This window comes from Cupressus sempervirens, chromosome 8, assembly GCF_028749045.1.
Source record: "Cupressus sempervirens isolate cs-2001-9-10 chromosome 8, ASM2874904v1, whole genome shotgun sequence".
Lineage (NCBI taxonomy): Eukaryota > Viridiplantae > Streptophyta > Pinopsida > Cupressales > Cupressaceae > Cupressus > Cupressus sempervirens.
Genome location: NC_143125.1, coordinates 398704666 through 398776754, shown reverse-complemented (window position 1 = coordinate 398776754; position 72089 = coordinate 398704666). Strand labels below are relative to the sequence as shown.

Here is a 72089-nt window from a genome sequence, read left to right as displayed (position 1 = left end):
ATGACTAAATATCTCATCTGTAAGTATCACCTAGATGCAATGAGTGATAAATGTAGCATTTGTTCTTATGATAAATGGGTTCTTGGTAATTTGATGTGGCAAAGAATGAATACCCACCCATACACTTTAAGTTAGATGTGAAGGGCTTGTTTGGAGATGACATTGATCTTTTATATGCGATTATCATAGGTTATGATGTTAATCAAGACTGATGGGGCTTTTCTATTTTAATTCCTTTAAAATAAGGCTATTTATATTGCATCCTTGAATAGGAGGGAAATCTATTAGTTTGTCCCTCTAATTCTAGCTATATAGACAACTCATATGTGAATGATGGGCATTTTTCCCATTTGAATATTGGATGTAAAACATAAGTTGTGGATTCAAGAATGATAATTTTGGATATTGAATGAAAAATAGAAGTTGAGGATTTGAGAATGAAAATGAATTTTGCCACATTGGATTCACACTTTTTGAAAGGTGTCGACAAGCGACAGTGTAGTATAGTTTGCATGTGGCTACAATTTTGTCATTATTTATGACATAAAGAGGAGACATTGATCAAATCATCACTAGATGATACTTTCATTTCATGGGAGCCTAAACTTACATCATTGTATCTTTTAAGCCTACCTTTTGTCATTTTGAAACCCTTTCATGAAGGTTGAACTTGTGTGTAACACAAATAATCTAATTTGAAAATTAAATTGGGAACAATTTATAACATTTAATTTAACTTAGCATAATGTCACTACTATTGAAGTGTATCATAAGATGGTTTATTATCTACCTCTTTACTAATCGCATCTCTTCTTTACATTAAGTATAGTGGATATGAAATAGCCAAATTTACAATGATCATTGACAATATGTTCATATCAAAATCACAATATCGTTGTTTTATATAAATTTTACTATTAGCTTTACCATTGCACCCTCAAATATACAAGTACTAGTAATAGCTATTTTACATCATACTAATCTTGATAATATTTGATGCCTTATTTCTCAATTTGATTATGTAATCACCTCTTTACATCAATCATATTGACTACTAAGCCTTGTCTTTTAATAATCATTGTGTCATAATTTTGATTGTTTGGCAACATCATATAATGACTTCCTTAATCATTGACAACAATTAGTTGCTACCAAGCATTAATATTGATTGACAATTGCAACTTTTCTGACTAAGGGATTATTTGCAATCCATTTATTAGTATCAACACTCCAACAATATTAACCATTTCAAACAAATAGGATCAAAAGTTGATAGTTCAAATGAATATTACCCTTTTATATTTGACTTTTTTTTTACTGTCATAACTTTACTATGAGGTGAAGCTCTTTAATTAATCTAACAGGCTTATTCTAGAGGAGACAATCGTCAAATTGTTCTGATAATCCCATATTGTCTTACAATGTGGAGTGTTCTTTATCCTAAGAAGAAAAGCTTATCTTGGAATAAAGAGTAAACTTTACAATTAAAATAATAAAGAGTCGCCTATTTCAATGAAGGTGCCACAACAAAGAGTAAGTAGATAGATTGACACGTCTACGGGTGGAGGCGTTGGTACGAGAGACTACCGTTGTATATTATTTCTTAGTTGATTGTATGCTTTTTATAGGTCACGAAATGGATTACATATGTTTAAAATGAGTGTGTTGGACATTGTTGGATGGGTATAGATGGAGGTCATCCTTAAACATCACATACTAAAGGAAAATTTAAGTTTGAAAAAAAATCAACATCAACTATTTAATATTTTTACTCTTGGAATTAAGCCTTAATGTGTGATGTTTAAGTTGTTTGATGAATTAGTTCTTGAATCAAATCAAGATCATAATAATTTTCAAAATTCATTAGCTCCTTTGAATTGAGTATCGAAGATATATGGAAAATGATCTCATATATAATATGTCATCCATTCCTTCCTAGAATCTGGTGTTATCAAAATAGTGACATCTAGTGATCCAAATTTTGTAGTGAAATGTAATACTTAGATTAGTATTATATAAATGTTCTTTATAGTGGATAAAATTCTCATTCTTTAATAAAAAATTATAATTATAATTTACAAAGCCACAAGCTTACAACCAGCAAATCGAATAGCAAGAAGTTAATGTACAATATAGAATTAAATTTCTACTCTAAAATACCCACTAGAAGAAGACTTCAAATTTGAGCAAAAAAAATGTTTAGACATAAATAAATAAATAAATAAATAATTTTTGAATTAAAAGATAAAATATTAATTAAAAAATCATACTAAATGAAATCTTCCTCAAAATCTTCAAATATTGATTATGTTATATTAAATTACAAGTTTACAATCAGTAGATCTAACAACACAAAAATAAGGTAAAATAGCGCTTAAAATTTTTGTTAAAAATCCACGCCAAATATCTAAAGAAGAGAAGTAAAGATTTGAGTTAAATAAAATTATTATTATTAATGTCACTAGTATGGTGCAATGTCATGGAGAGGTCAAGATTGAACAAGAATCAAAGCAGATCTAAGCATCACATATTAAGGCTTGAGTCCTAGGCTATAAGAGTGTAGTCAAAGTTACTTGTTTTTCTCAAGTTTAATTTTTTCCATGATTTGTGATGTTTAAGGATGACCAAAACAAACATACTAAATCGTAGCATTTAGATATTTCTCCAACTTCTTAGAATGTTGCCATAAAAAAATGTTTATATGTCTTTCAACAAGCATTGTGCTTAATTATATGTATTTTATACAATGGGAGCACAAATAAAAGTGTTAGCACAAGAATATGCCAAAATAGATTATGTGTCAATAAAAAAGAAAATCCATGAGTTACAAGACTATATTTTATAGTAAAATTCAATGACAAGGGCAAAAAAATAGCTCGCAAAATAATATGGCCCAAAAATAGGAACTTACATGAATGAAGAACATGTTGAAGAAATTTTAAAATATTTTAAAATATTTTTAGAAACTTTAAAAATGAAAACAATATAAAAAGATTTGAGGTAAATTATAAATTATTTTCAAAAAGCATAATTAAAATAACTAATACCAAATGGCATTAAAAAAATAAGAAATCTAAATTAAGATTTTAAAAAAATGACAATTACATGTCTTAGATTACTTTCTTAGAGTTGTTTTTTCGTGTCTTTTTATATATTTTATTTTTCTAATTTAATTTTTTCAATGGCTTAGTTTAAAAAATTAAAAATTAAAATTAATGAATGTGAGTATTTTATTGTATATTGATTGTTGGAGGCTTTTTTAAGTAATATTAAATTTTGATGTTTTTTTTTTAAGTTTATATAATTAACATATAATTCATGCTCTTTTTTTAATTTTATTTTTAAGTTTTTTTGAAATTAGTTGATTAAAAATGAAGTAAATATAAAAAGATTAAAATAGTTTAAGTAAAATGTTAGTTTCAATCTACTAGCTCACATTAAAAAAAAATCCACTTTATCGAGTAAGAATGTGAGTGATTATAAGATTAAAATTAACGATAATCAATTTGGAGGATGACAATGGAAAATCCTAGATGAAACTATTAAGTCAAACTAGGGTATGAAAAGATAATAAATTCCCACAATGGGATAAGATTGACATCCCTCTTAATCTATGTTGGGATCTGGCATGTCTTCCGAAAGCAGGTATTTTTCTTCGGATCGCTCTTCAAAAGAGAATTCTAACAATAGACAGGTTTACCAAGATGGGTTTTGAGGGACCATCAAGATGTCTACTATGCAAAAAAGAATCTGAATCATCTGAACACTTGCGTTATAATTGTCTCTTTGCTAAGAATTGTTGGTATTTGTTATCTAAGAAACTAAATTGGCAAAACAACATTCCCTGGCAATCTATTAAATATCTTAAGTAGTTGGTCTAAAATGATTTTTCTAAGGTTTATAGTAATTTATGGAAAATATCCCCTTCCATACTCCTATGGGAATTATGGAAAGAAAAGAATAGAAGAATTTTTTGTAATGAAAGGAAAAATATAACATCCTTTCTTAATAAATTGGAAGCGTGTATTATTGAGGTAGCTAACAATAATCACATAAACTTATATAAAGAGGAAGGATCTTTCAAATTGGGATGCAAAAATGAGTAAAAAATGGTTTTACCTTTAATCAACAATTGACCTACACAAAATCCAACAAGATTGCTAGGAAAGAATGTAAATGGAAACCTCTTCTTGGTCAAAATTAAATTTTGATGGGGCCTCTAGGGGCAATCTAAGAGCAACAGGCTTAGGATGTATTATTTGTTCAGATAATGGATCGTGCTTAATGAAATGTGCCAAGCCCTTAGGAGTGATGTCTAATAACTTAGTAGAATTAGAGGCCCTGATTGAAGGCTTAACTCTAAGTAGAGAGATAAGCATTAATAAATTAGTTATCAAAGGTGAATCAAAAATTATCCTAAATGCGTTAAGAAAAAGAGAGACCCCAAACTAGATTCTTAATTGTAAACTTGAATATACTCTAACCATGGTTGAAGAGACAATCATAAAACATATGTATAGGGAAGGTAATAGAGAAGCAAATAATCTTGCTAATAAAGGATCAAATTAGGGAAAAAATCTAATAAGACAAACCAATATGATAAGTTAGATACTTTCTCTAGGCTACTACTAACTTTGAATAGTTAGATTATTCTAAATACCTTTAGGAGAGTAGTACTCCTAATGAGGAAACTAAATTCCAAACTTGAATAAGTTTTTAGGTAATTGATAAATTTGAAAGAAATTAGCATTAAGTATATATATCGAGAAGGAAACATATCAATAGATACATTAGCAAATAAAGGAACATATGGTGATGCTTATTTGTTAAAGAATTATTAGATCAACTAATCCTTAATCCAATTCTTAGATTTAAAGTAAACAATTACAAATCTTCACTAAAATTATTCAGACATGGGAAGAAAACCTATTAACTAAATTATCTGTACCTAGAGTTGGAGATTGTCTAGCTAAGTATTGTTTTCATACAATAGAAATTATTTCAAACAATAAGAGATTGATATATTAATTTCCTTTGTTATGTAATTTTTCTCTTTTAAGGAATATTAATAAATAAGATAACACGGGTTTATTATTCTCTTCCTCTCTATATTATTTTTTAAAATAGAGTAAATTCTAACAACGAGCTTGGTCAAGAGCAAGTGTATTCAGACTTTTTCAATATTCACAGACAAGGAATGGAAGCTACCAAATAAAGGAGGATGACACATAAAGAGGAAAGATGGAGAAGAATCATAAAGGAAGGAAAAGCTATTTGGATCATAATATAAAAGTATCTCAAAGGTGTTGGGTTCAAGTCTACTCAAACTTAATAAATAAAATAATCTAATTTCAACACGTAATAATTAATCATGGCTTTGGCCTCTTACCGATCAAAAAGAAAACAATTTAGGTAAAATAAATTGAGCAAATCAACACAGAAATGAAGGAATGAGAATAAAATAATTTAAATGGTAAATAAGATAGAGCAAGAGGTTGGAGAGAGAGAGAGAGAGAGAGAGAGAGAGAGAGAGAGAGAGAGAGATGGCTATATGTTTATATGGAAGGAAACATAGTAAGAAATAGGGGAATTCAGAGAGGGGCCACATGGAGAGAGAGGGGGGGGGGGATGGGGATTGAGGCTAGAGAGAGCTCAAGAGAGGGGCTGGGGGTGGGATGGGCGAGACATAGAAGGATAAAGAGAGATGTGTGTGTGTGTGGGGGGGGGGGAGATAGAGAGATTTGATGGAGTCCTAGTAATATTTGATGTCACTACATGTCTTAGGGAACTCTAAAACTCTTGTAATTATAACATATGTTAATGTAATCACTATTATAAACTAAGATCTTTAATTTAAGATTTTATGTCACTGTTATGTACTAGCATATATGTTAGCCAATGCTCTTATCTTTTTCGTGAACATGGTAAACACAATTATCATGAGGAAGACATACTTTTCATCAAGATGACTATCAAACCACACTCATGGCCGATATCCTTATTGATGCCCATTAAGCTCCCTTAAAATAGCATGGCAGATATATATACCTTGTTAATAATCAATTAGTTGATATAACATGTTTCTTCATTTGTTTCTATATTTTAATATTACTATCGTTTAATTACTATTAAATTCTATTTTAGAAAAGGGGTGTTAGACATCTCAAAGCACTTTCCCAGCTAATGCTTGGTATCATGAAAAATGCAAAATTGCTAAGAGATTCTTAAAGAAGGGGAGTCGAGCAAAGAAAATATCAGCACATTTAAAAGTTGATAAATTTTATTTTAAAAAATAACAATTATGTGATTACACAAAAGAAGTTAATCGCTTTGAAGAAATATAATCCTAATCTCTTTCGGGAAATATAATCCTAAGAGTTTTTGGAGGGAGCCACAACACACGAAAACAAATAGAAAATAATATCACAGATAACCAATGGTTGGAGTATGCAAAACTTTTACCTTAATGACTAAGTGGAGAACATAACCCCACATAATTAACACTTTAGTTCAACCGTTTTTTTATTGAAATTACTAAACAATGCATAAGGAAGATGACAAATGGAAAAGCCCAAGACATTGATAATTTGCAATAGAATTTTTAAAATGGGGAGTAGAGCTCCTAGCTCCACACATAAAGAACATTTTTAACAGGGTCACACAAGGCAACTTTCTAATTGAGTGGACAACTATTGTTATACCTCTACGCAAAAGTGGAGACATTATTAATCCTTCCAATTATCATGCCATTATGATGAACCCCCCTCTTGGAAAGCTCTCCATATGTATGTTTGACCATAAAATTGATGATTGGATGGAAAAAGAAGAAAAAAGAGCAAAGGGTCAAGTTCACTTTCATTGCACCACTCTAAAATGACCAAAACATTCTACCATTAATCATTTCATCACTCTATGACATTTCTTTGAAAAAGTTTGGCAAAACCGAGAAGTTTTTTGTTGTTCCATTGACATTGAGAAAGCTTTTCACACCATTTCTAGAGGCAAGTTGTGTCACAAAATGGAAGAGTTAGAGGTCCTAAAAGAGTATGGGGTGGTTGTTTATAAGTTGTATGAGCAAGTTAGGTCCAAAGCCAAAACTAAGGAATGTCTAAACACTTTGCTAGAGCCATTAGAGTTAAACAAGGATGTCCTTTATCACCTACTTTATTTAGCCTATGTGTCAATATACTTCAAGAGTGGTTAAACAAGGCCAATGGAGAAGGCATATTATAGTAGGCAAGATATATGGTGAGACTACTTTCGTATCTTTGTAAACTTATTCTTACTGTTAAATCTACCTAAGATTTGTTTCGGAGCTCTTTTGCCAATAAGTGAGGATGCAAGTAAATGCTATCAAGGTCAAAGTCATGATCTCTTATTTTAAAAAGAAAAATAGCATATTACATTTATTTTTGAAAGTGACACTTTAGAGATTATGGATGAGTTCAAATATTTAGGAAATAATTTCCTATTTGAACTCAATTCAAAGACATTTAAATTAAAAGGAATCTAGAGGGGACAAAGAGCCTAATCCCTTATCTTGAATATTGTGCAATTAGATGATTAAGAAGACTATCTTTGATATGTTAGTGGTACCTGTAATCACCTAAAAATGGTCATCTAGGCTATTAGCCCCCTTCTCAGCATTTTGGCTAAATTAATTTAATCATTTATCTAGACCAAATTGCTAATAATCAATTTATTTGATTATAACCTATAGTTTGACTATGCTATCCTAAGTTCATTATTTGATTAAAAGAACATGTCCCCTTTTAATTAAATAAAAGACCCCATTCTTATAACCCACTTAAAGTGCACACATAAAGTCTTTTTTCTATTTTGCAATTAAAAGAAAAGGCTTTGTGACTTTTGTCTTATATGACAAGTCAACTTATATTCTATTGGTTGATTTGTGTGTGCACATGGATCACTCCTATTTTCGAATTCCACCGTTGATCATCCACCATCTTCATCTTGATCTCCACCGTCCATACATCTTTAAAAGGGAGAGAGCTTTCCCCCTCAATCGATCCATCTTTTGAATATTGTTATGCTGCAGGTTTTCTAACAGGTTTCTTTGGAGCTTTGTGGAGAACTTCTATTTCTTGTCTACATTCTCTCATACCATAGCATTTTAGCTTAGATTCATGTTGCATGTTAGTTTAGCTTCTATTTTGCAATAATCTCTCACATAGCTTAATATTTGGATTGTAACACTCTCATTTATATTCTAGCATAGCTGCATTTGACATTCTCATTCTAGCTTAATCTTCATTTGCATTGCATCCTTGAGGAACTCCTTGGGACATTTGCATTCTTGCTCTTATCTCAAAGAACCTCCCATTGCATGGTTTACTAGCAAGAAGAGTATCTCTAAGGCTCATCTGAGAGCTTTCTTATTCTTGAAATATACTCTCTTGCACTCCATGGATAGGGAGCTCTAAGCCGGCATCCAAACATTTCGAACTCATGGAATCGTTTGGATAGAAGGGTTTAGAGAGTGACACTTTCGAGTGTACATTTTTGGCGCCCACCGTGGGGCTTGAATCAAATTTTCAGCTCCATTTGCTTTCATTTCTTATCTCTAGTTTTCTAAAGCAGCATATTGGGTCTAATCAAATGCTTTTGTAGAATTTTCACTTTGGTTTTAAGGCCAAGCCATAAGTAAATTGGTTTGAAGGCCAAAAACTTAGTTGGTTTAAAGATTTGATCATATCTTTTAAACCGCTTAGAATTTGGTTCTGAAATTTTGTTTGTAGGTTGGGTATATGCTCAAAATGTCTCAGTCCAATTTTCAGAGCATTTTGACGTGATTTTCGGAAGTTATGATTTTTTCTTTATTTTTCATAAAAAGCCATTTTTGATCGCAAATCAGCGCATTTTTTGGAAAAACTTACATTTTCAGAAAGCTTTTTGAATTCTAATGGGGGTGTTTTCTTTGTGTTTTGAATTTTGAGATCGTATTAAGGATAAAAAATTCAATTTGATAAATTTGGCCTGTTTTGACAAAATCAATCTCTAGGGAGAAAATGAAGAGATTTTTTAAAATTTCTTGCATTTTTGGAAAGCTCTCTGATTTTTAATAGGGGTCTCTTTTTTTCATTTTCATTTTTGGATACGAAATCATAGCAAAAAAGTCCAATCTTGTTGACTAGGTCAAAACCAAAGAGTAAAAATGAAAGCATTTGTGATTAACTTGCACTTTCTTTGCATGTACTTGGTTGGAGAATAAATTAGATTTTTGAAGCAACTCACCACTTTTTATTGCAGATTTTTATGTTATTTCACACTAACTTTTGTTGCTAACAAGTTGTGATTTCAGGTTGCCATCCTTGTGAAAAAAATTGAAACATTGCATAAAAAGAACGCATGTCAAAGCTTCAAATGCACAAGGGCTACTAACGATTGTTTGCAGGGCTGCCCAAAGCATAAAAACCCAAATTTCTTGCTTTTTTGTTTTCATGTGTGGCATTGAATAATTGTTCATTTTTCATAGGCACATAAAACTTGTGATTGGAGTCTTTTGGTAATAGGAGAGTATGCTCTTCACCCTTGTGGTGAATCAGAAATCTTGACTTGCCATTTGGTTTCAAAAGCAAGGGGTAAATGAATCTTCTTGGCGTGTTTGGGAGAAAATGATTGGAATAGGAGAGTATGCTCTTCACCCTTGTGGTGAACCAGAAATCTTGACTTCCAAAATTTGATCCACTTTGTGTAGTTAGAATCCTTTAGAGGGCCTGCTCTCGGACAACCTGAGAGGAACGACCCAAGTGGGAACAAGCCGATTACCTGGCTCTTCCAACCCACTATAAACTCAAGGCTATCAAGGACACAAAACCTTGGTAGACGTAGTGTTTATCTTCGTCTAGTGTGATCGCTTATGGGATTTCGACCATAGGGAGATCACTAGGCAAGAATGCTTAAGGTACTCTTGTGATCGCGAGATCGGTTACTCATCGCAAGGTGAGGTGTCCCGTAATTGGGAGCAAGAGGAACACTATGAACGGAAACCCTATCTAAACACCCTAAGTTAGTAACTACCTTTTTTAGCCGCTCAACTTCTTGGTGCAAGGATTGATCCTAGTGGACTACCCGGATCACCTCAAGATTTACACTCACCATATGTGTTCCCTTGGTTATGCTTATGGCATTTCCATGACAAAGCCAATATCTCTTGTGGGAAACCACTTGGTGTGAGGTGAAGGAGCATCAAGCGTGGGCCAAGTTGTTGAGTAATGAACCATGACTTCTAGGTAGATATTGCTTGATGTGTTCTCAAATGTGGTATACTTGTGAAAATCTTTTGAACATACACATGATGATAGTTATACGGCTTTCTTTTAAGACCTCACATATGCTTGTATCATGCAAGGTTGCTTTGTCCCTTGCTTGATTGTTTGAAGACTACTCCATGTGTCACTATCTTGCTTGGAAAGAAATTTCTTTTGAACATCAAATTTACTATGCTATCAATTATTGCCAAACTTTGTCAACCAAGTCAAAATGTCAAGTGCAAAAATTTTCTTGTGTTGCTTGCTAAGGGGAGTCGCATCATTTGATTTTGATTTTCTATGTCTCGAGTTCTTGAACATGCTTAAAGTGTCTCTTTGGTCTTAGCGCTCTTGCTCTTTCTATCTTCATGGTCTATGTCCACTTGCTAGTTATCCTTTTGCTAAAATGGTTACCTTGATTTCTTGACTACACTCTTGGGTTGGAGAGTTGTTCACTTGTCACCCCGCTTGCTCTATCTATTTGGCTATTTGGGCATCTTGCCTAGCTATTGACTTGAGTCATTCATGTCGTAAGTTTCTTGGACATATTGTTTGACAAGTCGCTTTAATCTCTCTCTACTATCTTGGCAAGTGAACACTCTACCTCCTATAGTTTCAACATCAAGTTATCTTCTAGGCTCTTTTATGCTTGGCTTTGCATCTACCACTATGGAATTCAAATCTTGTGCTACCAAAATTCAACTGAATCTAGATGATCATGATATCCTCCATGTTACTAAAGAGTTTCAAGATCTATATGCGCAATACAAAGAACTAGAAGAGACAAATGATCTTTCTTACCTTCTTCTATCTAAACGCATGACAGAAATGAAGTCTAAACTTGAGAAAAGGTTAGATGAGAAGATTGCATCATTACATGAATCTTCCTTAAGGTCTTTACATGCATGTGAGTCACCTTCTTTGAGGTCATCCTCTTCTTCTAGGTCTACATGCTCTACTTCAAGACATCAAATGTCTTCATCTTCTAGATCTAAAGACCTCCTTAGAGAGAAAAAAAATTGATACGTCCTTTGAGCCTATGCTAAAATTTCATGATGGACCTATCTTTGACCAAGCTAATGATGAAGATATGCATGCATACCATTCACTTGAGAAACAACAAAATGACTCTAGACATAATTTTGATAGAACTTTTGCTCCCTTGGAAGATTCTTATGATGACACTTTGCAAAAACTTCTTGGCAATAAGATCATCATGTTACCTAAGTCTAACTCATATGGAAACCCATTCTTGGATATCTATTGTGCTTATCATCAATCTAATGACCATGCTACTTCAGATTGCATTGAGCTAAAACATAAAATCCAAGATCTTATTGATAATGGAATTATTAGAACCTCTAGTGACTCATATGTTGAGGATACTTCTCTTGAGCAAGATTATGTTGATGAACCTATGTCTAGTAGTGGCTCCATTACATCTTCCACTTCTTCCAACACTCGTGCATCTCCCAAAACTTCAAAGCTTTCCAACATGCCTCTATCAAATAAAGAACCTAATGCTTTCCACATTGACTACGTGTATCCTCAAGGGCTACCTCTAAAAGAAACTCAAGCTAACCTTCACTTGGCTGCAAACCTTTTCTATGCTACTAATCCTAAACATCCTCAACCTTCATGCACTACTATGCCTAATCCAAGCACTACTCCATTCACTCTTCATTCTCCCTTGTCCTTAGAAGTGGCTCCATGTCAAGAGGACTCTCAAAAAGAAAAAGCTATAAATGTCAAGAAAGATCAAGATCAAGCACCCGTTCATCTCTTTCAAGATTTTTCCATTCCATATCCTATATCTTGTCCACCCCCCCAGTATGATGAAGATACCACTTCTATTATCTCCCTTGAGCTTACTGAAAATTATGAGAAAAGTTCTCTTCATATGCTATCCAAAGCTACTTGTCAAGATCAAAGCATCCCCTCATGTTCTACTTCTCCACATCCACTTCAAAATTGTGCTCAAGCTTCAAGTGCTTCTATTAAAACTGTTGTTCCTATCAAAGGTACTCATGAGTCTATTGATGGCTTTGACCATGTTTCTCACTCTAAAGATGTTGATATCCCTTCCCACTATCCCTTTGCATCTTCTAAATCTATCCTTGGTCCTTATCCATCTAAACTAAAGCATTCAAACCTTCCATCCATATTGGGGCCTTATGTTCCTCCATCTCCTACACTTTCCACTCCTAGCTCTCCTATAATACCTCAAGATCAACAAAGACACTCATCCTTGATGACTTTTCACCCATCTATACATCCAAACCAGTCATATCATACTTATTCATCCACAAATCCCAAGTCCTTTGGAAGTGAGAATAAGCATAAGAATCCATTGAAAAATGAAGATCACTATGTCCCATCTAATCGACATGTGAATGCTAAGAAGGAAAATGCACAAAAGAGACCACAAAGGTCCACTATTAAAAAAGCTAAATCAAAGAAAATATGGGTACCTAAACCCATTATTGAAGAAATGTGTTTTGAAGTATCCAAAGAAAAATCTAAAGCTATATGGATTCCCAAGTCTCTTTTAAAAGATTTGAATATTGAAAATACTTCAAAGTTGACATTCAAACTTCCAAAGGCTTCCATTCCATCTTCTTTCAAAAATCTTTCTAAAAATATTCCAAAGCCTTCCACTCCACTTTTTTCCAAATCTCTTCTACCACCTCATACATCTAAACCTCAAAGCTACTTCATCCATGATTCCTCCATCATTCCAATACCCTTCAAGGTGTGTGTCAACGTTGATCTTGTCCAATATTTCAACTACCCTCATGAAATCCTCTAAAGCTTACACTAACTTTCTATACATGAACTCTTATCCTCCATATACTCTTCCTACTACCATTTCTCTTTCATCACCCTATCAAAATCTTTGAGCATACCTTTCTATGGTCTTGGCTTATCATGACTTATCTTTTCTATAAGAGCACGGTCTACATTCAAAAAGCTTGAGCTCTTTCTAAAAATTCAAAAAAAAAAAAAAAAAAAAAAGAAAAAAGAAAAAGAAAAAATGAAAATGTACCTTCGTGAAAACCACTTCTTGTGGCACCTTGGTAGCAAAAGTAAAGAGAAATAAATTTATCCTATGGTGAAAACTACTTCTTGTGGCACCTTGGATAAGTACCATGATGAAAACCTGGCAAACAGGCGTCATGCATAATTCTTCCACCATCCATCTATTCCCTCTTCTCTCTTTGATCTTGACAATGTTGAGCTATCTTTTCATATTGGCTATCTTATCCACCAGATTTTCTATTGTGCTCTCCCATTCACTCATAGCCTCTATCTTGAGCTTTATTTTTATTGCTCTATCCCATTGCTATACTATCTAGTTGACCCCTTGGTCTTGATCATAATAAATGAAACATGGTTCTCATAGGTCTCTTGACATGGCTACTCTTTTGGACTACACACTTCATGCTATCTCACTTGTTGGCTTCACTGCTTATCCTACATGCTATCTTTCTCATTACTTCCATTGCCTATCCAAAATATGCGTCATATGACTATTTGACCTCTTTCCCTAGCTTGGGTACTCTTGAGGAGTCAGTCCTTGAGGATCACTTTCACTTGCTTCACATTCCTTTCTTATGCATTATTGCTTATCCACTAGCTTGTTTCTCCATCGTGTCCTATACCTTGCTAGACATTGGGAGAAAATGATGTGATCTTGCTTGAGAACTAGTGATCTCTAAAACCTTTTAAAAATCCAAAAATCATATATGATGCTGAAAAAAATCCTAAAAATCAGAAAATGTCCTGAAAAAAAGATCTTCTTAGTGAAAACCTAGCAATAGGCACTTTGATGTATCACCAAAAAAAAAAAAAAAAAAAAAAAAAAAAAAAAATCTATCAATTTGGTGAAAACTTGGAAATAGGCGCTACTTGAAACCCTTGCACCTATGTCTATCAATCTCAATCATCCACTTCGCTACACATTTCCTAGCTTGGAATTGTTTCTTGTCCTCATCTTGGGGGCATAGCTACTTAGCCTTTTTGAGGTATTCTTGTGGATTAGGGTTTCTTTGACAACTCACAAAATAGTGTTTCTCAACACTTCCCCCACTTTGACATCAAGTGTTTTTTTAACACTTTACAGATAGTTTACCTACAGTCTTCGATGTCGCAATATTTCTCACTATCAGAATCAAGTCTGGAAGAAATGGCCAAGTGACTTACGCACACGCACTTTAACACCTAAACAACTGAGCTATGCTGATCTTTATCTACTTTGTGTGCTGTCTATGATGATTTCTTTGCCAGGTGTTCCCTCCCTAATAGTCTTTCAAGGATGTCATTGACTAGAAGACTGGGGGCATGGGACATATTTTCTTGATTTCTACTTGTGGGTATACTTTTGTTTGTCTATAGTGTTGTAAGCATTCATGCTTGTCCTATTCAACACTTTGACTTATAAATGTATCATCCTTGATTGTCTTGCAAGACCGCACTCAGGGTTTATCCTGGCGCTTATGCCTTGATACAGGTGTAATCTTGCTAAATTAAACTTAGGGAATTTAATCGTGTAGTTATCTTGACTTACATGTCTCTGATGCTTAGATTGGATTTCCACATACCTATCTAATATCGATCATATTCATATCCTCATAGTTATACTAGTGATGGTTGTATGATCTCATGATGTCCCTAATAAATGCTCAATGATGAAATTAAGAGTCTAAATGTTATGCGCTTCTTGCTGGTAAACCACTTTGCATATTAGCTTGCATTTTAGGTTCATTTTCTAGCTTAGTCTTGCATTCTTGCATATGGGGAGAGCTCTCTTTCTTCATCTTTTTGTGGACATATCAGCTAACTCCTTTCATATATTTCTTTACTTTCTTCTTGTTCATGTCTTTTCACCTTCTTAATCTTTCGCTTCATCTTTTTCTATCTTGTCATCACATTATATAAAGTTTTGACCTCTTAAATAATTTTGACATCCTAGATTCATTTTCGGGATCGAAATCCAAATTCGAGTTCATCTTGATGGTCAAAATTGTTTTTTAAAATTCTACTTTCTTCTGAGCAGTTAGCTGACCTTTTGAGGTCTAATCTCTGAATCATCACTGGGGCATCTTCATTTCTTCATGTCTTCATCATTTCCATACTTCATATCTACTTAAATTCACTATTTCATGTCTAAAATCACCTTTCTACTCATTTCGACCTTATTCTTATGCTATATACTTCAAGGTCAACTCTAGTCAAACTGGGGCATTTTATCAATTTTTTTTATATAGTCATTCTTGGGTTCTAATCATCTATCTGTCATCTTGGACATTGCTATATTCTAATTTTCTCATTTCTAGCCAGTTTTTGCATCCCCTTACCTCATTTCAATTTCGATCCCGAGGGGGCAAAAATACTCTATCACTGCTTAGGAGCATTTGTTTGATCTTCTCACTTGCTCTCACTCTGTCTGCTTTTCTAAGTGTTAGTATTCTTCTTGAATTCTGACATCATCTCTTCCTAGTGTTAAGTACTACCGCTATCAGGTTGTGCATTCAGGACTTGCTATCTATTTCTTCATTTCACTCTTCAGAATTAGACATCTATATCTATCATCGCCTACTTGGCTTCAATTTTCTTTGACGTAATGTGTTCCCAGATCGATCACACATTAGTCAAAGAGGGGCAAATGTAATCACCTAAAAATGGTCATCTAGGCTATTAGCCCCCTTCTCAGCATTTTGGCTAAATTAATTTAATCATTTATCTAGACCAAATTGCTAATAATCAATTTATTTGATTATAACCTATAGTTTGACTATGCTATCCTAAGTTCATTATTTGATTAAAAGAACATGTCCCCTTTTAATTAAATAAAAGACCCCATTCTTATAACCCACTTAAAGTGCACACATAAAGTCTTTTTTCTATTTTGCAATTAAAAGAAAAGGCTTTGTGACTTTTGTCTTATATGACAAGTCAACTTATATTCTATTGGTTGATTTGTGTGTGCACATGGATCACTCCTATTTTCGAATTCCACCGTTGATCATCCACCATCTTCATCTTGATCTCCACCGTCCATACATCTTTAAAAGGGAGAGAGCTTTCCCCCTCAATCGATCCATCTTTTGAATATTGTTATGCTGCAGGTTTTCTAACAGGTTTCTTTGGAGCTTTGTGGAGAACTTCTATTTCTTGTCTACATTCTCTCATACCATAGCATTTTAGCTTAGATTCATGTTGCATGTTAGTTTAGCTTCTATTTTGCAATAATCTCTCACATAGCTTAATATTTGGATTGTAACACTCTCATTTATATTCTAGCATAGCTGCATTTGACATTCTCATTCTAGCTTAATCTTCATTTGCATTGCATCCTTGAGGAACTCCTTGGGACATTTGCATTCTTGCTCTTATCTCAAAGAACCTCCCATTGCATGGTTTACTAGCAAGAAGAGTATCTCTAAGGCTCATCTGAGAGCTTTCTTATTCTTGAAATATACTCTCTTGCACTCCATGGATAGGGAGCTCTAAGCCGGCATCCAAACATTTCGAACTCATGGAATCGTTTGGATAGAAGGGTTTAGAGAGTGACACTTTCGAGTGTACAGTACCATTTATTCTTTATAGGTGTGAAGTTTAGGAGAGTAACATATCTAATCATAAATGACAACAAATAGAAAGAATTGAAAAACATCTGATCACTAGCACCTTTAAGGTGAAGCCAACAATCCCTTACAAGATCCTCTTAGCAAAAGATGGTGTATCTAATCAAGGCTTCAACGGTCATTTGTTTTCAAAGTTATTTAAAATAGGTTGGAAATATGAATAATAACCATTGGCCAAATAAAAATGTTGAGCTAAAATGTAGAAAAAAAATATGGAAAAACCAGAATACCAAGTGGAATGACAAATAGGGCATAAATCTTCACGAGTGGTCAAAGACTAATGAAATTTTTTTTTAAAGGTGAGGTTAAAAACAATCAAGAATGTCATTTGTACATAAAATAGCTAGTTAGGGAAGTACATATTATGTCAAATAATTTAACCTCATGTAGTAAGGAACATGATGAGAAAGACTATTTAAGATCCACAATCAAAGGAAAGACCAAGATTCTAATTGCATAATTGAGGACTGACTCCCATCTTTTGAGTTGCAAGAATGCTAGATGAACAACACCCAATTAAGTGTGTGAAGAAACAACCCATTATTTTTGCAACAAAAGGATGATGAAAATTAAAAGACATTTTATCCAAGAATGTGCTACAAGGATATTTGTTGTCAATACGAAAACTATTTAAAAATGAACAATCTAAATGAACTTTTCAAAGAGGCAAGATTGTACAAAATGACAAGTTTCTTACTTTAGATCCACAATAGTAGAGTTAATATGGGAAAAAATCAACATATAGATTAATTTGTTATAACATGGTCCCTTAAAACACTAGTCTTATGAGGTCATTAAAATTCCTTCATCCATTTAATGACTGACTAGAGCTCTTACCTACAAGGATATCTGGAATGTGCTACAAGGATATCTGTTGTCAATACAAAGACTATTTAAAGATGAACAATCTAAATGAACTTTTCAAAGAGGCAAGATTGTACAAAATGACAAGTTTCTTACTTCAGATCCACAATAGTAGAGTCAATATGGGAAAAAATCAAGATATAGATTAATTTGTTATAACATGGTCCCTTAAAACACTAGTCTTATGAGGTCATTAAAATTCCTTCATCCATTTAATGACTGACTAGAGCTCTTACCTACAACTTCCATTTCACTATTGAGATGCTTAACATCACGTTGGCAAATCTTTGTCACCAGATTTGTCACTTGGCCCTTATTGTGTTTCAAGTGAGCATTGACAAGCTAAACTTAGTAAGTAAAAGCCAACACCCACTTCCAAGGATTAAGAAGCTACGCTAGCAGTCAAAAATCCAGCATAAACAGCTTCCAATGACAGTGGCAAGACGGTAAAAGGTCATCCCTCTTAATAATGTAACGGAAGCTAATAACTATTCAAGGGTAAGAGTTGTGTGTCACAAGGATACATTGGATGGAAAGCAGTTAGCATTTGAAAATCTAGTGAACAAGATAGAAGATGGATAAATGCAATTCACATGATTTGTAAAATTTCTTCAACATAACAAAAATTAAAGATACCATCTACAGATGAAAACAACAATTACAACTGCTATCTCTCATTTTGTTGATTACAAACATTTTCTTAAACCCTACCCTTGCCGCAATATACAAAAATGACCTTTGCAATTTGTTAATAGGTAAACCTCCAACTAGGTACGCAATCATGGCATCATTAGACTTCTTTGCTCACATCACCAGGATAAGCCACCTCTGATGACAGCTGTGTATCCCTCTCCTTGATGTCTAGAACTAAACGCTCAAACTCCTCATAACCGTGGACTATCATTTGAGGTGCAGACATCACCAACTATAACTAAAAGCTTCTGATTCGAAAGAATAAAGTGGGGGTTGAAGTAGGCCTCCATTGAATGGTTTAATAGTAATCATATTCATTAGTTAGGGTGGAATACTGCTACCGTTTTATTTCTTGTCTTTGCCACTTTCAGTTAGTATTACTTTGAGTTTTGACCAGCTACTGCCTAAGGTTATTTAACAGTCGACTCTCTCTACCTTAAATATATTGTCACAATTTAGAACAAGACAATAATAAATTTTGAAAACAAAGAAGTTACACAACATTCTGTTCTAGACATCTTCTGTAAATAGCTGTTAAAAAAGCAAACAGGAAGAAACCATGTTTAGTTCAGTACCAAACAATATCCATTAAAGATCATATACATCAGTTTTCCTAATGAGAAAATTCAACATCCGGCTACTGAAAAATGCTCAAGATGCTGGTTAGATACTGCCTTGGTTTCCAAAAAGTCGCAAATAAATGACTAGAAGAAAATCATTATAATTCGTAATTACATGCTGATTCAGAGCCATGAATAACTGAAATTGGCAGAAACAAATATCATGACTCGGTATCCCTGCATACATTTAACTTGCTCTATAGAGATCTGACCGAACTCCAGTATCATTTAACAAGTTTCTCCACGTACATGACTTAATTCTTCAAATCCATTCTTCTTGCCAGCTTGCAATTTTAGAAAATACACCTTCCTGTACCATAATTGTCATGCTTGTCCCCAAAATACATACTGTTATAATAAGTTAATAAAAAAATAAGCGTACAAAGTTGCAATGAGAGTTGGTACTTTCAAGATTCCTGCACATAGAGTCAATTTTTTGATATTAGTTTTAGGAGCAAACCATAGTGGTCACTTGGCAAAACAGGCAGTGACAGAATTTGAGACTGGTTTCTGGTCTTCTTCTCCTTCTTGTGAAAAAGCCCAGGAATTGGTTCAGTCCCAACCATATCAATGCTCTCAACCTCAAAATCTTGCAAATGACAGAAGATTCTATCTAAGCGTTTTCGCAAGAGACGATTTCCAGTTAACATTTGGTTGGATTTAGTATCATATGTCCAGCCATCCTACAAAAACCATACTAATAATCAATATTACATCAGAATAAAATATTCAAAACAGGGTTTGTTAATATCTGTTTCAATTAACATTAAAATGAAGCCAGAAATCCTAAAAAGAGCACCTCAAAATAGAGCAGATGCTTGAACTATCCTACCTTGCCAGGTCTGAGCTTCACCCAAACATCATACCACCCCTCAGGAAGAGGAGGCTCTCCATCCAGCCTATCATCCCAATTCATATCTCCTGCAAAAATGGCATTTGGTAGATTCTTCAAAACATTAAAAGCTTCCTTTGCCTGAAAGATACGTTCTGCACTATACATCTGATCCCATTTTGGAGGAGCAGGACAGGGACTTTCCAAGTGAGTTGTAGCAATGACTAGCTGTTTGCCCCCACATGTATCCACATCTGCACGACACAGTTCTCTTCCCATGATTGAATTTCTAAACGGACTTCGCTGGAAATTTATGACAGGTAATCTGCTCAGCTGTTATCAACAAATATAAAACATGCATTGTTAAAACAAACTTTAAATTTAGCGCTAATACATCAAAAATAGAACTGAAATATGTTTTCTCCTGCTTAGATTTACCACAATTCTTGTAACTATGGTTTGTACTTCATATATCATCAGCATTAAAATCAGTCCACCGTGAGTAACCCCTAAACTGCATGCAACCCTACACAACCACTCGTTATTTCAGTTCATTATTCCTTGAAATGGAAACTTGCATTGGATAATGGTAAATTTAAGGTGCATTTGAGAGATTCAAAATAAAGCCAACACTTTCAATCCATTTGTTACAAATTTACGTGTGCCGACTGCAAATTTGGTTTCACGGGTTAACTGCAATATCTCTGAGCAGGCAAAACTGTTAATTCTCAGTAATCTCTTCCTGAATCTATACAATATGACAAACCTTCTCCTTACTTGCAAGCACTTCAACATATGTCCTTTTACACATTTCAAGTTTCAACCAACACGTGATATAGTCTATATCCCCAAAATTGAGATTGCAAATGCACATTGGTCCTGCACTTAGTTACCAGAAACAGGATGGGGAAGCCTTGTTTCGAGTTTCTATGGCGGAAACAGGTTTCCCATCATGAAACGGTCATTTCTGGGCTGTTTAATTTTGTTGAAAAAACAGTTTGTAGATAAACAATTGTCAATTTATTTTTTAACGGTACAAATTATAGGCTGCAGTGAAGTATTAGTTTCGTTTATTAATTATAAACATCTGGAATAACTAATTAAATATCTGATAACGCTAAGATTTTTTATTTTTTAACCAGAGGAACTTGCACTGTCAGTAGAAGAATTACTTTTTAATGTATGACATAAAAAGAAGCAAAATTAATGTAATAATGTATCTGAAGTTAAAATATTAGTTATTAACTTGTTTATGAATGTCATTTAATATTGAGTAATATATTTAAGATAACAGAATAATTTTTAATTTTTTATGTCAAACAATTGTTATTTGAACTTCTGCGCTCGTCCGCTGTCCTAGCCGTGGCCACAGGCTCCATGCTCACGCCTGAGCCCCTGCTCCTGCTCCTGCTCGATCCTGGTTGCTGTGTGCAAGGGTCGGAGGTGCTTGTGTTTGCCGAGTGCCCTTGCCGTCCGCTGTCATGGTGCCCTAGTCGCTGATTTTGCCTTTTCTCATTATTGAGCCCAATTTCTGGAAAACTTTTGGAATCCGGCTGTTCGCGTGTATAGCTGCTGGTTGCCATGTGCTCTTTCACGTTTTGCTGTGTGCTGGGGTCGTTGGTTGCTGGCTTTATGCTTTCTGCGGCCGTTTCAGCTGGATTTGGGTCAGCTTCTCCTATGCCTTCAAGGGGTAGGGCTCCCTCTTATGCCGATGTGGCTGCATTCGAAGCGGGTCTTCATGGTGCTGTTCAAGCTGCTCATGCTGGGCCTTCTCGTCCCCGTGAAGTTTCCCCTGTAAATGTATCAAACCCTATAAGGGTACCTTTAGATCCAGATACAGTTGATGATATTTATGGTACGGCAGAAGAGCTCTCTACCTTCACTGCTATTTTTCGCTTTGGGGTTTTTGGCTCTCTCTTCCTAATCTTCATGCATGGATCACCAAGCATTGGGAACCAATCTTAGACCGTGATGTCCACATTTTTTTGATGGCTAAAGAATTTTTCATAATAAAGTTTAAAACCGTTAAAGACAGGAAGACTATTTTGTGCAATAACTGTTTTTCATGGCAGGACAGATATCCACTTATGGCCAAACCGTGGCATATGGATTTCAATCCGCTTACAGAATCTTTTAACAGGATCCCTATCTGGGTCCGGATTCTAAATCTACTGATGCATCTCTGGTTAGATTCTGTTTACGAAGCTATTGGGGATGCTATCAGTGATTTTTTATATGTGGACTCAGACACTTCGGATATTCTCCATTTGACGTGTGCACGAATTTTTGTAGAGATGGATTTTTCAAAAGGCCTTCCAGAGATGGTTTGTTTGGAATCCTCAAGGGGCTCTTGGACCCAAATATTGGATTACGAAGGTATCCGTTTTCGATGTAGAAAATGTCATAAGACAGGTCACATTGCTGCTCGTTGTGCTGCTGTGAAGACTAAATCAAGGCGACCACCTTCCTGGTGGTCAGGGGCATCTTCTGAGCACTACACGATGGTTAAGTCCATGGATGCACCTCTAGATCCTATGGATGACCCTGTGGATGATTCCCCTACAGATGATCATTCAATGCCAGTGATAGCAGAGGAAGCCCGAACTCCTGGTCAGGACCCTGTTCCTTCTCCTGTTCCTGCCCCTATATCGGATGCTCCTCCTGGTCCTGTCGGGGGCCAAGACCTTGTTCCCTCTCCTGCCCCTGCCCCTGCCCCTATATCGGATGTTCCTCCTGGTCCTGTTGGGGGCCAGCTGGCTACAGGCTCTCCTAGGGAGCTTGTTGTTACTTTTGATTCCACTGGGCTACATTGTTCAGTTTCTTCTAGGGATTGGATTGCTGAGGCAGCTAAGGTGGAGGATGGTTGGACTGTGGTAAAAGGAAAGAAAACTAAGCCATCTGCTCCTCCTTTAGAAATGAACCTCCGATCGTGCAAGGGAGGATCTAAAACAAAGGGCAAATCGTGAGATCCATTGTAGTATCTAGTTCTCAGTTCGATCTCTTGCCCTCTAGTTGGGTCTTTGTTTTTGGCTGGTGATAGGGCTTTTCGGTCACCTTGGTTACCCTTTGTTTGAGGGGTGACCAGTTTCTCGTTTGTCTGTTGTACTTTTGCTTCTGTACTTATTGAAAATCTTTAAACTTGTACAAGGTTTCAAGCACCCTTCAAAACCTGTTTTACTTGATCAAAAACAGAATAATTTTTTAGGAAAAAATTATTTATAACTTGGATTTTAATATTATATATATGTGTATATATATATATATATATATATATATATATATATATATATATATATATATATATATATATATATATATATATATATATATATATATATATATATATATATATATATATATTTATTTATTTAATTATTAATAAACTAATATTTTAAATTTATTTTAGCGTATTTTTTAATTATTGCATTTAATATTAAATGAGATTATTTTTTAATAGTTTTAAAAAAAAATCTTTTTAATATTAGTCTGTAAAAAAATTAAGAATTAAATTTTTATTAATAAATATATACTTTTAAAATAGTTTATATATGTATATATCCGTTTTTTAAGGCGACCTTTAAAAATTATGTTTCTCATCACATTTCCATCGCAATAACATTTCTCGTTTCTCGTTTCTGGTAATATAGTAATCTTGCATATACCCTCTGTTAAAGTTTCATTCTTTTATGATTTCCCAAAACACACCACAAAAGATTGCTAGTCTTGAGAGATTTCCAAGGAAGAAACTCAAATAAATCTTGGCAGAAGGCTAACGGTGAACAAACATGTTCAAGAAAGTTTCAAGAGAATTCGATGATAAGTTTCAGGTGTGAGAAAATGAATCTATTGTTCACATGAACCATGATTACGAGCACACTTACGAATGGCAGGTTCCTATTGATCTCACTTGGCATAGCTGTTAGCAAGTTGGCTAATGTAGATCAATGGATGTTGTCATTTATGATTTATGGTAACACTATTATCAGTTAAGGTCACATGAAGTAAAGGTAAAGTTTTGGTTTGGTTTGATGAAGAAATTGTCTATCACAAGGAATGGCTGTCAGCGAGCTTCACTGGAAACAGAGATATGGCCACAATTTTGATATATGATATAATAGAGAGTATATATGATATACATATGTTTGTTTATGTTAGTGTGTCAGTTGGAGGAAGTTTTGGATGAAAAGCATTAAGACGGTTTAATATCGCAGAGTCAAAATATGAGGCAAAGAACAGATTATTGGGCTATGAAATTGAATTGTCAATTCAAGAACTTAGTATCGTGGGATGACGTCCTAGATGTTTACCCTCAGCAGATTGTGATAAAAGGATTTGATAAGTGTAACATGTTATGTCATTCAGGCCAAATGGACAGGGTAAAATGAAAAGGGTATATAAGAAGACTTTTTGGATATGCACACACACACACACGATTATACTATGCTATGATTATGTTATGCAAACTTTTATGTATGTTTTTTTGGAAAAATTCAACCAAAGGTTATATGGGCATGATCAGATGTGAGGACCACAGAAGCACTAATCAGATATTGAAGATATCAGTATAGTTAGTTTTTGTACAGTATCTATATCTCTTATATAGATTGTAATTCATTGTATGAACAGTGAGCTCTTTTTATAATACAACTCCTAACATGGTGGACACCTCGAACAAGGTCTAGTCCTCTAACAAGAGTAGATGTACTAAATGTATGTAATAGACTCCTAACAGGGTATTTTTTATTAGTGCGCAATTTTGCGGGTACCATCCCCACCGGGGTTTTCCCTTGGCTGGAGTTTCCCTAGTTAACAAAATATGGTGTTGTGAGTTTCTTTGTGTTATGCACTTTATTTTTTAGTTTGTTTTTTTTATGCAAGTGTATGGTTAATCGCTGAAATCTAAAGTTGGGCAAAAGGTGTTGGAATACTGATAGATCCATTATCAAATGAACTTCTGATAGACCCATTATTTTGTTACTCCACATTATCTTTGGAAATTTTATCAAGCTTAAGTCCTTTTCAAAAACCTGTGAGGAGATCATCAACTAATTGTGTTCAATGGCTAGAAAATGAAAGGTGTCGATCCAGGTCTAATCAAGTGAAGGTGCAAGTGAAGTATTTTGTAGGTTTCATTGAAGGTGGTTGCGAACCAATCTCAGTGAGAATTACAATATTGTTTTGATGTCAGCAATTACAATACTATTTTGATGTCAGAATTTCTGTTTAAGACACAAGTTGTGTTGGGAAATTTTATCGAGCTGAAGTTCTTTTCAGAAGGCTGTGGGGAGATCATCAACTGATTGTGTTCAATGGCTCGGAAATGAAAGGTACCAATCCAGGGCGGAATCAGTGAAGGTGTGAGTGAGTTATTGATATTCTGCAGGTTGCACATAAGGTTGGTTGGGATCCAATCTTGGTGAAAACCACAATATTGTTTTCATGTCAAATTTCTGTCAAAGACTTAAAAGTGCTCTTAGAAATAAAAGAACCAAATATTGATTTGTGAAATGTCTCACGAGTTATAGAAGCAAAGAGTGTGATAACTGGAATAGAAACACACTGTCAAAAGGTGAGGAGGAATCTTAGAACAAAGTTGGTATGCAAAAATGGGGACAAAAATACTTTGAATATGGGAAGAGTGTGCTGCAAAAATCTGATTTTAACTGGTGATCAACTATGTTAAAAGCTGGAACAAAACAGAACCAAGTAAAGGAGACTCGGAAAAGACTTGGAAAGGCTAGCAAAACAGGGAAATGGATCGGAATTGTTTGTAGAAGAGGAAGGAAACTGATTGGAATTCTACACCTGAGCATTGAGTATGTTTGCAATCAAATAAAGCTGAAAATTTGGAACAAATGCAGCCATGGTCAAAACTATCTCCGGCAGATTGATTGAACAAGCTAGATTGGAAGCTAAGAGGGTGAAGCTCAAGGAAAAAGGGAAGGAGGTTTTCATATGGCTGTCATTAAGAAAAGGGTTGAATAACTAGATCATCATCATCAGTTCAATCATTGGATGGACAGAACATCTTACAGGTTCCCTTTTTCAGATTGGTCAATGGCATAGCTTTCAGAGGAATCATTGGCACAATAAGTACTGGAATCTACAGCATGTGCAGATATATTGTATTACAATTGGAAATGATAAGAAAGAGAAAAAGAAAAATGTAAATTAAACTCAAAGAAGATAGAGGATTTGCTTTAGGCTCCCTAAAATTTATACCAATAAATCAGAATGGCCCTAAGGCCTCTAATCTAGCTAATATAATAACATAAATGAGTAATAAAGAATCATAAACGATGAATGAGGAAGAAAGAGGAACACCTTGTTTGTTGAAATATCAACTCCAAGAAAATGCAAAAAATCAAGACAAGTCTGGCTTCAATGTGTCAATCTCAAAGGCCAAAATTTCCGGTTACAACAAAAGTGACAATAAGTACAAGAAATAAAAACATAAAGCTTTTTGTGAGGGAGAGATCCCAAAGGCATATAATAAACTCTTAAAAAACAATGATCAAGTACCTTGCACATGTAGATTTAGCCTTTAAGAGGTCAAGACCATGGTGTGTGAACCAACTATGCTAAAGAAAGGTAAAGATAGATGACAAGTTGCAAATGAATGTTTGAATTGAATGATACCTAAGGCTTGCTTAAATGTCACTTACAAAGGTAAAGGGGGCAGAGGCAATCACAATTTGTGCTAGGATTAGGCAATTTAACTATATTCTCATGACTTTTTGTACTTGAAAATATGGGCACTACCAATTATTTTTATGTTTCATGAATTGAGTCACATAACAGCTCATTTTATTTAAATGATCTAGAAAAATCTAAAAAACATCGATACCATTGATAGCACATCAACTTTTGCTTTCTTTGCAAAAAGGACACTCTTTAGATTGCATCTGCAATGACTATGGTCATGACTTCCTTAGCAAAGATTTATGCAGATGTAGTCTTGGAAGAGTTTCCCAGCCTAATGGACCGTGTCTTGATGGCACAAATTTCTATAAAACATAGCTTTATGTCCACTATACCTGGAGAGGAATTCAGTCACAGAAGGAGAATTGACCATCTAGCTAAACGTGTGGTGCATTGAAAGCCCACAACCTCATCTGTGTGTCCATCTGACCTTTACCATTCATAAAGTACAAGAATATTTACTTTGCATATTATCACAGTTATGAATTACATTCTTTTCTTTCCGAAGGCCATTCATGCTATAAAATGCAGCAAAAATGATAGGATAATCAGTAAATCCTAACATCATTTTGCTTTATGGTATAAAGATTGAATCAATATGAATCAAACAATGAATTACTGTAAAAAACTTTCATGCACTGGCCATAAGAAAATGCATACTATTATAACGATGAAATGACCAAGCAATGTATCATCATTGAAGCAAAGGTGGTAACAAACAAAGATGAACCACAAAGAGAGGAAGAGAGACAGATCTTACCTGAATGCAAAAATATGCTCGCATCTTTGCAGATTGTGGAGAAATAGAGCACTGGTACTTCGTCCACCAATTGGAATGTCGAAAAATTTCATATATATTGGGAGTAACTTCCTATTGCCAAAGTTCAAGCTTTGTGTAAATGAATATAAGGAAAACTATGATACAATAACTGAACTTTAGGTACTTCAAACAATAAAATTCAAATGAACATATCAGTTATGTACCATGTAAAAATACAGAAATGACAACAAACACAACTCTACCTGAAAGCAAATAAAATGTGGCTGATGTTGCTCAATGAGGTTCCCTAATTCATTCATCCTTGCATGCACCTCCAAGTCTTCTCGAAACCAGACATTGTATGTCAGAAGGACCACAGCATTTTGCTTCTCACTATTGCTTCCGTTTGCTGAACTCGAATTTCCAATTTCAGGAGAATCATGAACTTCTTCAACTGAGGAAAATAAATCACCAGTGTCAAATGATCAGACCGTGCACAAGTTCTATCAACAATCATAATAATAACACAAAGAAAGCCTAGCAAATCTCTTTAAAAAAATTCCACTTTTCATAAAAAAGACAAAGAATAGTTGGTTGATAAATGTACAAATAACAAGTATGCTTCTGATTCACAGTGTGATCTTACTGCTCAGAAGAGATGCAAACTTTAACAAATGCAAGTGACTGTGTAAATTAGACAAAGTATGAGGCTTGTTTTTTCTTTCTAGTTTAGATCTTTTTTTAAAGATCTATCCTCCAAGACACAATTTTTGTACCCCAAGGAAAAATAAGTTGGAAGTATACTTTTCATCCTCAAGTATATTTAGATGACATGATCCGACTTTTAGTTACAACAACATAAGTAAATTTATGTGAGAAAGGCCTCTAATAAATAGTTTTTTGTACCCCAAGGAAAAATAAGTTGGAAGTATACTTTTCATCCTCAAGTATATTTAGATGACATGATCCGACTTTTAGTTACAACAACATAAGTAAATTTATGTGAGAAAGGCCTCTAATAAATAGTTTTTTCACAATATACAAGAAGAAATTTTGGAAGACAAACAAATTTGTCATTTTGTGATATTGCTATGAGGATTTAACTGTGTAGTTTTTGAGTCAAACTCATTGACCCGTATTTCATGAGTAGTGATTCACACAAATCCATCCCTCCTGACATTAAATGTAAAACTTAGCACTCATTGGATCTAGGTGATGCTCACACAGATGAAGCACCGGGACTTCCTAGGAGGTCACCCATCCCAGTACTACTCCAGCTTGACCGCGCTTAATTATAGAGTTTCCTACATGGTTAAACCCACTCTGCTTTCAACCCCATTTGCAAAACCTTCACTAAGTGTTGTGCCTTATGAACCAGTTATTAGAAAGTCCCTTAAGCTCATCAATTGACAAGTAGAAGATATTTTTCCACAGCAAGTCAAATTGTGATATTGCTATCAGGATTTAACTGTGTAGTTTTTGAGTCAAACTCATTGACCCATATTTCATGAGTAGTGATTCAATAAAAATCCATCTCTCATGAGATTAAAAGGAACACTTAGCACTCATTGGATCTAGGTGATGCTCACAAAGGTGAAGCATCGGGACTTCCCTGGAGGTCACCCATCCCGATACTACTCCAGCTTGAGTGCACTTAAGTACAGAGTTTCCTCCATGGTTAAACTCACTCCACTTGCAACCCCATTTGCAAAACCTTCAACGAGTGTTGTACCTTATGAACCATTTATTAGAAAGCCCCTTAAGCTCATCAATTGATAAGTAGGAGATATTTTTCCACAGCCAGTCAAATTGTGATATTGCTATCAGGATTTAACAGTGTAGTAAACTCATTGACCCATATTTTATGAGTAGTGATTCAACACGAATCCATCTCTCATAAGATTAAATGGAACACTTAGCACTCATTGGATCTAGGTGATGCTCACAGAGGTGAAGCACTGAGACTTCCCAGGAGGTCACCCATCCCAGTACTACTTGCTGTGAAAAAATTTCTCCTACTTGTAACTTTGTCATTCTTCACATGAAAGGGCCAACACACATCCTTGTGATTTCCACAGGAGAATGAATAAGTGCAAGATGAAATGACTAGGCATCTTAGGAGAGAACAGGATACTTCCCTAAAATATCTTCTAGCACATGTGACAAATGGTATTGCACAGATTCCAACAACCTAAATCATTTAGAAGGGAAACTAGGTGACTAATAATTTCAAAGAATAACTCATTCACCACTTTAAGGAGTATATAAGAGAATGCATCCTAGTGCCAGTGTGTGCAGATTCATCTCACTGACCTAAACCATTCGGGTAGGAAACTATATTCAAGAAATCATAATCTTAGAAAAGATGTTGGTAGAAGACTGAATGCAGAAGCTTGATACTGAGGAAAGAAATACCACAGCCAGAAGGAAATAGCATTGGAAAAGCATCACATGTGAGAAACGGGAATAGGTGAGACATTAATTAAGAGAGATGTTATAAAAGGGAGCTATTCTTTACCTTTTGGAGTGAAAAGAGCTCTACAAGCAAAACGCAAAAAAGAAGCTGTGAAACTGTGGAGAAGAAGAAACCACCAAATATCAACCAGTGAGGATGTGTTTTCCACTGTTACCAAGATTACTGATGGACATAGGGCAAGTGGAGGAGATAAACAACAAAGGTAACTGTGTCAACTTTTAGTGGAATTAAATATTCCCATTCAATCTTTCACTTCAAATTTTGAAATAGTTTTAACCAAAGATGGAACTGTGGGATAAAAATGGTGAATCCCTGACAAACTAAGTGTCAAGTCTACTGATGAATTTGGATCCCTGCTCAATATAAAGTGTGCAGTCTATCATTTGCAAAAGATAATTTGGAAACTTTGTCCACATAAGTTACATTCATGACAGAAATAAATAACTGAGACTTTCAAAACTTAGACAGGAATATGTAATATCCTATCCAGATATTCTCCCAAACTTATCTCGAAAACACAATTCAGAATACAAACAGATTGCTTATGCAATAAACTTTCAAATGTGACCAGAAAAATAAACAACAAATGCATATAGAAAACCTCAGAAATTTCTATAATATTCAGCAATACAATAGCATGACCAGAAATGCTCATATAAACTCTTCAGAATATGTTACTGCATTATACATCAGCAATACAATAATCAGTTATCAAAAATTCAATCTTAAACATAGTATTACAGTCAGATTGGAAAACTAAGAAAGAACCTGTACTCTGTAAGTACACATGAGACAACTAGGATGACATCTCCACAGACAATGGGGTTGCGTCCACTATCTGCTGGCAAGAGGGTTTCCCTCCTCAGTCTAAATGATAGCTGCAGCTTTCCAAATAACTCTCTAAGAGAAAATAAAGTCTATATTATAAACCAAGCATGCCACTTCCTCTTTTGATGCTCAGAAAGTGACCCTTCAGCTTCCCTTCCGTGTCTCCTTGTCTTCTTGCCATTGTGTCTCTTATTGACCCCTTAAACAATATTAAATTGACTTTAATATTTCTGTATGAAGTCCTCTATAGTCAATTTTAATATATTTTTGGCCTATTAATTCTCTAATGTCTCAGAAAAGGGGACATTATAGAATAAGAACAAACTGTAATATTCAAATAAGTCACAAATACAGTTCTGAGTTTAATTTGGGCAAGCCAATACCCACACGCAAGCTCAAAACAACTTAGCTCCTCACCAAAGTTCTACTTAATGGAAATATTACAGAATTAAGTAAGGAACAGACTGTATAAATTGTGGCACCTAGAAAAGTTTTGGCACCGATACTGAGAGTGGAGATGGTAGCTCAATTAATGATTGTGGCCTCCTTCAAGCTCCCACATGAACACTGTTTTCATGCATCCACTGCTACAGACAAATACTGGTTGAGCTTCTGCACAGTGATTCAATATATGTTCTGCATCTTTCTCTCACACTACAGAGGTCACGCAAGACAGACAATTGGCACCACAACCCACTCAACTCCCATCCATGGTCTAACTGTCACTCTTGGTCATGACAACACCCTGCTCCCAGACCTTACTCCTCTCCGAGATTTTCTCCGCACCAAAACACTTGGAACTGATCAACCAGTATTATTGTAATTTTCTTTCCAAACTGCTAATGAAGCTCTTCGGTGAACCCTATGCAAATCCATTCGATCAAGCTGGGTTTACGTCCAACTAGTATTCCCAAAAGTTAAGTTTGAGTCTTTGATACCATGCAGTCCCAGTGATGGCAATGCAAACTAGGTTTGATAAAATCCTTTCAACATGAATCACTCTCGATACCTACCTTCCCATGTCAATACCAAACACAAGCTCTCTTGAGCATTACATAGTCAGCGAAAATGAAATAACAAGTGGTGCAAGGAGTTGTAGACTATATTAACAACACCTTACATTAAATATAGCCTTCAGCATTGAAATAAAATATAATATATTTAACTTTGCAATAATACACCAATGCCACTCTTAATGTTTGAGTAATTCCAACATTGAAGAATTAAATAATTAATTTTACCAAGCAACTGCTAAGCATCCATTCTGAGCATACACTAGCCTATCAGGATGAATAATAGGCTAATTTTGTATCCAAGAGAACTACACCAAGGAAGGGGACGTGAGAAGGAAAAAAGCAATGATTAGATCCTATCATGTCCCCTTCTATTAAAAATTGGTTTATGATCAATTTTGACGATGAGGGCCAGAGGAAAGAGTTGTTGGAAGGATTTTGCAAGGAAGTCAGATCAATTTTGGACATGGGGAGATCGATTTTGGACATAGGTGGAATCAAGACCTATAGTGAGTCATAAAAAATCATACAGGGGCTGTTTGTAAGTCACCAAGAAGAATCAAGCAAAAGGAAAACCTGACTTTGGGCAATAAAGCAGGAAATGGTTTCAAGAAAGCCTTTCGAGGCAACTTTCGGTGGGATCAAAGTGACAAACGTCAACGGTGGACAAGCAATGCCTATGAAAGGCTTGTTGTCGGCAAAATCTAAACACGGCCGATGAGATTAGTTAGTGTCTGAAAGGTTGCGTGACGGGTGAGTCACCCCTTTGGAATATATATGTACATCGTCGGATTGAACTATGGATCATCATTGCACTAGTGATTGTATACTCTACTTATATGAATAAAGTACTAGCTTGTCTGTGTCATATTCTAGTCTCTTAATGCAATAACTATCAAAATAAAAAAGATTTTAAAAAGATGATGTGCACACAACACGAGAAGCATTAATCCTCATGCTACAGGCAAAACAGAGGCATGAATTTCAACAACTCATCGACGGGTACTGAGGTGGTGCCACAAGAGCACTGACTGACAAAGTACATTTGCCTAACCGACTAAGAAGTACAGAGGACTTACTCGAGGAGATGCGGCAAAGATTGAATTTGGTTGAAGAGGCGAGGGAGGAGTTTTTAAACTTGTATACGCCAAGGGTAGAGAATCCAAACAAAAGAAAAGGAACCAGCAAAACTCGAGGTGTTGAAGGAGCACGAGCATGGGGTGAACTCTTCGTCCTAGATACACCAAATGAATGTATACAACTCAATAATCAAACAACCTTGCTTATAGAAGAACTCTTCGCATCACAAAGTAACGCGGTCGTCCGGAGTAGCGCAGTTGTGCAGAACAATGCGAGTACGCAAAACAACATGAGTACACAGAACAACACCGGTGCGCAGAACAACGCAGGTGCACAACAAGCACAAAAGTCAGGCGGAACAAAGAAAAAGATAACAATGGCAAGACCGGAGGAAAAACTACCTAAATTTACTGGCAATGGGACGATCGACCTAGTTCAACACTGTAAAATGAGTGAAACGATATGGACTGTGAATGGCCTAATGGATAAAGATGGCTTGATCCGACAGTTTCCAACTACCCTAAGAGGTGTAGCAATCAATTGGTTTTTGGACATCAACCAGAAGAAGCTAGCCATATGGGCGTAACTCAAAAAAGAATTTACAACAAAATTTTGATTAGTAAGGCATGACATTGAGATGGTAGCGGAAATCTACAGTACAAAGCAAGGAAAGAATGAGACAGTTCGCGTATACACGAGGAGACTAAAGGAGCTAGTGGAAAAGATGGAAAGCCCACCAGCAGATGGGTTGAAGAAACAATGGTTTGTCGAAGGGCTACAACTAACACTATGGAAAAAGATAAAAATAGTACCTCCAACATTGTACATTGATGCATATAACCGCACAACGAACTTAGAGAGCGAACACAAAACCGGACAAAAGAAGGAAGACAAATATTTGGATTCGAAAGACTCGTCCTCCGAAAGCAACGATGAGGAATCAAATAAAAAGGTTTGAGCATTACAGAAAGATATGTTGTGTTCGATGAAAGAATTTAAAAACATGAAAAAGAACCCAGCCAAAACAGAGAAGGGGAACTATGGTGTGGGACTACAAGAATGAGGGCCACACAAAGGGCTCTTGCCCCAAGAACCAGTTTTGCAATATCTACGAAATTGCAGCACATTCCACCAAAGAATGCCCGTTCAATATGAAAACAAAAGGTCACTAGCAAGTGCTATTGATGCAATAAGTATCCACCTCGGGAGCTACGGGAACAAATACAAACAATGATGCGGCAACTTCAGGACGGCATCAAAACAACAACTGACACAAAAGAGGAGGCAACAACAATAACAGGGGCTGTAATCGAATACAATATGATCCAACTGGACAGCCAATGATACAATGCCACGCATGCCATCTATGGGGCCACTTCACCAAAGATTGTACTACGAAGGGAATACCACAGCTATTGTGCAGATGGTGTGGCCCTAGAGACCACAATGACTCGAAATGCCCTGAGCCCAAGGTGAACCTGTTGACTACAAAAAAATGTGAGGAAGAAACAATAGCAATCACTTGTGCACAAGCAAAAAAGGCAACATACTCAGATCCTGAAGGGGAGAAGAAAAGGATGCAACTGGCAAAAGTAGAAATAGAAAAATAGATGGTGGCTGAAAAGATGCAAACGAAGGATGCCGCGGGTACCTCAAGGAGGAACCAAGCAGAACAAAACATTATACGACAGGTAATGCATGCTAAGGTTCCTATGAAATTAGATGAACTTCTCCTTGCAATGCCTCAATTACGGACAACAATTTTAAACATGAAACCACCCCAAAGGCAATGGACGAGTTAAGGAAGCACACCCACAGTGGAAGCGAGGCTACCACGACAGACCCAATGCTACTCGCACTAAACATAGGAAGACACCCTGCAGTAGTTGAGATAGGTATCCTCGGAACCATCCTAACAAAAACCATCGTAGACGGAGGGTCGGGCGTAAATGTATTACTTGAGGAAACATGGACGAAGTTGGGACAACCAATTTTATGGCCCCCTACATTCCAACTTCTTAGAGCCAACCAACACGGAATCAAACCTCTCGAGACTTTAATGGCGCAAACTGTTACAATCGGGACACAACCCTTCCTACTCGACTTTGTGATCATTCCGCTGAAAAGGAAAGGTTACGATGCCATCCTTGGAAGTGGCTAGCTGGTACAGACAAAGGTGAAACTTAACTGGAAAAGGAACACTCTTTCCATGGAAAGAGAGGGTCGCAGGTTCATAATTGACCTACACACATAGATGGTGGGAGAATGTGGCATCGTCATACTCCAAAGGTGAAGAAGGAGACGATGAAGGAAAGAAAAGGATGGAACCCAATGAAGAAGGAATCCTGAAACTAGGAGGATTCAACAATGACGACTTGGACTCAGTGAATGACCTACTCCATTGGCTAATGCAGGAAGGAAGAGAAGTCAGGGAAGGGGAGGCACCGATAGATGAAACACCTATGCATACATTCAGCGATGAGAAACCTATTAAATATGAAGAACCCATGGTGAAGACTATGAACTTACGAGATGAGGCCAACCCTAAAAACATTTTTTGTGGGAGATGATTGGAATCTTGTATTGAAAGCAATAGCCTTCAAAATATTCATGGAGTACAAGGATGTTTTCACATGGACGTACAAAGACCTAAAGGGAGTGCCACCAGATTTATGTGTCCACCGAATCCCACTGATACAAGGAGTGCCCATATGGAAGTGACCATACCGCATGAATAAAAACTATGTTGCACAGGTCACGAACGAGAATAACTAAATGCTCGATGCAAGCATTATCTTTCAAATATAGATAAGTGAATGTCTCCAATTGTGATATCACTGAAAAAGGATACCACTCAAATAAGAATATGCGTGGATTTCCGTTGTTTGAACGCATTTAAGGATCCATTCCCAATACTATTTACTAGAAGTATGTTGGAGGAAGTTGCCAGGCACAAAATATACCCATGCATGGATGGATTTTCTAGCTACAATCAGATATCCATTGTCGAGGAAGATAAGCTCAAAACAACCTTTGTAGTGGAAGATGGAGTTTAAGCCTACAACTGGATATCGTTTGGTCAATGCAACACCCCGGCAATGTTTCAAAGGATCATCCTGCATATCTTCGACAAGATGTCAATAGGAAACTTTAAATCTTTTTTGGACGATAGGTTAATTTTTCAACGCCGAGGACAAGCACTTGACTGCACTCAAGGAGTGTAAGGAGAGATGCAGACGGGCACAACTAGCACTAAACCATAAGAAGTGCAGATTCATGATGCCCCAAGGAAAATTACTAGGACACATCGTGTGCAAGGCACGCTTGAAGACGGACCCAGATAAGGTTTGAGTGATATTAGAAATGCCACCTTCGACAGATGTAATCGAAGTAAAATCATTCCTAGGACACATCAGGTGCTACAGAAGGTTCATTAAATAATTTGCCAAAATATCTTACCCTCTCGACGAACTAACTTGCAGAGAAGAACCCTATAAGTGGGAAACAGAACAGGATGAAGCCTTCCAGGGGTTGAAAACACAACTAGCCACAACACTTATTCTAGCTTACCCCAACTGGGACAAGGAATACCACATACATGTTGATGCATCAAATTTTGCCATCGGAGCAATACTAGCGTAGACAAGTGATCATGGATTAGACCATCCAATTTACTTTGCAAGTAGACTCTTGTCGGAAGCAGAAAAGAACTACAGCACGACTGAGAGGGAAGCTTTTGAAATGGTATATGTTGTGCAAAAGTTTAGGCACTACTTACTATTAACCCGTTCGTGTTTTACATAGACCATCAAGTTTTGCTATATTTGGTGAATAAACAAATCATTCAGGGATAGATAAGTAGATGGTTACTTCTTCTACAAGAATTCACATTTAAGATTATAGTATGGCTCGAGAAAAGTCATGTGAGCGCAGACCCCCTCTCCAGAATCAAGTTAGGGGAACCACCTGAGGGAGTCAATGATGACTTTTCGGATACACAGTTGTTTCAGATTGTCATACTTCCATCGTGGTACACAAGTATTGGAGAGTATCTTTCAACAGGTCAATTCCCTGGGGAAATGCAACCAAATGAATGACGGAAACTCATACTGAGAAGCTGAACATTCCAATTGATCAACGAGCTACTATACAAGATGGGCCCCAACAATATCCTTTGGCAATGTGTTCTTGAGGAGGAAATACCGAGTATTGAAAGAAGCACATAAAGGGCCCACAGGCTTGACATATTGGGGTTGAACAAAATTGCGTGCAAGATACTTCTTGCAGGATTGTGGTGGCCTACCGTACACGACACCAAGGAGTGGGTCGTTGGATGTGACACAAGTTAAAAGAGCCAAAAAACCACTGAAAAGGAATTTTATGCCCCTAAACCCCTCACATGCGCAGAAATTGTTTGAACGATGGAGAGGGGACTTTGTTGGACCCTTGAAGGTAAGCAAAGCCCGAAGATGTCGATACATCATCGTACCAACGAAATACCTCACAAAGTGGGTAGAGGCACGGGCCCAACCAAATAACTCAACACTCAGTACAGCAAGATTCATCTATGGACAAATCATTACAAGGTACGGCATACCAATTCAACTGACAAGCGACCGCGGAGGGCATTTTGTCAACCATGTCATCAAACTACTTGCAACAAAATTTAAAATCTACCATTCACTTTCAAGCCCGTACTACCCAAGAGCAAATGGACAGGCAAAATCAACAAACAAAATCTTTATTTCAATGATCTATAAATTGTGCAGTGTTGAAGGTGAAGATTGGGAAGAGAATTTGCCATCGGCGTTATGGGCTTACCATAGCTCCTACAAGGTCACCACGGGACACACTACATTTCAATTAATGTATGGTCAGGAGGCCGTAGTACCAGCAGAGTTTATGGTATCAAGCTTACGAATAGCAATTGAAAACAAGTTGGGAGACATGGAGAGTCTCAGGGAGAGGTTATATAACCTTAACAAACTTGACAAACAGAGACTACAAGCACAATGGGCGACAAAATTTTCACAGCAGACGCAAGGTCTAGCATGACAAGCACTTGAAACTGAACAAATTCCAACCAAGCCAACTAGTATTAAAATATAACAGGTGTAATGAGATCAAACCGAGTCAATTAAAAGTGAAGTGGGTTGGACCATACAAGATCCGTGAGGTTGGTGATAACGGAGCGATCAAACTCTGGATGTTGGAGGGGAGGGAAGTGGTCAACCCAATAAATGGTTCGACGTTAAAGATTTACCATGAGAGGAATGAAGCGTAGGAAGATAGCAATTCAAGTAAAATTTTCAAAAAAAATATATATGTATAATAATATAGATGTATATAAAATATATAAATAGGTAAATAAATAGATAGTAGTGAAAATGACTAAGGGGAAAGCAATCAAAATGAAGGGACAATAAAATGTGTGATTAGGATAAAATGTATATCGCACAAAATACCAAAGAGATATCATACAGTCATACAAAGCAAAAGGACCATAAAGACATTGAGAAAACACCATACAGGCAAACATGGACAACTCAATTGACTTCCAAAAGCAAACGAAGAATAGGGCACCATATAAACCATACAGTAAGAAGGCGAAGGTGAATGAAGAGCTTACAGAAGAAGACACCGTACAAGCCGTACAGAATGAAAAGGCTAGAAAAATAATTTTAAACGAACCATTTCAACCATTCAAAGGACAGCCATAAAGCAAGCACCATACGGCCCCTACATAACAATTAAAGAAGGCCACAAAAAGACACCGTACGACTACAAGAGACAAGACTGGGAAATAGTTACCAAGCACATCATACAACAAGCAAGAAACATCATTCGGTAGGAGATGGGAAATCACAATACGGTATGTATCGTACGACCAGGAAAAACATAGCTTTGTGTTGTACGATCGTGGATATGGGTTTGTACAGTCGATGAAAGTTTTGCAACAGGAATATTGTATTGTACGGCCATGAGTTAAGGAAAGAAGAGGTTCTTTTGAAGCACTATACGGCCAGATAGAGCAAGTACACACCTAAGGTAATGTAAGCAACCATACAAGAGCATTGAAGGAAAAGAATAAAAAACACGGACTTGGAGGAGCAGTATTGTACATTAGCAAAAAACTCAGTGGGGTTGGCTTCAGGAGCCATACAAACAGCAGTCAAGAGCCAAGTTGTCAAACCATGAACCATCAAGAGCTTTAGAAATAAGTAGTATAAAGGAGTTGTGAGGAGTTGAAGCAAAAACCTAACCTCTTTCCTATAAACAAAAAGACAAAAGAGAAGACCGTTATGCAGTCAGCTGGGAAGAGAGTGGAAGAAAAGGTAGGAAGAGGACTCAGCTACCAATAAGAGGATGAATCAAATGTGAAAGACATTGCCTTCAGGCGTCCGAGTTGCAGGAGGCACAAGCACGAGCAAAAAGAAGGGCAAATAGCCAACACAGGCAGCGGCTACAACAAAGCAACTCACACTGGAAAACATACCTTTCGAAGGCCTGAATGGGGTAATGCAGGAAATGGTGGCAGGATACCCCTAATGATCACCCAGTAAAGAATAGCATAAGAAAGGCGCAAGTAGAATGGGCAATTCGAATGCCCGTTTTCTACATTCGTGAGCATGAAGGCTTTCTATGCATGATGGTAGATACTTATGACCAGTTTTCCAAAACCAACTCATTTTCCTACCTAGGGCGAGACTTGGTAATCTACTTTAGACACTAGACTTCACTAGCGTATTTGGCATACCCAGACATGCACAAGGAGGCAAGAAAATCGATGGCAAACCGAAGAAATTAAGTAGAGAGGTGAAGGCGTGCCTGATAGAACTTGTGTGCGGTGAATTGTCTCAGCCAGAAAAAGAAACATTGATGGACAATTCTAAAGGCAGAGGACTGAAAAAGTCTAATATTCAGGAAGGACAACGGCGCTGCCTCATGGACTCAGTTAAAAGTAGGCTCACAGGATCGAGCCACGCATCTGATATTTCCTTCACGCAAGTAGCAATGATGAATGGTATCATGAACAAGAAGGTGTTTGATTAGGCAACATTACTGGCGGAACGCATGTATGAGTTCATGGCACTACAACACCGGACATTTTACATGCCTCATTTCGCCATTGGATTGTTCCTTGATGCTACGGCGCGGATGATCCCCCTTGACAAGCTAGAGGTCAAGCCTGGCCTACTTGCTCCAGGTGAGCCTCCCATCATGCAGTGGAAGCATTTAGACACACCAGCCGGGCAGAAGGCCATAAGCGTGAAGAAGGCCACGATTGGGAAGAAGCAACCCAGGCAAGAGTTGGGTGCAACCTCAGAACATGGGAATACAGATAGCAACCGGCAAGAGACGTCATTTGACGATAGTGAGACGGACGAAGAGGAAGAGGAAATGGAGGATGACGAGGAGGTGGAAGTCATTACCACGACACTACTACTATTCCCACGACCTACCCTCTCAGCTACATCTCATTTGGCTCCTATAGGTACGCATATTCCTGGTTTTGGATAGTTCAAGCAGCCCATAGTGATGACTCTTTCACATTAGCAGCTTCGCTAGTACCCGCAACCATTGCGGAGGCAGTGGCTATATTACAAACAGTCTCACCCGTCACCACCTACAACCTTGTTGGACGAGGTCATGGAGATACCAGCACAAGAGGTATCTAAGAGTTCGAGGGCGCCTCAGGTTCGACTAGAGGTAGTTGGTTCAAATGATGTGGTCACTATAGATACTGCATTATTGGCTACCAGTGAAGGTACTAGTAAGGCGAGTGCAACGTAGGACTTGAGTGCGTATCTAAGTCGAAGGTTACCATCAAACTAGTAGTGTCGACATCTAGTATTCTCTCACCTATGAGAAGTATCCCAAGAGATGGATCCTATAGCTCTACAGGAGGAGAGTCACCCCACTGGGAAGTTGAGCTACCACCTCCACCTCCGACAGATAGCAATACTGAGAGGATGTTAGAGGCAGTGGAGACAGCGATGGCCACATATGACCAGTCCACATCAGGCCCCTCGACAACCATGGGGGAGGATGTAGAGGCATACTTAACTAACATGGTGACTCAAGGTCGCCAAGTTGTGATTTCGACGTAGACACATGTACTAGAGACATTGGTGCAAGAGTTGGAGCAGGTTCTATCTTTCATGCGAGTCGGTTGCCCAGCTACCTTTACAGTATGCTCCAAGGCACAAGGGTGGCCTAGCACAAAGACTCCAGAGATGAGGCAGGAGTGGACTGTTAGAGAGCTCATGGTGAGAGCCAAGTGGAGAACTTGACGCGAGAGATAGTACAAGTGTATCGAGATAAATACTATGCTCTACAAAAGAGTCAAGCAAATCAGGTAGCAGGAGAGAGGGCTCAAGAGGAGACAGCTACCAGATTAGTGGCTTTAGAAGCCAATTTGGCTACACAACAATCAGCTTGGGAGACAGAGTGGGTAGCACTAATTGCCAAGAGGGAATCAAAGAAGGCAACATTCTTATCTCCGTTGAAGGAAGCAAAGCAAGCTGATAGTCGGCTACAGATGTAGTCGAATGCAAAAGAGGTGCAGCTCGAAAACATAGGAGAGTTGATGAAGAGAGCTTTAGATTTACGGGCACAGTTGAAGGCTACTACACCCACACCACCAGGGACGCACCCTTCTTCTTCTTAGTCCTGTTTTGATGTACTTAGTTGTCTTTATTTTGTCGTCCAAAGACGACTTTTCTTTTGGAGGGGATGATGTTGTCGGCAAAGTCTAAACATAGCCGAAGGGATTAGTTAGTGTCTGAAAGGTTGCATGATGGTTGAGTCAACCCTTCGGGATATATATGTACATCCTCTAATTGAACTATGGATCATCATTGTACTTGTGATTGTATACTCTGCTTATATGAATAAAGTACTAACTTGTCTGTGTCATATTCTAGTCTCTTAATGCAATAACTATCCATTTACCCTACATAGTAAAAAAGGCTTTCAGAGAGAGATGTTACCAAATGGAGCAAAGTGGAAAACAAGGTGTGGTGACCAAAGGAGACTCAAACTTCAACGACAAGAAAGGATGCTACGACTAAAGAAGGCACTTCAAAGGTATGTTTTGTTCGAGACCAATGCCCTCAAGGCTTGGTCAATGCAGACAACTATTGTTGGGATGACATTTTATCTTGGTTAAAAGAAGGTTTGTTTATGAAAATAAAAAAGTGATGCATAGATACTCTGCCTTTTCAAGTAGACTTGAAACCCCTCCCAAATGCCTTTTTAAATAGTACTTTGTGCAACTAGGTAGGTGAAACAATGGATTCTCAACAATGGACCATATATGGTGGGTGTAATAAGGAATTTTATCAAAGGCTAGGAACCCGACTTCAATCCTTTGACAGTCAACATCTATGAGGACCCTATTTGGATGACTCTACAATCTCCCCTTTGAATATTGGGAGATGGAGACACTAAGGGCGATTTGAAACAAACTTGGAAAATTTCTAATGGTTTGGCAAAAAGTAGAAAATAAAGATTATAGTATGTATGCCAAAATATGCATACAGTGGTATCCAAATCAATAGCTCCCTAAGTACATTGAGTTGATCTTAAATGTAGGGGTTTGGAAACAAGGTATAGAAGATGAGGAATATATGGACAAGTGTAAAGCTTGTAGGAGTTCAGGGAGCATAGAATGGGAGTGCTCTAAGTTTGGAAAAGGAAAAGACGGTGTTCATGATGCAATCATCGAGAAAATCATCCACAGAAGGGGTAATTGGATGAACAAACAGTAAAAGTGAGACCAAAGGATGATGTAGATGCAAGGAGGATCATACTCTAAATGATCCATCTTAGACCTATATTGATTTGGAACCCACTAAATAGGACAAGGCAACAAGAAATTATTGAAAAGAAATACAAAGGAACCAAATAAGGAAGTTAGACAAAACATGCAGAATGGAAAAAGGATATGCAATGGGCTAACGATAGATAATGAGCAGGATTTGATGAAGGTGCAAGATGAAGGAACATTGGGTTTCTCCCAGATGAGGTGGTTATACACTTTGATGAGAATAGCGATAATCACATAACTTAGACATTAAGGTAATAAAGATTTTGCAAACTTCACCTACAACTACAATGAGTGTGGAGAAGCCCCAATTTGAAGACAAGCAAGGTTGGAAAGATGGCAATGAGTGTAAAGTATTCCACCTATAAAAAATTATTGAAATGGATGTACAACATTCTTCGACAAAGTCACCTCCTAATTTGGGTAATAGTGTATAGTTCAAAATATCGTTATTGACAACTTATCACCAAGGGGAAAACAAAAAAGATAGCAGAAAATATTGGAGACAAGTCGGAAACTTCTTGAGAAAATATCAAGAACTTGAAGATTGTTTTCCCAATCCAATGGAACCTTCTTTCTCCTCTTTGCCCTTTCTCTCCTCTTCAAGTCTATTTTTCCAATAAAAAATTTTGTTTTTCCCTTTTATGGGTCACAAGGTGATAAGTTTTCTATTTATTGCGATAAAATAGAGAAACATCATCGATATTTTATCGAGTTTCTCTACAATATTTCGAAACTTCTATGCACTTATCTTACTTATCTCGGATGAGATTGACATTAGTTCTTGAGAGCCAAAAACTAATGCGATAAATCTTACTTATCACAAATATATTTGAGATATTTTGAACTATGGTGCAAAAAGCTTAGAAGGAATAATGCCACTAAGTTTTGGAGTAGAAGATTTGGCTCATCCACAAGTAGACTCTGATATTCCATCTTTTGAAAATGGTGAGTATCTTGTCTTTGAGAAGATGGTAAAATCATCATAGATAGGATGCATGAAGATAGAGAGACAGCATGCTAGATAGACACCAAGCAAACAAAAATACTTTGGATAAGAAGAACACTGGTCTCTCATGGATTGATGGAAATTTAAGCTCTGATGAAGAGAATATTATGGACAAGCGGACAATGGGCCAAACATAAACCAAACAAAAGAATGTCATGATTGGTGAAACACATAAAAGAGGACACAAATCTATAAAATATTGATTGGAAATGGTTGGTAGAGCCAAAGGATAAAGGGAGCTATGTTCCAAGAAGGGCTTTACCCTTCCGGAGAAGCCCTAAAGGCCTTATTATGGAATGTTGGTGGTTGCAATACCTCTAACAAGAGGTAACTTGTCAAAGATGTTTTGATCAAGATAAGCTAAATATCATATTGATACATGAACCAAAGTTAGTAAAGCACGAATTTGAGGAACTGCTATGAATATGGCAATAATGGTTATGTGTTTGTGTGGATGCAATTGGGCATCAAGTGGCTTGGCAATCCTATGGAACCCAAAAAAGTGAATGTTCAAGAAGTCAACAAGGAACTACAATTGCAACTGCTAAAAGTGCACATTGCTAGGGCCAATAAAGATATATTCCTCCTAAATGTCCATGGCCTAACTGCAACTTCTCAAAAAAGAATAGTGTGGAACCAGATCAGCATGTGTATACAATCCTTGGGCATTTTTTTTAATGCTACAAGGAGATCATCTGATAAAAGTGGAGGCAAACAGGCTTTCAGTATGATACAATCTGATTTCCGAAATTTTATTTTCGAGAGCAAGATGGAGGAGCCCATTCTCAAGGAAGGGAAATTTACATGGATAAATAGAAGGAAGGATTTCTCAAACCTTGCGGAGCACTTGGATCGCTATTTTGTGATCGAGAAGTGTGAAGATTATTCCTACATCTTTGATTCCCTCATTTTGCCACTCTCAGGGTTCTGATCATTTCCAAATCATTCTCCATTTTCAAAACGATATTGTTCCCATTCACTCCCCTTTTAGATTTGAGTCCATGTGGTTTCGTGATCATAATCTCCTTCAACTCAAAGATTGTTAGTGGAAGGGTACTCCTACTATGGAAGGGTCAAAGGTACTTTAAAAAAATACAACACGTCAAAGGAAGATCGAAGGAATGGATTAAGATCTCCTAAAACAGATATTTGCAGAAAAAGAAAGGATTGGGAAAGAACTTGAAGATCTGAAACTGAATTTAATCAAGCACAAAATGATAGAATTTAAATTCCACAACAAGAAGTAACTAATAGAAATTGAAGGAATTTTGGCTTAGGAGGAATTATACTAGAGGCAAAAATCCAAAGAATGTTGGCTCAAAGCAAGGGACAAGATACTAATCACTCCTCGATCAAAGAGAAGCGTGTCAAAAACAAAATCAATGGGATACTAATCACTCCTCGGTCAAAGAGAAGCGTGTCAAAAACAAAATCAATGGGATCAAGGATGCAAATGGATCACTCGACACAATGCAGGAAGATATCAACAAGGAGCCAATCACGTATTTCTCCACACTCCTTTCTTTGGACAATGATATAAGATTTCATTTGGATGAGATTGAGGCTATTATCCCTAAGCAGAGAACAAAACTCTCTTTTGTTGAAACCGATAACTCTGGAGGAAGTGAAAGCTGCCCTTTTTTCTTTGGGGAGTGATAAAGCACCAAGGTTGGATGGTTTTCTGCTAGTTTCTTTCAAAAATCTTGGGAGTTAACAAATTCTGATCTTTCTAAGAGGGTGGAAGAATCAAGGGCGAAGGCTTATATGTGCAAGGATGTCAATAACACTTTCATTACTTTAGTTCCAAAGAAAGAAGTGGCTATGGCTTTTGAGGATGCATACAAAGTCATCAAAGTGATTGTCAATTGACTACAACCTTTGCTACCCTTCCTAATCTCAAAGAAACGAAGTGGATTTGTCCCAAGGAGATCCACTGTCGAAGATATTATTATCGCGCATGAAGCGATTCATTATGTCAAGAAGGCTCAAACAGAAAGAATGATGGTTAAATTAGATATAAGGCAAGCATATGACCATGTTAACCGCTCCTTTCTATAGAGGTGCTCAAATGTTTTGGCTTTAATGAGAAATGGATAGCATAGATAAATTGTATAGGTAAAACAAGGTTTTCAGTCTTTGTGAACGACAACCCTCAAGGTTTTTTTGAGCCTTCTCGAGGTATTAGTCAGGTTTATCTCAAGCATTGTTTATTATTATTCCAGAATTCTTGGGTAGATTGATTACCAAGAGGCGGAAAGAAGGAAGATGGAAAGGTATCAGCATTGCACAAGGTTTGGAAGTACTGATGGGGGAAGCTTCACTCAAGGAGGCTAGATGCATGAAGGAAACATAGGACAATTATTGTGGTCTACCAACACGCACAATGAATTGGCACAAATCAAAAGTAATTTTCTTCGACACAGACTTGAGTAAGCAACTTCCAATTAGTAAAATTCTCAAAGTTAGGTTGGGGAAATTCCCCAAGAAATTTTTGGGACTTCCACTCTTTGGACGTGCTAGCAAAGCAACACTATGAACGAAGCTTCTTGAGAGCTACCTTGGTAAAATGGGATTAACAGAAAAGGAGTGCATCCTAATGTTGAAGCCAGTAACATCAACAATACCTATATACTCTCTAATGTGTATGAGAATCTTGATGAAGATCATCAAGACCATTGAATAGTATATGAGGAAGTTTTTTTGGAATGGAAGCCAAGTACAAAACAAAATCCCCTTGTTGCTTGGCACCAGATTTGTTAACCCAAAGATGTGAGATTGAAGGATCGAGACGATGGAATCTAGTGAGTAATGCTATGGGGGTGAAGCTGATACGGATGATGTATAGAATCCTAATTAGAAATGAGCCCAGATCCTTCCACAAATATTTAGACAATGAATCAAAGGAAAGAATCCTTACCATTTTGGATCCACCCAAAGAATCTTCAATATGAAATTTTATGACGAACTATAGTGACATTATAAACAGATCACATCACATGGAAAATGAGAAGTGGAGAAAGTGTCAACTTCTGGGATGACTAATTTTAAGGACAACTAACTTATACTTCAAAAGATTCCAACAGAGAAATCAAGCGTAAAACTAAAAGTGCTTGGAGTAGAAGAGTAGCAAACTACATAAAGAGGAAAAATAAAGGAGTGAAGTGGTGCTGGAAAGATGGAAGAGATTTAGACCTATCAAAAGAACTTTTGAAAATGGAGAGTATGATGAATAGTAGGAAACTTTTGCTCTCAGAAGATAATGACGAGTTAATATGGTGTGGAGCAAAAAAAAGGATTAATATCAACTAGTAGAAGTTGTTGAGGTTGCAGAACAAGAGACGTCACATCTATTCCAAAACAAATATTGCTTACCAAAAGCGGGAAACTTTTTTGGGCATGCTATCAAAGGATGGACTCTCACAGGATAAAGGCTGATGCAATATGATTTCCATGGGCTTTTTGAGTGTGATTCGAGCAAAGAAAAGGAAGAAAGAAACCATTGATCACTTGCTCCTTTATTATAAGACTTTTGAGACTTGTTGGAACTATGTGCTCAATAAACTCAATATGCAAGGTGCCTTCCCAGCCAACATCAAGGAGATGTTTCAATCCTGGGTAAATCCAAATGGCAAGTTTTCTTTCTCGTGTATATGGCCAATATGTCAATCGGACATAATTTGGGAGATATCGAAAGAACGTAACATCAGGATATTTCAAGGAAAGGCTAAACCAATAGAAAGGTTGTGCTCGGGGAATGAAAAAGTCAGCAGGATCCCTGAACCTAGGAAAGTATCCTTTTTAAGTTTTTTACTCTAGAATATACTGACAATGGCTAAAGTTAAAGTATAGGACAATTAATAGGCTCTCAAGGGTTGATCCTTCTCGACAAAGAAGAGATGAGGTGGACTAGGAAAAGCCTAAAGAAGGATGGGTCAAAATAAACTTTGATGGGGCCTCGAAAGGAAATCCGGGGCCATTGGGTGCAGACGTGTGGCAAGAAAACCTTCTGACAACATTCTGGTGATTGAATCAAAAAGTTGTTGAGGATGAGACTAATAATGAAGCAACAGCTCAAGCAGCCCTTCTAGTAGTTGAAATGGCAAAAAAGATATGCATGGAACAGTTACCCTTGCAAGGAGATTCACAGATTATGTCAACATAATTGCTAGTAGAATATCCCATATCTGGAAAATTGGCAAAATTAGTTCAATAATACAAAAGAAATTATCAAGTTTCTCCAACTTCAAGATGTCACACATTTATAGGGAAGGCAACACAATGGTTGGTTCTCTATCCAAAGAGGCAGTAGAAAGAACACCATAGCTTTGATGAGGTGTGTTGAATCAACAGCTTGGCGTGAGAGCGAATGTGACCCCACTACTATGATGAGGTGGTGTTGACTTTCCACCTTGATGAGCTACTTCTTCCATGATGACATTTGATAGGATTTGAGTGGAGGGTGGTGTGAGGATGATGCGATTTGGTGGTCGTTGAGGTGGTGTATATGTCACCTAAGGACGACGACTAAAGCTACGAGAGAACATGCAATTAATGAAGGGATGATAGTTCGAAGATTTGCCAAGATCTAGAGTACAATGAGTAAATGCTCACTTTGCCCACGATGGTTTGTAGAAAAGGTTGAAAGGAAATGTTATTTTCTCAACTGTTTTTGTCGCAGTGGTTGGAAAGTGCTCTACTTACTTGTGTCTGGCAGTGTTTGGGAAGCGCTCTTGACAGATGGAAGCAACCTTCAATCCAAAGGAAACCAAGCAACAAATGGTCTTTTGGGGCCAAACTTCCAATGAACAGTTAAAGAATGTATTCACCACAAATGATCCTTTCTTTCTCATCATGGTGCAGGGATTGTTGAGCAGTGATTTTTTTATCACAATTACAAATTTTGCACCAATATGGACATATCATCCATGTTTTGTGTGGGGCAGTTGGAGTTTGGTGACATTGACGAATTGAGAAGGGTTGTTACAAGGTGTGTGAGAGCGGAGTGGAGGCAAGGTCTTGCTGCCTTCCTTCAATATACAGAATTGGGAAGAAGTTTCAAGATTGGGTACATGTCCCTGGATAACCTCCACACTTACATCCCTTCATTATTTGGTGGGTTGGTGTGAACAAAGAAGCGAGGAAGTTTGATGCTTGGAAGATGTGGATGTTAGTAGGTGATTACAACATTGATTAGGAAAAGGTCATTTAATAAGGCAAAACAAAAATGAATTTGACAACACGGTGCTCAAATTCAAGGTGGTCAATTATTGGAAGGACAAAGGCCAGAACATTGGTCAAGTGATTAAGGACAAGGATGAGGCAGAGGACAGAGAAATATCACATGTGGTGGACGAGATGGCGGTAGTGGAGCTAGGCAACACACCACAGATAGAGAAAGTAGTGTATGACACCAAAGGAGCAAGAATGTGGGGACAAGCGAAAGCATGGCAGTTCACAGAGTGTCATTCAAGTTGATGTGGACATGGATGGTCATTATTAATAAATTGTATGGATGTCATTCAAGTTGATATACAATTTACTGACTGAAAAAACAGTTTGTGGTCAATACTAACCCATTTTATTTTCTATGGATTAATCATAAAAGATTAACAGGAATAATTAATTTAAAATTCATGAATGCCCAAATATTGTTGACATCAAAAGAACATTATTAAATTAAATATTTGGAAACACTTAGTGGAGAGTTGGATTTTGTGCGATTGTGGGAAGTTTGAAATATTTCTAATTAGACTCTCCCACCAAGAGTGGAGTGAGAAACTGAAATATTTCTAATTAATGATTTTCCACCAGGCACAAATTAGGAAAGCAAGCGTGGAGTGGGAAAATAAAATATTTCTTAATGATATTCCCACCAGGTGCAGATTTGGAAAGTAACAGTAGTGTGAAATTTTATAATATTTCTAATTAATTTGTTTCCCACCAAATTGGCCAAGGACAAGATAATTACAAACAGTGTTTGGGAAAATGGAAATTATGCCATTTCTATTTCTCAAATTCTCATTGTATGAACTTCATGTTCTGCAAAATTCTTTGGTGGGCAGAAACCCATTCAAGATTGAAGGATTGTGGACAGAAACCCATGAGATTTAGGTGGATAGTGGATGAAACCGCATTGTTCACATAGAGCAATTTCATCCAGAGTTTGAATTTTTTAACAATTCTATATTGTGCATCCAGGGCTTCATTAATATTGTTGCAATAATTCTAGATGTGTTTTGGAGGTTTTCTGCTGTTATTCATCTTGTATCAGATCATAGTCTACGTATTTTCCTATCAGAAATCAAACAATATCAGTTTGTGGTGTTACAATTAACATGGGTGGTATTTGGTTATAATAGTTCTTGTGAGTTTTTCTTATGAATTGGAGAGTGGATATATAATTTTGCTACTGAATAAGATCAGCTTCAGACCTAATTATAGGACACACATATCCGAAAAATCATGTTCAATGATGTTCTGTAAAGGTCCATTTTAATTTAGCCCTTTCTATGCAAGAGTAGCTAACTAGTTTGGGTGTTTTTGGTGAATTTTGTATGACATTTTGTATCTATTTTATAGATCTGAGAGTAATATAATATTTTAGGTTGAGGACATAATCCAATCAGAGAAATAACAAGGGGCTAATCAAAGGAGGAAAAGACAGATTGATTAGGGTCAACATTGCACTGAAGGAAACAGGGAATCTAAATTTTGGTTGACCAGAAAAGCTAACCAAATTCCATCTAAACTAGTTGAACTTAAGGAAATTGTGTTTGGGTCACAAAATAATCTAATTAGAGATTTCACTAATCGAAGAGACGATTGGACTAATTGACTATAAAGTGAATGTGGCTACAATAATAAGAGATGATGTGAAAGAATAGTACAGATTTTGAATATGAGCAAAATTAATGACGATGTCAATACAATGGTAAGAGTAGCGGTTGGAGTGTTGGTAGCATAAATATTGAAGAAACATATCAACACACCAATGACAATGGGTTATTATGGCAAACAAAATGAACATTGGGTATGGTTTTCAACATCCAAAAGCTTTTAACAGTGATATTGAATATTATAGTCAAGCAATTACTTGAAAAGAGAAATAGTGTTAACTTATTTTGAAAATGATAGTAAAGTGCAGTGAGCCAGCCCATGAAGAGCAAAATAAGAAAAACAGAAGCTTGAGGAAAAAGGCAAAACAAATCAGAGACCAGTGTAGATTGAAAAGGTTTTCAAAGGAGAGACCAACAAAGAAAGCTAATCCAATAAATCATTTCAAGAATCCAAGTGCTGGACACTATAATAGAAATGCCCAAGAGATTGTCTAAAAGCATAACACTAAGAGAAACTTATTACGATAATAGATAAGCTTCTATTATTAGTTAATGGTTATCTATTTGTAATCTATTGTAAATATTAGAATGTTTCTAATACTAGTTAGTCTATAGTTATTTGTTAGCTTTCTTTTAGCTAGAATAGAATATTTCTATTCTTTACAATCGTCTCCTAAGGAAACATCATTTTATTCTTTTGTATATATTGACCTCTCGGTCTCAATTAATATCAAGCAAATATTTACCAATTACTTCCTAATATGGTATCAGAGCCAATTCTTTTAATTTTTTCTAAAAATATTATAACTTCTTGTTAGAAATTATTAGAGCAATATTTTTTGAAATTATTTTCTATGATATCTGCTTCTTACAGCCATTCTTCTGCACATTTCTGCCATTTTTTGTGGGTTTTTTATGCAGCAGGGCCATTGTTGTTTAAAATCCTAATTTTATCTACCGGATCAAAAAAAAATTACAGATTCTCAATGGGTTTTTTCGAGATCTCAACTAGTTTGTCGTCTATTTTTTATGGGTGCCTCGATTTTCAAGCTAGAGGATCCAGAAACCAACAACATATTCCTTTTGGATTTTTCGAGCTCTCTTTCTGGTACCCCTTCAAATTTTCTCGGTTTTCTAGTTGTTTGCCTTAAAGTACATGCCTTCACAGATTTAACGCTTTTTCATTGAAAAATGTGTTATGGCATCTTTGACTAATATTATGCTCGAGAGCAATTCAAAATTCAATGGTCGAAATTATGGCACTTGGAAGCAACAAATAATAGCAATTTTTGAATATCAAAATACTGATCAAATTGTTCTAGGTTGCTATTTTTGAATATCAGAATACTGATCAGATTGTTCTGGGTGTTACACTGCATCCAATTGCCCCAAGTATTGATCGGAATACATAGGATCTGAATAATAGGGAGGTGGTGATGCTTCTCAAATTATCTGTGGCTGATGATCAGCTCTCTCAGATTCCATCTAGCAGGACAGCTGCCGAGATATGGGTTGTGATGTCCCCTTCTAGCTAGAGACATCACTTTAGCAGGTGATTAGCCTATCAGAGACCCTCGTAGGCTAATAAGATTGGATAGAGGGTCACCTTGGTGTGGAGATCCTCCAAGGACCAAAGCAGAGTACTCTTCTGGGTTGCCAGAGTTTGTTTATGATGAGTTTTCCTTTGAGTTTGGCTTGGTCAGGCTATTTTTAGCAGTTTTGGAGTTATAAAGATAGACCCCTGCTATTTTTAGAAAAGGGGTATGGTCATATGCAGTTCTATCATGTTAGCTCCCAGTCCAAACGACATTCAAAAATGTTGAGTAATAATGGAGATATTAATGTTTATTTAGTTAAAATAAACATTATTGGTTTTGAGCCTATATTGTTAAGTTATAATATATAACTTAAGTGAGGGTCATGATATCATAAAAGGGGCCATTGTTTCAATTAATTGTGGGTCCAAGCTTATGGAAAAATTAAAAGGGATTTTCTAAGTTTTAATGTAATAACATTTTTTTTATGTTATTATTATATCTTTTATCCCACATTGAGCGTGGAGACTCATTCTGGAGTCGAGGAGTCCTTATAAACAAACCTTGTCTTCCTTCAAGTGGAGGTTATGAGAAGTGCTTAAAAACTTTGCCTTGTGAAATTTCTTGAAGTTGTGGCAACAAGGGTTTCTACAAGTTTGAGAAGAATTCAGACTGTGGAGGACGTAGTATCTTCAAAGTTGATGCAATTTGAGGGTGTGAAATATCACTTGAATTTTGCCTGTGAGTTGACTTCATTCTGAAGTCAATATTGTGTTTAGTAGGAAAGAATTGGATGAATCTGTTATAGGTTGGAAGGGGTTATAACAGCAGCTACAGTGCTGTGAACAGTACAGCGCTACAGTGAATTAAAAATCAGAGATTTAATATTGCGGTTTTTGATAGGTGCTGCCCAAGGAGGAAGCAACCAGCAGCGTGGTTGCGTATCGGAGACAAAAATCAGGTTTTTTTTCAACTATTAATGATGATGTTTTTAATGTATGCTTCCAGCAATAAGTATTGTACAAACATTAGGAGCCATTTGAATAAATGAATTTGATCAGATTTGAGTTATAATTTGAGGTAGATTAGTTTCAATATTTGTATTTTCTTTTCATCAACTCAAAAACCCAAAAACAGCTTAAAACATTCAAAAACAAACCAAAAACAATTATTACACCCAGGGAAACAAACAGTGATCAGCGTAGAGCCTATTTGGGGTTCTTACATTGGTATCGGAGCCTCATTCCTGCCATCCTGAGGGTTTGGGGAATCATATGCAGCCACCGGAAATTGGACCACACAGGTACCATACTCGTAGGAGAGCTCTGATTGAAAGAGAACAGTTACAGGAAACAGGAAATATGGAAGAGAGGCATGATGGTAGTTCACCTAGAAACAGGAGGAATAATGATGATCAGGATACCAGAGAATTCTACCGTGCTATGGTTACAGGGCAGCAGCAGATGGCACAAGCATTACAGGCATTCACTACTATGGTAGAAAGGATGAACCCACCTGTTAGACAAAATGGGGAGCCGGGAGAACAAGGAGATAACAGGAGTGCTACAGGTAATCAGAGACCACAACGGACCCATTCCAGAACAGTTGATAGGCCTACACGCCCTACATTTGTTCCGGAGGAGCCAAAAGAAGCTCCGGTAGAGGAGGCGACAGGAGACCCCATATTCGCAAATGCACTCATGGCTGCAAATGATGAATGGGAATTATTAGCTCCGCAAGTTCGGGAGAGGACGACCTTTGAACGCTTTGTAAATCAGAGGAGAGAGCATTACAGGTCACTCAGACAAGATAGGAGGCCTAGAGGTCAAAATAGTGAGCTAAAGAGGGCTACAGGCAAGCTTACTATGCCTACATTTGATGGGAGTGGTAAGATGACAGCTCAAGCTTGGATTCATAAGCTTGACACATTTTTGGCACTAAGGCCAATGACAGAGATTGAAGCTATCAAATATGCCACCTTGCATTTGGAGGGAATAGCACATGATTGGTGGTACCATGGTATGGTAACACTTCAGCATAACCAAGTGACAGAATACCAGGACTTCGCGGATAGGTTGGTTGAAAGATTTGACAAAAAAGATTCAGAGATTTACTTCCGGGACTTAGCACAGCTGAAACAAACAGGCAACTTGGAGTATTTCATTGGTGAATTTCAGCGGTTGGCAGTCATGGTGCCAAACATTTCAGAGCATAGATTGCTAGTTCTTTTCATTGAGGGCCTATCCGAACCACTGAGAGGTTGGATAAAGGCATTTGATCCTATTTCTTTACAGGAAGCGATGAAAAAGGCAAGAAGTATGGAACATGCAGTCCCAACAAACAAATTTCAGTCCAAAGGAGCATCTTCTAGTAAGGATAACAAACCATTTTATAAAAAACCAGAGAGGACTGATTTTTAAAATGATTCTAAAGATAAAACTCCAGCACCTTTTGACAAGGAAACATTAAACGATTTGAGGAAGAAAAAATTATGTTTCTACTATAAGGGACCCTATGATGCAAACCATGATTGTCCTCTTAGGCCAAAGGGAAAAGCTAACAGAGTTATGTGGGCATACTATGAGGAATCAGAATCAGATAATTCAGATCAGCAGTCTGATATAGAGGAAATAGATGGTGAAAAAGAGGAAGACAAGGCTGAAAACTTGTCTAAAATGGAGTCCAAGGATGGGGAAGGAGATGGGCAACTTAGGGAAACTCGTCTCACTAGTATTAAGCAAGAAGGGTCATTCCGGATGAGAGGAGTACTCGCTGGACAGCGAGTCATAACCTTGGTTGATACAGGTGCCACTCATAATTTCATTGATGCTAGGATGGTGGAGAAGCGTGGCATACAAACAGAGGAGTTTGGGGGAATTAGAGTGAGGGTAGCGGATGGCTATGTCCTCAAATGTGATCGTAGGATCACTGGACTCCCATTGAAAGTTAATAATTATGACTTTAAGGCAGATTTTTATGTTGTACCTATGGGAGATACAGATATAGTTCTTGGGATGAGTTGGTTGCACGATATTGGTGAGTTCACTCTTAACCTCAAGGAGATGGAGATGAGGTTTAAAGTGAATGGGAAGACACATATTCTTAAGGCAATCAAGGACAGTGATCTCCAGATGGTCTCTTTTCGTAGAATGGCTAGATTGATTCGACATGATCAGGTAGAGTGGGCAGCAGAGTGCATGTTGATGCCATCACAGGAGGGACAGCATAAGATTGAATATCCTCCTGATATTCAGGAGCTTAGAGTTAAACACTCTAAGGTGTTCAATGACATTCCACCAGGTAGACCACCAGACAGAGGTATTGAGCACATCATTAAGTTAGAGGAGGGGGCTAAGCCCATCATGATTACACCTTACAGGCATCCGAAGAGGTTGAAGGATGAAATTGAGAAAACCATAAAGGAGTTACTTGCTATGGGCCACATTAGACCAAGTAAGTCTCCTTTTGCTTCTTCAGTGGTGTTAGTAAAGAAGAAGGATGGGACATTGAGGATGTGCATTGATTATAGAGTGCTTAATAGGAAGACGATTAAAAACAGATACCCCATTCCCAGGATCGATGAGTTGATAGATGAGCTTCATGGAGCTTGCTTCTTCTCAAAGATAGATTTGAGATCAAGTTATCACCAGATTAGAGTTAGAGAGCAGGATATCGAGAAGACAGCCTTTAGATGTCATTGTGGCCATTTTTAGTTTGTAGTTATGCCATTTGGGCTAACTAACGCACCTGCTACTTTTCAGGCAACAATGAATAGGGTTTTCCATCCTCAGTTGAGGAGATTTGTACTTGTCTTCTTCGATGATATCTTGGTATATAGTAGATCTTGGGAGGAGCACTTGGTTCACCTGGACACGGTGTTGGGTATATTGGACAGAGAATCCTTGTATGCAAAGGAGTCGAAGTGTGATTTGGGCATGACAGAGTTGTTGTACTTGGGTCACATCATCAGTGCAGAGGGCGTGTGCATGGATCCTGAAAAGATTCGTGCCATTGTGGAGTGGCCTTCACCGGTGAACCTTACACAGTTGAGGGGCTTTCTAGGACTATGTGGTTTCTACAGAAGGTTTGTGGATGGATATTCCAGGCATGCAGCACCCTTGACAGATTTGATGAGAAAGGGAGCTTTCTTGTGGACTCTTGAGGCACAGGAGTGTTTTGAGAAATTTAAGGGGTTGATGACTTCTTGTCCAGTGTTAGCATTACCAGATTTCAGCAAACCTTTTGAGCTACATTGTGATGCTTCCGGAGAGGGCATTGGAGCGGTGCTTATGCAGGAGAAGCACCCTATTGCTTATGAGAGCAAGAAATTGAGAGGGCCAGAGCGGAGCTTCAGCATATATGATAAGGAGATGTTAGCCATTATGCATGCTTTGGCCAAATTCAGGTAATATTTGGTAGGTAGCAAATTTTGTATCAAAACCGACCATAATAGCCTAAGACACTTTTTGGGGCAGCGAGATCTCAATGATAGGCAGCAAAAGTGGGTGAGCAAGTTACAGTCCTATGACTTTGACATTACATATTTTAAGGGGACACAGAATGTAGTTGCTGATGCCTTATCACGTAGGCCCCATTTGAGCTTATTGACAGACATATCGGAGGATTGTAGACACTTGATCCTTGCAGAGTATGCAAAGGACACTTGGGCAGCTGGATTCATAGATGGGACTATTCAGGACAGCAGATACACCCTTGTGAATGAGCTCATCATTTACAAAGGACAAATATTTTTGGTCCCAGGATCAGTAGTGAGGAGGGTGGTTTTGAAATCTTTTCATGATTCACCTATGGCAGGACATCCTGTATTCTACAAGACATACCGACAGATTAGAGAGCGATTCACATGGAAAGGGCTCAAAGCAGAGGTACTTCAATATGTTAGGGAGTGTCCCACTTGCCAACAGAATAAGCAAAAACACTCCTATCCAGCCGGTTTACTTCAGCCACTTCCGATTCCTGATAGGAAGTGGGAGTGTTTGTCTATGGACTTCATCACAGGACTGCCTAGAGCCCAAGGCAGAGACTGCATATATGTGGTTGTGGATCGCCTTACGAAGTTTGCACACTTCTTTCCGATCACTGCTACATACACTGCTACATAGGTGGCAGAGTTGTTCTTCAAAGAGATATTCAGATTACATGGCTTACCTCGGAGCATTGTAAGTGACAGAGACAACAGGTTTATGAGTCACTTTTGGCAGGAGCTATTCAGGTTGTGTGCGACAAAGCTCACTCCGAGTACTAGCTACCACCCTCAGACAGATGGTCAAACAGAGATAGTAAACAAATGGGTGGAGGGATATCTCAGAAATTATATAGCAGGGCAACAGAGGGCATGGGTAAAATGGATTTATCTCTGTGAGTATTGCTACAATACCACTTATCACATGTCTATTCAGATGTCACCCTTTATGGCCCTGTATGGGTATGAGGCACCCAATTTTATGGATCTACTTTTGAGTGACAGTAGAGTGCCCAGTGCAGGTGATTTGTTACAGGAGAGTCAAGACCTTGTTAAGACTCTCAAGGATAATCTAACTAAGGCACAAAATCAGCAAAAGCAGTATGCAGATCAGAAGAGGACTGAGCGGACTTTTGAGGTTGGAGACATGGTGTATCTTATGTTGCAGCCTTACCGTCAATCCACTCTCAAGAAGAGTGGTGCCGAGAAACTCAAGCCACGATACTATGGTCCATTTAGGATTATCAGGAAAGTGGGAGAGGTGGCTTATGAGTTAGACTTGCCGGCGGAGAGCAAGGTGCACAATGTTTTTCATGTGTCACGCCTCAAAAAGGCGCTAGGGCATCATATTGTGCCTTCTACAGTACTAACACCCTTGGATGATGAGGGAAAACTTGTTTTGATACCGGAGGCTATCATTGATTTTAGAGAGAGGAACTTGAGGAAACGTACCATCCGAGAATATTTGGTGAAGTGGAAGGATTTGCCGGTAGAGGATGCTACTTGGGAGAGCGAGGAGATTTTACAGCATCCAGAGTTGAGATTGCTTGAGGACAAGCAATTTCAGGGAGGGCGGACTGTGATGTCCCCTTCTAGCTAGAGACATCACTTTAGCAGGTGATTAGCCTATCAGAGACCCTCGTAGGCTAATAAGATTGGATAGAGGGTCACCTTGGTGTGGAGATCCTCCAAGGACCAAAGCAGAGTACTCTTCTGGGTTGCCAGAGTTTGTTTATGATGAGTTTTCCTTTGAGTTTGGCTTGGTCAGGCTATTTTTAGCAATTTTGGAGTTATAAAGATAGACCCCTGCTATTTTTAGAAAAGGGGTATGGTCATATGCAGTTCTATCATGTTAGCTCCCAGTCCAAACGACATTCAAAAATGTTGAGTAATAATGGAGATATTAATGTTTATTTAGTTAAAATAAACATTATTGGTTTTGAGCCTATATTGTTAAGTTATAATATATAACATAAGTGAGGGTCATGATATCATAAAAGGGGCCATTGTTTCAATTAATTGTGGGTCCAAGCTTATGGAAAAATTAAAAGGGATTTTCTAAGTTTTAATGTAATAACATTTTTTTTATGTTATTATTATATCTTTTATCCCACATTGAGCGTGGAGACTCATTCTGGAGTCGAGGAGTCCTTATAAACAAACCTTGTCTTCCTTCAAGAGGAGGTTATGAGAAGTGCTTAAAAACTTTGCCTTGTGAAATTTCTTGAAGTTGTGGCAACAAGGGTTTCTACAAGTTTGAGAAGAATTCAGACTGTGGAGGACGTAGTATCTTCAAAGTTGATGCAATTTGAGGGTGTGAAATATCACTTGAATTTTGCCTGTGAGTTGACTTCATTCTAAAGTCAATATTGTGTTTAGTAGGAAAGAATTGGATGAATCTGTTACAGGTTGGAAGGGGTTATAACAGCAACTACAGTGCTGTGAACAGTACAGCGCTACAATGAATTAAAAATCAGAGATTTAATATTGCGGTTTTTTATAGGTGCTGCCCAAGGAGGAAGCAACCAGCAGCGTGGTTGCGTATCGGAGACAAAAATCAGGTTTTTTTTCAACTATTAATGATGATGTTTTTAATGTATGCTTCCAGCAATAAGTATTGTACAAACATTAGGAGCCATTTGAATAAATGAATTTGATCAGATTTGAGTTATAATTTGAGGTAGATTAGTTTCAATATTTGTATTTTCTTTTCATCAACTCAAAAACCCAAAAACAGCTTAAAACATTCAAAAACAAACCAAAAACAATTATTACACCCAGGGAAACAAACAGTGATCAGCGTAGAGCCTATTTGGGGTTCTTACATGGGCACATCTCAAGAATCTTCATAAGACTTCTAACAAAAGCAAAGCTTTCTTTTTGAAGAACACTCTGTTTTCTATCATCATGGATGAGCAAACATCACTCCAGGCTCACCTGAATAGGATTCAGGAAATCCATGATCAGTTGCTTTCCATTGATCTCAAGATGGAGGAAGAAGACATTGCAGTCATCACTCTTAGGAGTTTACCCGAGTCCTATGAACATTTTATCAAAACTCTCAACATCACTTCTTCTAGTATTGATCTGAAATTCACAGATCTCTACACGCTCTTGCTTCAGCAAGATCAGTGGAAACAACTGTTCGGTAACAGTTCCAACTCCACCTCCACAAAGCAAGCCTTTGCTGCTAAATCCTTTCAAAAAGATAAAGACAAGTCTCAGCAATTTCATCAGCAGAAGTCCTTTGATCTAGCTTTAGAAGGTTCCCGAAAGAAGAACATTCAAAGCAACTATTGCCACAAGTTTGATTACATCAAGGTTGAATGTCAAAAATGCTTAGCAGCCCAATCTAAGCAATCAAGTTCGCAGCCCAAAATGAACAATGCAGAGCACACTAAGCAAACGGAATCTACCTTTTATGCCTTCATGGCTAAAAGACCTACAGATCATGTGAAGTCGTCCGCCTAGCACATTGATTTAGGTGCCTCTTGTCATTTCACCCACTACAGAGACTAGTTCACTGACTACCAGCCTTACTTAGATTCTATTATTTTTGGTGACGGAGAAGAGTACACTGTTGTCAACAAAGGCAACATTCAGATTCAGTCTGCTGGGAAGGAATCTCATTTTCCTCGATGTGTACTACATTCTAGGGATGGAACTTAATCTACTCTTAGTCAGTCAGTTGCTACAACAATCTCCACAGTTGGATGTCACCTTCAGTTCACATCAGTACACCATCACTGATAGGGCGACTTAATTTATTGTTGCAGTGGGTCTTGACTCTTAAGGATCATGGTCTTTTCCAACTTACTGATTTTGATGATTCTCAGGACTTCACTATGGCTACTCGGTAGTCTTTTGCTAGCACACTTTGTCATCAGCAGTATGGACACTTAAATGTGCATTATCTCTCTCAACTTGCTTGAGAAGAGCTTGTCCTCGGTTTGCCAGAGATTTAGACTCAACAGCTTGGAGTTTGTGATGCATGTCAGGCTGGGAAGCAACACTGCACACCTTTCACCAATGGCAATTCATGGCAAGCTTCTCAAGTAATTCAACCTATTCGTGCTGACATCTACAGCCCTATGGGCACTTTTTCTATTCTTGGGTCCAGGTATTTTCTATTGTTTGTTGATGATTTCAGTAGAAAAATGTGGGTATACTTTCTTAAAAAGAAATCAGATGCATTTATTGTATTTCATGGGTTTAATCCTTTAGTTGAAAAAGAGTCTGGGAAATCTATTATTGCTCTTAGGTCAGACAATGGGGAGGGAATTTTGTTCTAATGACTTCTCTAGCTTCTGTGATACTCATGGCATTAGCGCCAGTTAACCACACCCCATACACCACAACATAACAGTGTAGTTGAACGTTGGAATATAACAATCACCGAGATGGCTTAATCCATGCTCGAACACGTACATGTTCCAAAGAAGTTCTAGGTAAAAGCAGTTAACACTTCAATTTATCTTTTGAACCGGTCACTCACAATGGCGGTCAAAGGTAAGACTCTGGAAGAGGCCTGGTCAAGTCGCAAGCCCAAAATCAATCACCTGAAAGTTTTTGGCTCCCTTGCTTTTGTTTGGATCCCTGATGCATCACGCACCAAGTTGGATGCCAAGAGTCAGTTCCTCGTGCTTGTTGGATATAGTAGTCTTCACAAAGCCTTACGCTTGATCGACACTGAGACATCTCGTCTCCTGTATAGTCGTGATGTAATCTTTGATGAGCAGCGGGGACTATTCATGCCTATTTCTCCTATTCCTGATCCAACAGATCAGCCTATGAAGGCTCGTGATTTGGGAGTTAGACTCCACCTAATGGGAGGGCTCCAGTAGCTCCTGCGGCCCCAATTATACCAATGATCCATGTACATACACCTCTAGCTTCTGCAAGATCACCTAGATTTGTAGATGCTTCACCTAAGTTTGATCCAAATTCTTCAAATGAGGAACCTAATCATAGAGCATCTCCTGATACTAATGTTGGTCATTCTCCTCTCCAACCTAAGTGGTGCACTAAGGCACTAACTGATCTTCGAGATGATGAGCTCATTAATGGGAGAACTGCTAGAAAAAAGAGTAAACCTACAGGGTCTGTTAACTCTCTCTCATGGCCAACATTCAGTGTGTTTGAACCTCAAACACATTTCGAGGCTAAAGGAATTCTAGAGTGGGAATAGGTTGTGACATCCGAACACCGAAGCTTACTAAAAGAGTAACACCTAGGTCCTTTCTAACCTTTCACCAAGGAAGAAACCCGTCGGCTACAAATGGGTTTACAAAATCAAATAAGCTCATTTAGTTGCAAAGGGCTTTCCTCAACGTCAGGGCATCGATTATGAGGAGACCTTTGCCCCTACTATAAATAAGCACAATCAAATTAGTTCTAGCCATGACAACACAGTTTGGCTAGAAGGTCCATCAGATGGACGTCAAAAGTGCTTTCCTGAATGATGACCTACAAGAGGTCTACATGACACAACCTCTTGGTTTCAAGGTTGTCAATAAAGAACATCAGGTTCTCAAATTACTGAAAGCTCTCTATGGCTTGAAGCAAGCCCGTCAAGCATGGTACATGAAAATTGATAAGTACCTTGGCGATCAAGGCTTCCAGAGGAGTTCTTTAGCCTCAAATTTGCACATCAAGACTACTGACAGTGACATCATCCTTCTGGTTATTTATGTGGATCATTTGATCATCACTAGTAGTTCAGCATCTTTGATTCAAGGAATCAAACAGAATTTACGCCAATCTTTTGATATGACTGATCTTGGGCTCATGCATTATTGCTTAGGTGTTAAGGTTTGGCAACAATCTTCTAGTATATTCATCTCTCAGTCCAAAGATGTTAGGGCTCTATTAGATAGATTTCATATGCAGGATTGCAAGCCTGCATCTCCACCCATGGAGAAAGGTCTCAAGTTATCAGCCAAATCTGATTCTCCTTCCATTGATGAAACTCCATAGAGGCAACTAGTAGGCAGCCTCATCTACCTCTCTGCTACTAGACCTGATATCAACTTCGCAATCAACTATATCTCATGTTTTATGACAACTCCTAAGGCTGCTTCGTTATGTGTAGGGCACTTCAGATTATGGACTTCTTTACTCTCAGAGTTCTAATCCTAGACTGAGTAGGTTCACAAATTCAAATTGGGCAAGCTCTATTGACAGTTAAAAGTCAACTTTTGGATATGTGTTCAATTTGGGGTCTGGTGCCGTCACATGGACTAGTAAGAAGCAACATGTAGTTTCTCTCTCCTCCACAAAGGCTAAATACAAAGGGACACTTAAGGCAGTTTGTGAAGTTGTTTGGCTTCGTCGGATGCTTGGGGATATGTAGATGTCACCACCATGACCGACCACTTTACTTGTTGATAATGAAGGCATTATCAAATTAGCACGAAATCCAATCTTCCATGAACGAACCAAGCATATTTCATTGTCACTACATACAACAGTTGGTTGAAGACGAGACAATAGACTTGCACTGCAAGCATTCTCACCAAGCCTCTTGGTCCTAATAAGTTTGTTAAATTCAAAGGACAGCTTGGTGTTGTGGATAGATTATAACCATTAAGGGAGGGTATTACAATAATAGATAAGCTTCTATTATTAGTTAATAGTTATGTATTTGTAATCTATTGTAAATATTACAATGTTTCTAATACTAGTTAAACTAGATTCTACAGTTACATGTTAGCTTTCTTTCGCTTTCTTTTAGCTAGAATAGAATGTTTCTATTCTTTATGATCGTTTCCTAAGGAAACATCACTTTATTCTTTTGTATATATTGACCTCTTAGTCTCTGTTAATATCAAGCAAATATTTACCAATTAATTTGTAATAAAACTAGCAACCAAAAGAGCCAAGAGGAGGAAATGCATGAATTGGTGAATTAGTTGTTGGAACCGATTCCAAAGGAAGTGAAATTCCAAGGATTCAAAACATGTTATCATTTGAGGGAGAAGTGACAAACAAAAAAATATATATATGAAGAGAATACAAGTAAACCTAGCAAGACATGATGGGATGGGAACACCAAATATAATAAGACCAATATCAAGGTTCTTATTTGCAAAACCACAAAAGCCAACAATTATTGAATACATTAAAATATTATAATTGTCTTGAAAGCAATTGGGAGGTTTCTACTTTGAGAGTAAGTTGATTGGGTGCCTCCTCTATGAGGAGAAAGGAGATTATATCAACCTTCACAATAGAGTCCAACGGTGAAGAAATTTGAAATGACCATAGCGGCATCTAAAGGTTGTCTTTGGTATGTCCATCTCTTAGTCGAATGTGGTTAACTTGATCTCAAGTCACTTATTGAAAAGTAGACTGCTTTGTGGAGTTCATTGATGAGCTCATCACCTACAAGAATGATCCATATTTTTTTATTTAATGCCCTATAATCAATGCACATCCTCATTGAGCCATCTTTTTTCTTCGAGAGTACCAAAATAAGGGAAAAAAGATTGGAAATTGGTTGGATGTGCCCCATCTCTAATAATTCCTTAATGGTCTTGGGGATGATCTTGCAATGCAATGGTTGTTCTAAGTTGTATAAATACAACAATCATTGGTTTAAAGATCTTGCAAGTTAGTGTGTTGTTCACAAAGAGATTATCCACACTGAGGTTGGTTTTTTAATGTTCAATGGCACATGCTTTCAATGTATGATACGAAGGAGGTACTATGCAGGCACGCACACAAGAAATAAGGAATATTGAGTAGGATGCTCTTTGCAGCCCAAGTAGTCACGATTAGCGCAAATGGGCAAATGGAGTTTAAAAATAATAATGAAGCTAACAAAGAGGAGGACAAACAGAGCAAGAGAAGCAAGGAGGATGAGGAGAGACAAGGAAAGTAAGGGAGATGAGGGGTAGTGGATGAATAAGGAAGAAGAGGCTACATGGACAAGGATATATAAAAATAGATGGTAGAGATAAGGAGTACAAGGAGAGATAAGAGAAAAAGGAAAGATAGGGGAAAGGAGCAATAAGGAGAAGGTGGTAGGAGGAATACTGGAGAGACAAACAAGGAGATAGCGAGAGAGTGACAAGGAAACAACAAGAATCAAATAACGAAGGTGTTAATGTCTCAAGAAAAAAGAAAATATCAAGGATGGGGTCCCTTGTTGCAACCCCCTTAGTTCATAGCTCTAGTCAAAAGCATTCACCAATCAAAAAAAATCCTTGGTCTTTCCAACTTCATTGTACTTGCAAAGTTGATAGTATGGAGCGGTGACTACTTAAAGCATTGCATGTTTATTTTGTAAGTCGTATATTGCATATTTGGAGGACACACTTGAGGATTCATTTCCTCTTTGATGATAGTGATGAAACATCTTTGCCCCCTCTTCAAGTTCGACAGAGTGCTCAAAGTCTCTCTTTGCTGGAATAACTAGAGGAATATCACAAAAAACCTTCTTGTGTTTGATTAATAGAGGCTTTATGTCAATATGGATTGATTTCCTTTAGTAGAGGAATTATTTAAAACCAAGCATTGGGTGGCCCATTCTGCTTGTCAATGGTTAAGGATATTTCCATCCTTCTAGATGAGATTACCCTTGGAGATCCATCAGGCAGTCTGTGTAAGGTTACCTTCTTCTCATTGTGCATTAATCATATCTCTAATTTGGAAGGTCAAATATGAAATTCCTAAGGCACATATCTACCAGTGTTTAGAACTGCTCCAACAGTGATAATGCAAGCCAAAAACTCAATGCATCTCGGGTACATTTGTAAAAACAGATAGCCCCCCCGAATAAAAATGGTAATATTAGATTGAAAGTACATTCTCTGGTTGGTGGAAGTGCCCTACGGTGTCCCTAGCAAATGAGAGAAATAAAAAAGCGCTATTAATGATTCTTAGAAGGGAATCAAAAAGAATAAAACATGGGACCAAAACTGTGACTTAAGCGTACCAGAGCAAAACAGGGTTTTACTCAAATTCAGTATTATTTAAAAAAAGCACAGAAGAATTTGATAGCGAGTCTTAGCTGGCTAAAAGATGAGTTCAGAGCACAGAAATTTATTAATAAACGCCCAAGTACTCACACACGTAAGTACACGATCACAGTTCGCATATGTGCGAAAGACCTTATATATATCAATTGTCTTGAGTAAACTGGAGATCTTTTTTAGATAAAGAAAAAGATTAGGATGAATCAAGCGAAATAACCAAGAGTGCAGGCTAGCTTCTTTGACCAGATTTGGTATTTTATCAAGCAGTTCAAGTTATAAAAATATAAACTTTGGGGCAAACATGGATGGAAAAACCAATGGCGAGGAATACCTCCAGCAGTGCTCCTAGAAACTCTATCCATGTGCAAATCCCGGAGAAGAGTGTTGGTAATGGATGCGGCTGAGGCCGATGTCGAGGCTGAGACTTTGGCAGACTTTTTCATGTCAACCCAGCCCTCTTCATCTGTTTCTTTTGAAGGGCGCTTGCACTTTGAGGGAGAGGGATTCTCACTATGCTGCTGAAGAGGACGAAACCTGGTTCCCACCAGACCATCCTCTTCTGCTTTCGCTTCGTCGTCGTCAACAATGAAAAGATTAGAAGGCGTTGCGGCCTGCATGGTTCCGCACATTTGACAATTGGAGGTGGTGAGAGTATTGAGAAAAGTGCAGGAATGGCAGGGCCAGTGGGAATGCAGGGGAGAACGAGTGTGACAGATTTGGCAAGTGTTTGCGGAGGGGGGATTGAGGAATGTGCAGGAGGAGCATGGCCACTGTGAAGAAGAGGGGGAGGCCTCCATTCGAAATTGACGACACGAGGGTTTTACCAATGCAGCTGAGCGTCCAAACAGCGTGACATTCATGAGGGTGGTGAAAACGCAAGGTTTAAATCTTTTTCAAGGGTTTCGTTGTACGAGAGTCCGCCTTTATCTTTGCCATCTTTAAAGGGTGTCGGGAATTTTAATTGCACTCGACACCAAAATATGTCAAAGGGAAAATTAATTCAACCTAGAGAGCTATAGGAGTCAGGACAACGATCAATGTATCCTGTAGCATTAAGGTCCCGTTTGTTTGCTGAAATATGAATAGGAAAATAGGAACTGGTTTGGTATTCTTTGTTTGGTGTGCTAAATTAGAATAGGGAATATGGATACATATTTTAATTTTCCTCCAAAAACAAGCATATGTCCATTCTAAAAAATAGTTGCTATTGGAATGTTTCATTCATATTCTCCATAATACTTTTCCATCTTATATAATTATATGAAGTCTGATAAGTCGGAGATAATTTCCACAGTAAATCAAATTGTGATATTGCTATCAGGATTTAACTGTGTGATTTTTGAGTCAAACTCATTGACCCATGTTTCATGAGTAGTGATTCAACATGAATCCATTTCTCATGAGAATGAATGGAACACTTAGCACTCATTGGATCTAGGTGATGCTCATAGGGGTGAAGCATTGGGACGTCTCGGGAGGTCACCCATCCCAATACTACTCCAACCTGAGCACGCTTAACTACGGAGTTTCCTCCATGGTTAAACCCAAAGCTTGCAACCCCATTTGCAAAACCTTCACCAAGTGTTGTGCCTTATGAACCATTCACTAGAAAGCCCCTTAAGCTCATCAATTGATAAGTAGGAGATAATTTCCACAGCAAGTCAAATTGTGATATTGCTATCAAGATTTAACTGTGTGATTTTTGAGTCAAACTCATTGACCCATGTTTCCTGATAGCAATATTACTATTTGAAGTTGGTTGTTTAACAAAGACCTATTCCATTTTCGCGCTTGTTTTAGAAAGCATCATTTTCTTTGTTAAAATCGATGCTCTAAAGGAGGGTTTATGCTCTAGACTCTAGACTTTGTTTTACTAAGGTACTTATTCACATCTGATTTTATTTTACCCAACTCTAATAAAATTCAACAACATTGTTTTGTATAAATAGGAAAACTAAATTGATAGACCATTTGATTTGTGTGTTGCGTGAGTGTCATGCCCAAATTCACAAGGCAAAACACAACAACAATTTTTATTTTTATTTTGAAAGGTGCATTAATGATTAATACATGTTGGCCTAAACTAATTATGGATATACTATAGAATTATGGAAAGTATAACATATAACAACTCATGTCTCTACAAGAACACTAAGATGTCTCTTATTCGATCATTGAGTTTTTGCACTTCAAGTTCCAAGGAAGACCGACTTGTTTTCTAACATTCGTTGAAACTCTGGGTTATATCTTAGGAGCTAGGTGGTTTATCATTTCAAATCCACATCCTATCACTGAAGTAAGTCATTTCATGTAAGAAAGTGAAGGACTATTTTTATATCCCTGTAATTGCGGTAATTTTGCAATTGTGAAGATGTTTATAGTTGTCCTAGAGGTTCTAATTTTCAAGTTAACACATAAATAAATACAACACATTATGTCCTAAGTCCAATTCATCTTGGTTTTATTTCATTATTTTATTATTTTATTTTCTATTATTTAGAGATACCAACCTTAATGAGTTATTGCGCATAGTCAGTTCATTAAACTTCTATAAAATTCTATACCATTATTTTGGTGACTGAATATATATATATTTATATACTTTTTTATTTATATTTTATTTTCGCTAGAACCTTGTTATTAATTATCAACTATATAGCATGGATAGGATTATTTCCAATACAAAGATAAATTTAATAAGTTCATATATCGACTAAGGGCCATGATCAACTTCCCTACTACCTAGACTACACTTTTCCCATTAACTAATTAAATGATATCATTATACTTTACTAAATCAATTTCAATTTTAACTGCCATTTTTATTTTAACTACAAATTAAATCATCACACCTCTAAATCTGCTCCCTTACTACTTACCTTATCACTTCCCAAAGCTTACATAAATGGTAAAATGAGATAATCATACGTATTTAACTTAGTGCTTTTAATCCTAACTTTTTACATCCTACTAACTTAACCACCCATCTACTTACACAAATGTTAATATAATGGTCAACACACTAATTCATCTCCATGAAATAATATAACACTAACTAAACACCCCATTATTATATTTCCTACCACTAGCACATGACTTATATAATAATCTATCGCTAACATTTCCACATAAAACATGACATCCCCTACCTTACATTTTTCCAATAACAATAAGAACAACCCAATTAATTGTTTTTCTTAAACCACTTAAGTACTAACTCTCTATCCCACCCCAAACACATGAGTTTTTATAGAATATTTTATCCTCTAAGCATTGTTAAAAATTATCTCCTAATACATAACACCCCCTTGCCTAAATTTAGGCACCTATCACCTAATCCCATCATTACCTACTAACAGGGCTTCCTTTATTCCAAGTAAGGTCCCCTCTCTCAAGGTTCATGTGATCCAACACATAAGCTTGTCCCCATTTCCATGTGTTTTCTCCTAGGTCTTGAGGACATGGGGCCTTGTGCAGATTTTTGGGAGAAAAGGCATTTGCCTTTATTCCCCCCCGCCTCACCTTTACCACTTAAACCTTTTTCCAAGGCTAGGCGTCTATGTTGGGGAGTGGGAACATGGTTCCACATGGGAGGAAAGGGATAGGTTAAAGAGTTAATTTAGGAGTGGCAACTTAGAAGTATCTCATTTATATTTTATTTTTTGGTTTAGTAATATGTTTAGATTATATAGTATGTTCAATCATGTATTCTCCCACCCAAGGGGCCTAGGTTAAGTGTCATGTAGTGTAGGTCATTGCATACTTATTTATTTATTTATTTATTGTTTAAGGGTACTATTCATAATTATAATCTTGGAGTAATGACATGCATTATTATATGCATATTTGGTTCATAGGCATCTTATTATTTACATACATACATACATACATACATATATGTATATATAGATGTATATTTATATGTATATATGTGTGTGTGTGTGTGTGTATGTACATACATGTGTGTGTACACACACACACACACACACACATGTATACATATATACATGTATATATCTATATATATATATATATATATATATATATATATATATATATATATATATATATATATATATATATATATATGTATATGTATATATATGTATATATATGTATATATATGTATGTATGTATGTGTATATACACATGTATGTATGTATGTATGTATGTATGTGTATATACATACATACATACATACATACATACATATGTATATACACATACATACATACATACATACATACATACATACATACATACATACATACATACATACATACATACATACATACATACATACATACATACATACATACATATATATATATATATATATATATATATATATATATATATATATAATCATTATTTTTAGTTGTAGATTGTGATATGCAGTCAGATGACTGACATGGTCATAATTTTATTTTATTTTTTAAATCTTATGTTCTAAAACCTTATTTGAGGTGTCTCTTTAGTTGACAAGACTTGGTACTTGGGTTAATCTTATGAATATTTTATTGTCTGTAATTGGAGAGAGGAATTATTTCCTTCTCCCATACAATTTCCAAAGAGTTGAAATGCACCTATAGCATACTCACCCATATGAATTTTTTATATATGACATGTGAGGAGTTATTTTCTTTTATGACATCAAGGTAGTTTATTTGGTGATAAATCAATGTGTTTTCTTGTATCTATGTAGCCTAGAGATTCATTGGTTTAGAATACTCAAAATGTACACATTATCTATATTCCATTAATCAACTATAAGTTTTCTAAAAGAATGAGTACACTCACAAATGAGCTTTTTTTTTTTTTTGAAACATGAGGAATCACTATCTATGCATACATATGATCTATTCAAGACTTAATATTTGCATTGCATCAAAATGCATAACAGGGAGTCATAAGATTAAATAACTCAAGTCTACATTGATTCATTACAATTACAACCCTTACACAAAGATTCTATAAGATTGAGTTGTGGATTGAATATAAGAACCTAAGGAAGGACAAGGAGGTAAATTACATAGCTTCAATAGGTAATCTTTTACATGAGTTGATTCTTTCCTTCCTACACAACTATGATAGTACTACCATAATTCTCTTGCAAAAGCAACTATATACAAACTTTTTCAAACTCCACTTTACACTTTTGCAACAATATGCAATATGAAGGCAAACCCCCTTTTTCATTTCAATAGCTCAACAATGGAAAAACTCAACATCACAATACATTATGAGATGACATGGAGAAGATTTATCTCTTCACAAACACTAGGTCCTTCAACATAGCCAAATGGTGAAACCCTAACCTCATCAAGGGATCCCTCTTCACAAAACCTACAACACAACACAAAACTTGGAACCATGGAGGCTCACCTCCCATCCCAGGCTTCTATGAAGCCACCCACCGAGTAGGGGAAACAAGGTTCAAACCAGGTTTTATTCCAATCTTACAAATGCATAAACATCACATTTCAAAACTTGAACAATCTCATCTCAAGGGCATTTCACAAAGGTTCACCAATGGAACCTTGAACATAGGCTGAAGGTGTGCCCTCAAATAGGAGACTTGCCATAGCATACCATATCTACTATAAAATCTTCAAGCCCTTTCGGGGCTTTCACAAATCAACAAATTTACATGCCCTTTTAGGGCTTCCACAAACCTCCTCCAAACATACTACCATCAGTTATAGCTTCCTTGAAACCCATACTCCATAAACTTCCTTTCTACACTATCTTTCCCTTATCACCCCCAAAGCAAGATATGAATGAATATGGCATACAATGGAACCCATACTCCAAGGTTCTCAACTGTATTTCAAGCCTAACAAAGCCCTTCACCCTAGACTTCTCTTCCCTTCCCAAAGGGTGAGTGAAATCCTCACATCCATAACAACACTCATGCACAAAATCATGGAAACTCAAAAAAAACAAGAGAACAATGAAAATCCAAACTTCATGCTCATCACAACACAACATGATACATGGTGATACCGCACATTTTCTTACAATGTCATTCTCCATACCTGCACACTCATAACTACAATACCAAGATTCAACTTCAACATGGAAGAAGTTAACCTACATGGTAAGAACACCAACCTTGAAATTCCTTTGCAAAATGGTAATGAAAGTTTTGTTGAAGAGCTCTCTCCTAGCTTCCAAACCCTAATAGTCTCTAAACTTAAAGAGTGGGTGAACACCTCACTAGTTTGTCCAAGACTCTCTAAAAAGGCCATCCCACTAACAATTTTAACAAAAACACCAAGCCACTCCCTCTTACAAACTTGTCTCCCCCTAAGTTTTCTATATTTGACATAGTGGAAACATGGAAGAGAACACATGTGACAACTTCATTTTCAAATTGGTGGAAGAAGGCATTGGTAAAGGCCCCCCCAGGTTGTCTAGTCACTATCATGGTCAAAATTAGGTCCCTATCATGTTATACTATCATATGGGTAGCTCATTTTCACACAAAAGACACTTTGGAACCACCTAATGACCCGTCAAAACCCTAGTCAAGTCAAAATTCGAATTCCCTTTTGATAATGACCCATCCTAGCCCTTGTCAAGTGGTTTACTTAATCATTAACAAGGTAATTAGTTTTAGGGTAAAATACC

General features: G+C 37.1%; 1 protein-coding gene across 1 annotated transcript; it reads right to left on the bottom strand.

Annotated features, from left to right (window-relative positions):
- Window positions 1-19037: 19037 nt before the first annotated feature.
- LOC149542964 (endonuclease/exonuclease/phosphatase family protein) lies at window positions 19038-66553 on the bottom strand. Its single transcript, XM_089797895.1, has 5 exons — window positions 65788-66553; window positions 27653-27843; window positions 27390-27500; window positions 19928-20260; window positions 19038-19778 (listed from the first exon to the last, which is right to left on the bottom strand). The coding sequence occupies exons 1-5, from the start codon at window positions 66314-66316 to the stop codon at window positions 19524-19526; spliced, it is 1419 nt and encodes a 472-aa protein (XP_089654021.1). The 5' UTR covers window positions 66317-66553; the 3' UTR covers window positions 19038-19523.
- Between the last annotated feature and the right edge of the window lie 5536 nt (window positions 66554-72089).

Bases quoted from the DNA above. Each gene is read 5' to 3' on its own strand.
- LOC149542964 (XM_089797895.1), bottom strand. From the start codon at position 66,316: ATGAATGTCACGCTGTTTGGACGCTCAGCTGCATTGGTAAAACCCTCG. The intron at 27,844-65,787 runs GTATTCCTCGCC...TATTTTCCTCAG, and splicing joins TTCTAGGAGCACTGCTGGAG to TTGAAGAAGTTCATGATTCT. The intron at 20,261-27,389 runs GTAAGATCTGTC...TGTTGATAACAG, and splicing joins GAGCATATTTTTGCATTCAG to CTGAGCAGATTACCTGTCAT.